Source organism: Jatropha curcas, unplaced genomic scaffold (genome assembly GCF_041381405.1).
Source record: "Jatropha curcas cultivar XTBG-Jc1 unplaced genomic scaffold, XTBG_Jcur_1.0 HiC_scaffold_137_pilon, whole genome shotgun sequence".
Lineage (NCBI taxonomy): Eukaryota > Viridiplantae > Streptophyta > Magnoliopsida > Malpighiales > Euphorbiaceae > Jatropha > Jatropha curcas.
The window spans coordinates 1-53,567 of NW_028322376.1; the positions used below are offsets into that span (position 1 = coordinate 1).

Below are 53,567 nucleotides of genomic sequence, written 5' to 3' on the forward strand. Positions count from 1 at the left end.
TGTAAATAATAATCAAAGTGTCTGCATGTTTGAATAAACTATGAGGAGTTCCATCACGCGGCTAGAAGTTCCGTCACGCAACTGTTCTTCATAGAACAGCTGCGTGACGCGACTATTCTAATCTACAAGGCTGTAATTAGAAGTTCCGTCACGCAACTGTTCTTCGTAGAACAGCTGCGTGGCGCAACTGTTATAAGCTCCAGAATAAGAGACAAGAGTTGCGTCACGCGACTGTTCTTTGTAGGATAGCTGCGTGATGCGACTGTTTCCCAGCTTCAATTTACTTTTGGTATTTTATTTAAATTCCATGTCAATTAAGTAGGTTTTAACCCTAATCCAGGAGGTAATCAATTATGGGCAAACTAAGTTTTAATCAAACAAAGTCAATCAATTATTGATGATTATGAGTTTTTGAGGGATTTATATTTTTTTGTTATTTACTATTAATTATATTTTTAGACTCGGTTTGTGGCCCGCCTTTAACCATAAGGCAAGAGCGGGTCTTTTATTTTATTTGATATGTAGTATGGATGGATGGTGGATGATATACTTTATTTGTGATGAATGCAATGGATGGATCTAATTGGGACAGTTAATTAATTTTCCACATAGGAACTCGGTTCGATTTATTCGGGTTGGGTTCAAATAATTGGCTTTTTCTAAAATAAAATCAAATTAGATATCATAGGTTAAAAGGCCGGTTTTTCCGGGCGTCGGCTTCCAACGGGCCGACGTACCCAATTCCCTTACCTAGAATCGTACTTGGTACGCCTGACCAGTTTTATCTCAAGTAAAAGGCCTTAAATAATATGGGTTAAAATGGAGTCACTTTTATAAAATAAAATTGGAAACGGTCCCATTGCTGAAATAATGGGTGGCGACTCAAAATATTTTATAAGACCGATTTATCGGCTTCGCATATCCAAAAAGATTTTTTATCACCTTTTTTTCCAAAACAATTTAAAAAAAATAAAATGATGTTTCTCGAGATCCTTCCGGGGTTTGGGATTTCGGCGAAAACAGGTGATCTAATATTGGCTCTCCTCTAAACTCTTAAATCTTTTTATTCTTTCTCATACTATGTTTTTGCTAAAACATTATATTTAAATCTTTTCCTTTGCTCATTTATAATATAAATTAAATTATTCTTTTTTAAAATAATCACTTTGACCTTTCAATATACATGTATAACAAAATTTAAGTTTTGTAGTTAGATAAACTTTTTGATTGTTTGGTTTTTCTCCTTCGGTATAAACAAATCTAGCCAAAACCAACAAATTGGTAATTTATTACACAATACTAATAGTAAAGATGTAAGGGTCCATAATCAGAATTGTTCTAAATGCAAAGAAAAGTCTCTTGTACAAGCCTTCCACACAAACCCTAATTCTATTAATTTATCGAATGAGAACAGGGAGAAATTAGAAAAACTGAAGATTGTCATAATTGAAGGTATGGTTCTACTTGGACTTGTGTGTTTTCAGCATGCACATATATTTAGTGAACGAAATCCTTATGAGGTAGGAGGAAGTGAAAGTGATGGAGAAGCAAGCATATTAGAGAATCTGTTAAAAATAGAAATTACAACTTTATGGTGTTATGCTGTTGTTTTGTGCTATCCCAAGCATGTTAGAGTATTCTTATGTCTCCACAGTTGGGTGATGGGATAATATTTGTAGTTTCTATAGGATGAAGGCTTTTGTCTTGTGTTTAATTATGTAATGTTGGGTATTGGGACTAATGGTTTTTGTATTGTGTTTATAATTTGCGTCAGTGTTAATATATATAACTAATTTTCAATTACGGTATTGATAGATAGATTCTGTCTTTATGTTTTGACTTTTCATTTATGGTCAATTTAAGTTCTAACTCTGCTTACTTTAATATGGTATTGATTGTTTTCAATTTGATGGACAAAATGTGTTAGATTGCTTAGCTGAAATTTAAATCGAATTCCATAAATATCTTTTGGAACTCATTTATACCAAATACAAACTAGAGCATATTTGGCAAAATAGTAAAATTATAAATTTCATTAAATAAATTTTTGCCTTTTTACTGTTTGTCATATATTTTATTCATTTTATATGGAAAGAAATAATAATAAATAAAATATATCATTAATTTACGCTCTGTTTAAGGAGTATTCTATGAGACAAATTCTCTAAGCATAACTTTGTTGCAACAATTAGGTTGTTCATTCGGATGATAGGTCATAACTTTCTTGCACCAATTAGATCGTTCATTGAATGATATGAGTTAATAAAACTATAAAGTTTTTCTTTTAAAATAATAATATTTTTTAATAATAAATATTCTTAGCCAGTAATAATCTCAAATTCAAATAATAATAAACTATCAAATTTAGGCTCTTTTAATTTAGAAAAGGAATAAAGCTCAATTTCGTCCCTAAAATTGTTTAACAGGATCAAAAAGGTTAGATTTGACTTTTTGGAGTAATTTAGACTTTGAACTTGTATAAAATGATTAAAGATCCGATTTCATTTTTTAGGCCAATTTAACCCTTGAACTTATTTTGATTTTTATAAATGAATAATTTATTTAATTTAACATGATTGACTTTTCATCTCTTTTTGTCCTATACTAAAAACACTCGGATCAAACTTTTTCAACACTTATGAATATAAATTTAATCCATAAAAACATCATTTCTTATAATGTGATAAATTTATAAACATGCATCATAACATTAATTTATTCAACATGAAAATAATTTCATAAGTAATAACCCAATAGTAGAGGTTGATTTTAAAATGTTGAAATTAATACATATTTATAAACTCAAAATCATCAATGAAGGGAAATAGAGATACAATATACTGCATATATCATTTTTCTATATTTATAATTAATTAATTTTTAATAAATTAGTCAGCTCGACCCTAACTACAATTTTAATAAATATCTATATAATAATTTTACATTGTAAGTACAATCAAGAATTAGAGGTTAAATTGACTCAAAATGTCAAATATGATTTTTTTTTAATCATTTTAAATAAGTTCACGTGTTGAATTGGCCTAAAAAGTGAAATTGGATCTTTTTAATCATTTTATACAAATTCAAATGCTAAATTGGCATGAATACTTTGTGAGTAAACCATTAAAAATACTCTCAACTTGTGTCTTGTTATAATTGCACCTCATTTTTAAGTTAACTCTTAGGCATCCCAATTTATAACTTTTGTAATAATTGTACTCCAGTTTAAAATTTGAGTCTAAAAAATGAATAAACAATAAAAACAATGGGACCTACTCCTAACACATGGTTAAATTAACCCAAGTCAGGTCAACTAAAAATGCACGGTTTATATAAAAAAATACAAACTCCCAAATTGCCGCCGGAAACAATTGCCACCATTTTATTTAACAAGAGTCTCTGCTAACTAAGAGTGAATTGTCTGGCTGTGAAAAGTGGTGGATCGGCGGTAGAAATTGCCACTGAAAACACGTCGAGGACAGAAGCCATTAATCCTCTACATCCTATATTTATGCCAAAGCCAAAGCAGATTTGCCTAGAAAAAACCAGCCACAAATTCTCTTTCTATCTGCTTAATTTTTCTTAGAAATTCAAAAACCAAAAAACAATAGCCAAAATTCAAAAATCAAAAGTTAAAGCCCAGAAAAACAGAAATTATAGAGTAAACCCATATCAAAAATGAGTTTACAAAAGAAAAAAGAAAAGAAAAACTCAGTACCTACCCACGACGATAGCAAGGGTTTTGACCTATGTGTTGATCATCTCCTCTTTAGTTAGTTCTGGGTTAGTTGGAAACTCCATGACAATAAGCCGGTGCTCATAGTCACAGCCATCCAAGAGTACTGTTTCCTTTGATGGTCGATTGCTCTAGTTGGATGACAGATCATTCAGTGGCAAGTAATCTGACCCAAAAGTTTTGAAATGGGTAGGGACTTTCACAAAGTCTGGGACGATTTGGTTCGATGGGTTTTTGTCGAGGAGGAAAAAACAAATCGAGAACGATAAGAAAATGAAGACGATGAAGTGAGAGTTCGCGTAAAAAACAATGTTAAATTGCGACGCGTGGCAGCAATATACGCCATTGTTTCTCTACCTCTAGTTTCCTCGAGCCGGTGAAATTGCTAAAGGTCGATTAAGAGAAGACGTCGCTAGAGTTTATTTTCAACAATTAGATAATAAAAATTTTCATATAAAATGGTGTGTTTTTAATTGGTTTGACTTGGTCAATTTTAACCATGCGTCGGCAGCAGGTCCTATTATTTTTATTGTTTATTTATTTTTGGGCTCAGATTTTAAATTGAGGTACAATTATTATAAAAGTTATAAATTGAAGTGTTTGGTGGATTATCTTAAGAATAGGATGCAATTATAGTAAGATACAAATTTGATAGTATTTTTAATGGTTTACTCGATATTTTGGAGAGAAAAATATTTTAGAATTTTGGCCCCCAGTGCCCATTTTCATGACTCTCCTTTCGCTCGCTTGTGACAAATTAGCCAAATAATAAAGATGAAAGGGCATAGTTGGGCGGAAAAGGCAGAGAAAGGTATCCTTCCTCATTGTCCACACGCAGACACTTGATGGTTCCTCCAACCGTTCAATCCATGAATCTCCTTTATACAGCACCTCATAACCCAATTCCAAAAGGTACCTTCTAATACAAAGCAAAGGATATTTTGCCATTGATTTTGATAAGAGCACTAATTTTCTATCTATCCCACACTTGGAGTCATTCTCGGTCCAAAATAGAGACCTTAAGCCATTTTGTATGTGGGCAAACTTTGCTAATAACACACTATATCTTTCTTCCTCTTCGTTGACAAAGATGATAATAGCTAGGTCTGTCAATGAAATAATAATCGACATTCTATCTAATTCCTTAGGCATTTCAACCAACTGTTTCACCAACTTGACCTTCCAAACACGTAAAAGTCTGACAACATCAAGAGCTCCAATTGCAAAGAGTAACAAATAATACCTAGTAATTATAAACATGGATATGGAATATAGAAAACGACACAGACATGGATATGGAATACAATAATTTTAAAAGGAAAATGAGCGCAACACACTCAAAATACGCAACTCTAAAAATAAAAATTATTTATATTATATATGCCAATAATTTAGTTTATTAATTAATGTGCAGAAAAATGCGTAAAATTAAGATATTAAATTCATTATCATATTCATTATTAAATATTATAAATAACCTTAAATAGGCTAAAATATCTTGATCCTCAAAATTGACTCATCTCTTTAAGAAAGTATTGAAGAAAGCTACAAAAGACAAACAAATAAAAGGTTGTCTTTATATAGGCAGGTTCCCACAAAACTAAAGTACACATCGGATAAAATTTGTCTACACTCGGCGTATGGAACAACTCATGTACCAAGCAGGTCATACTAATTTAAAAAATAAAAAAAAGTTACTGTTTTCTCTTTTTTTTCTTAATGAATAGAAATACCCTCGTTTTAACCAAATATTATTTGTAATTGGTTTACTGTATAGTTCCAGTAGGCATTTATGAAAATATATATGCATATTTGAAATATGATGTAAGACTTAGATGAACACTAGAGCACTCAATACAGAACAATATAACAAAATTAAGAGCACTGAACTCTGCATAACTTTCATTTTGAAAAATTTTCTAAGAATCCAGTAAAACTTTTCTAAAAGTTGATGTTGGCAACAATGAGACTTAGGCTATCGCTTTATTTGTTTTCAATATTTACAGTACAGCAACTGAAATGCAGATTCTAGAAAACTAAAGGAGGCATGTATGATGTTTCCTAAATTGAAATAGCCTTAGCTTTGCAATTTTGTCTTTTCTAAGGCTTACAAAGTTGTATTAGAGCTTTTCTGTGCTCTTGAGGGACTTTGAGAATGAGGCAAACCAGATAAAAAAAAAAAAAAGGCTCTTCTTCAGGTTCATCCAACACAGCTTGCTCAGGTACAGATCCAACATATCCTTTGTCTAATTATGTTACTTATTTCAAAATTTTCTTCAGCTCACAAATGTTTCCTTTCATCCATTACTCACCATCATGAGCATGTATCTTATCAACAAGCAGTGCAAGTTGATCAATGGAAGAAAGCCATGAAAAATGAGTTGGAAGCTCTTGAACAAAACCACACATGGACCTTGGAGCATCTTCCAGCTGATAAAAGGAATATCGGGTGTAAATGGGTCTACAAAATCAAGTACAATTCTCATGGACCCATTGAGCGTTATAAAGCTCGTCTTGTTGCAAAGGGCTACACCTAAGTTGAAGGTTTGGATTATCATGAGACTTCTGCTCCAGTTGCCAAACTCACAACTGTCCGAACTCTGTTGGCTCTTGCATCTTGATATGGATCAACCATCACTCAACCATGGAGCTCAAGGGAGCAAGGAGAACAACATGGGAGATCCATTAGTGTTTCCTAGTGGGCCAATTACAAGAAGTCAAGCAAAGAGATATGGGGCAGCCATATCCTTATATGTTCAAGCCCAAATTACACAAGAACTTCATGATGTGGCATTTAACAAGTGTTGTGTGGAACTTGAAGGCACACCTAGGCTTCTTACAATGTTGGAGACATGTGCTGTTGGTGTAGCACACCCTAGCCATGCTAATATGTAAGGGAAGTGGGCTTGGACGTGTCCTTATCCCTTGTTGCATGTTTTGGTCTAATTAATATGTAATATGGGCTCATAGTGTTTATTAAGTTGTTTTGGGTTGGTTTTATGATGCATGCAATCTGCCCAATATTAAGTTGTTTGTTTTGGGCTGGAAATGACTTTATTTTGTGTTTTAGAGTTAAGCCCATGTGTTTTGGCCCTAGGGCAGCCTAGTTAGATGCTCTTCTTTAGGGTTATGTTTGTTTAAGGCATATAAATAGCCTCCTTAAGATGTAAAACGGAGATTTTTGGCATAATTTGAATCAAAGGCAGAATTGCTCATGCTCTTGCATGTTCTTCTTAATTAGAGTGATTGTGAGAATTTGCTATCCTCTAATTGCATCAAGAATTAAGGTAAACTTATCAATTCATTTGTGGCGTTTATCTTGTTCTTTGCTCGATTATTGGTGTTACCGTTTCATTATAAACGTGGGGTGCCATAGAGCGTTTTAATCTCGATTATTGGTGTTTCCGTTTCATTATAAACGTGGGGTGCCATAGAGGCGAACTTACATCTCATTCCTTTGATTCCCGATCCCGGTTCCTTATCATTTGGTATCAGAGCCAAATCAAAGTTTTGGAGTAAGTTCTGTTATCTTAGTTTAGGAATTTGAGTTTTCTAGTTGCTGGAATTTCTTTGATGTTATCTTAATACTTGTTTTCATTCTAGATCTAGATTTTTCTCTTTAGATCTTCTTGGATCTGGACTTTTTCTTTTAGATGTTCTTGGATCTGAGTTTTCTCTTTAGATCTTCTTATTGTTTGCTTGTTTATTAAAAAGAAAAAAAAACAATTGATTACGTTATTAAAATTTATAAGTTATTAAATACCAAATCTGGAGATTTGTTTGTCTTCTTGAATCTTGTTGATAAAAAAAAAAAAAAAAAAAAAAAAAAGAGAGGTAAGTCAAATCTTGGTAAAGTCATTACCTACTTAAGTTGAATTAGGAGACACAAAAATTGTTGGACAACCTACAAACTAAGTCAATATCTACCTAGATTGAAATTGAAAGACACAATTGCTGGACAACCTAAAGGCATTTTGACTTGATTTGGGAATTTATTGATAGTCCATCTTACATTCAATTGAAGGATATCATATTTTGACTTGATTTGGGATCTTATCTTGAGAAAACACAAAAATCATTGTTGGGCAACCTAAATATTAATTCATTACCTACCTAAATTGAAATTGGGAGACACAAACCATCCACTTATACCTTGTTAAGCCCTTACCCTACCTAAATTGGGTCACATTTGTAGGTTAAGTGAGGATATAAGTCAAAAACGTGTGCTACAGTAACTTGCTACAGGAACTCAGAAGCAAACTTGCTACAGTACCTTAAAACGTCTGCTACAGTAACTTGCTACAGGAACTCAGAAGCAAACTTGCTACAGTACCTTTAAAAAAAAAAAATTTTTTTTTTGGGTTTTCTTTGTTTGCTTGCTTTGATTGGGTAGAATTAATTAGGTCCATATTTGGTTTGCTTTGTAGTGAACTAAATTCATGCATATATCCAGAAATTGTCTTTCAAATTCTAGTTTCTATTTCTTGTTTTGTGCTATCTTTGCTTCATTTATATTGTTAGGGTGTATTTGCTTGTTCCAACACTCTAATTAATAATCAAGTAGTACATTGTTTTGTTCTTGTGCTACCATTCATTTCGTTTGAGTTTTCATTCTAGAATTGTGCTTACGTTTCTTTTGTTAAGGTTTATTTTCCTTGTGTTCTAAACGTGCTTTGAGATTGATTGGTTGGCTTGAAATTCTGAAGTACAATTGGAGGATTTGCAAGGAGTGATTGAGGAGTGTAAACACGTGAGGGAGTGCCTTATCACTAACTCAAATTTTTTCGTGTTTTCTATTTTTGAATACTAACCATGAGTACAGGCAAATCTGGAGATGGTAATGATGGAATTCCAATTAAAGATCCTCAATTGAAACTTTTCATGGAAGCAATTCAAGGACAGTTTAGAACCTTCAATAATCTTGTCCAAGACATGAGGGAGGAATTGCAAGAGATAAAAGCTTCACATAGCTCTAATACAACTAGAACTCGTCCACAAACTAGATTTCAAGACCATGATGATGAAGAAAGTGAAGAGACCAATCCTAATAAACTTGATGGGGACTTGGGATCAATTAAGATGAGGATTCCAGAATTCAAAGGCAACAACAATGCTGAAGAGTATCTTGAATGGGAAAGGAAGGTAGAACAAATCTTTGAATGCCATAACTATTCCCAGGAGAAGAAATCCCATCTTGCAGCTGTGGAGTTCAAAGGATATGCTATGTTTTGGTGGGAACAATTGCTACTAAAAAGAAGAAGCAGGGGGATGCGACCAGTACCACCATGGGAGATCATGAAGGAATTAATGCACCAAAAGTTTGTCCCTGCTCATTACTTTAGGGATTTACACAACAAACTAGCAAGAATGGTGCAAGGAGGGAGGAGTGTGGAAGAGTACTACAAGGAGATGGAGATTTGCATGGCAAGAGCTAAGATTGAGGAAGATGTCCAAATCACCATGTCACGATTCCTTGGAGGTCTAAATAGCGATATTGCTGATGCTTTGGAGATGTATCGCTATGATACACTAGAAGAGATGGTAGATATGGCCATGAAGCTAGAAAGGCAGAAAAAGGGAAAGTCTACCAACAAGTATTCCAACAATACTTTGGGAACCAAATGGTCCAAAGGAGGTGAGAAGAAACTTCAAAGGTCCTAGTTTCCAAAGGACAGAATCAGTTTCGAAAGGTAAAGAGGTTGCCCAAACTACATTCAAAGGAAACAAAGGTACTTCTAACTCTATAAACCCTGCTAGAGAGATTAAATGCTTTAAGTGTTTAGGAAAAGGGCATATTGCATCTCAATGTCCTAATAAAAGGGTTATGATTGTTAGGGAAGATGGAAATGTTAGTTCTGAATCCGAATGTAGTGATTGTGATGATATGCCTCATTTGCATGATGTTGATAATGATAATTCAGATGAGGATGAGCATAACTTGTTGTTTGCTGAACGTGGAGAATCTTTGGTTGTTAGGCGAGTTTTGAATATGCATGTTAAGGAGGAGAGCCTTGAACAACGTGAGAACATATTTCACACTAGATGCTTGATACATGGAAAAGTGTGCTTGCTTATTATTGATGGGGGTAGTTGCACTAATGTTGCTAGTGTAAGTATGGTGAATAAGTTGAATTTGGCATGTCTTAAACATCCTAAACCTTATAGATTGCAATGGTTGAATGATGGTGGAGAGGTGAAGGTGACACGCCAAGTGCTTGTGCCATTCTCCATTGGATGGTACAAAGATGAGATTTTGTGTGATGTAGTACCGATGCAGGCAGGCCATCTATTGTTGGGAAGGCCATGGCAATATGATCGAAAGGCACTACATGATGGGTTCTTTAACCGATACTCTTTGGTTCATAAGGGGAAGAAGGTGACTCTTGTTCCATTATCACCTCAAGAAGTGTACACCGATCAGAAGAAAATACTTGAGAGAGAGAGAGAAACTTCAGCTTTGAGGAAAATGAGAGTGAGACATCCAGTTCGAGAGAACAAAAGAGTATTAAAAGAGAGGTTGAAAAGAAAGAGGCCACAAAAGATACCAAACAGATTATTGGCCCAAAAGTGAGTGAAACACAAAGAGGGGAGAGAAAGAAACACACTTTTTATGCGAGAGCTAGAGAGGTTAAGTGTGCCATAGCCTTGAGGCAACCCGTGTTGCTTCTTAGATTCAAGGAAATTTTGTTTTCTAACGCTGACACTAATCTTGATGGTTTACCTCCTGTGTTTGTTTCTATGTTACAGGAATTCACTGATGTTTTTCCAGAGGAGCTACCTAGTGGATTACCACCTTTGAGAGGGATAGAACATCAGATTGATTTCATTCCCGGCTCCACCATTCCAAATCGACCAGCCTATCGAAGCAATCCAACGGAGACAAAGGAGTTGCAGAGGCAAGTTGATGAGCTTATGGAGAAAGGATTGGTGCGAGAGAGCATGAGTCCTTGTGCCGTTCCAGTACTTTTAGTACCCAAAAAGGATGGTACATGGCGAATGTGTATTGACTGCAGGGCGGTCAACAAAATCACTGGTATAGAGGTGGATGACGAGAAAGTGAAAGCTATCAAGGAATGGCCGACGCCGAAATCAGCTTCGGATGTATGAAGTTTCCATGGGTTGGCAAGTTTCTACCGACGGTTTGTACAAGATTTCTCTTCGATTGCTGCACCACTCACGGAGGTAATTAAAAAGGAAGTTGGGTTCAAGTGGGGCGAGGAACAACAGAAAGCGTTTGACATGCTTAAAGGGAAGTTGACATCCGCTCCAATACTTTCTTTACCTAATTTTGAGAACACCTTTGAAATTGAGTGTGATGCTTCTGGTGTAGGTATTGGAGGAGTGCTGATGCAAGAGAAGAAGCCAATTGCCTACTTCAGTGAGAAGTTGAATGGAGCACAACTCAATTACTCGACCTATGATAAGGAGCTATATGCCTTGGTGAGGACTTTGAACGTATGGCAACACTACTTATTACCTAAGGAGTTTGTCATTCACACTGATCACGAAGCCCTAAAACACTTGAAGGGTCAAGGTAAGCTCAACAAGCGACATGGTAAGTGGGTTGAGTTCATTGAACAATTCCCTTACGTTATTAAATACAAGCATGGAAAGGATAACGTTGTTGCTGATGCATTGTCACGGAGACATGCTTTACTTACTACTCTTAGTTCTAAGTTGCTAGGATTTGAGTATGTTAAGGATTTGTATGTGTCTGATTCAGATTTTGGCAATGTGTATTTGGCATGTGAACATGGAGCATTTGATAAATTTTATCGACATGAAGGATATTTGTTTAAGGGCAGTAAACTTTGTGTTCCTAAATGCTCTATGCGTGATTTGCTTGTACTTGAGTCTCATTGTGGGGGATTGATGGGACATTTTGGGGTACATAAGACTTATGACATGTTGAATGAACATTTTTATTGGCCTCATATGCGTAAAGATGTCGAGAAAGTTTGTGATTCTTGCCTTACTTGTAAACAGGCCAAGTCTAAGTCTATGCCTCATGGCTTGTATATGCCTTTACCAGTTCCTAGTTCACCTTGGGTTGATATCTCTATGGATTTTGTACTTGGATTACCTAGGACTAGGCATGGTAGAGACAGTATATTTGTAGTGGTTGATAGGTTCAGCAAAATGGCTCATTTCATTCCTTGTCATAAAACTGATGATGCCATTCATATTGCTGAATTGTTCTTTAGAGAGGTGGTTCGATTACATGGAGTTCCACGGACTATCGTTTCTGATAGGGATGCTAAGTTCCTTTCACATTTTTGGAAGGTTTTGTGGGGTAAGCTAGGTACAAAATTACTTTATTCTACTACCTGTCATCCACAAACAGATGGACAAACTGAAGTTGTGAATAGGACTTTAGGAACTTTACTTCGTGCGATAGTGGGTAAAAATTTGAAAACTTGGGAGGATTGTTTGCCATTTATTGAATTTGCATATAATCGAAGCATACATTCTACTTCAGGTTTTACTCCATTTGAACTTGTTTATGGATTTAACCCACTAACTGTTTTGGATCTTGTTCCTTTACCTTTACATGAGCTCTCTAGTTTAGATGGTGATAAAAAGGCTGAATTGGTGAAGTCTTTACATGAGAAGGCTCGAGCAAATATTGAAAAGAGGAACAAACAATATGCTGACAGGGCAAACAAAGGAAGGAAGAAGCTGGTGTTTGCGCCTGGAGATTGGGTTTGGGTGCACCTTCGGAAGGAAAGGTTTCCCAACCAACGAAAGTCTAAGCTAGATGCACGTGGAGATGGTCCATTCCAAGTCTTGGAACGCATCAATGACAACGCCTACAAGATAGACTTGCCAGGTGAGTATGGTGTTTCCGCTACCTTTAATGTTAGTGATTTGTCTCCTTTTGACATGGATGCAGATTTGAGGACAAATCTTTTTGAGGAAGGGGGGAATGATATGGATCAACCATCACTCAACCATGGAGCTCAAGGGAGCAAGGAGAACAACATGGGAGATCCATTAGTGTTTCCTAGTGGGCCAATTACAAGAAGTCAAGCAAAGAGATATGGGGCAGCCATATCCTTATATGTTCAAGCCCAAATTACACAAGAACTTCATGATGTGGCATTTAACAAGTGTTGTGTGGAACTTGAAGGCACACCTAGGCTTCTTACAATGTTGGAGACATGTGCTGTTGGTGTAGCACACCCTAGCCATGCTAATATGTAAGGGATGTGGGCTTGGACGTGTCCTTATCCCTTGTTGCATGTTTTGGTCTAATTAATATGTAATATGGGCTCATAGTGTTATTTAAGTTGTTTTGGGTTGGTTTTATGATGCATGCAATCTGCCCAATATTAAGTTGTTTGTTTTGGGCTGGAAATGACTTTATTTTGTGTTTTAGAGTTAAGCCCATGTGTTTTGGCCCTAGGGCAGCCTAGTTAGATGCTCTTCTTTAGGGTTATGTTTGTTTAAGGCATATAAATAGCCTCCTTAAGATGTAAAACGGGATTTTTGGCATAATTTGAATCAAAGGCAGAATTGCTTATGCTCTTGCATGTTCTTCTTAATTAGAGTGATTGTGAGAATTTGCTATCCTCTAATTGCATCAAGAATTAAGGTAAACTTATCAATTCATTTGTGGCGTTTATCTTGTTCTTTGCTCGATTATTGGTGTTACCGTTTCATTATAAACGTGGGGTGCCATAGAGCGTTTTAATCTCGATTATTGGTGTTTCCGTTTCATTATAAACGTGGGGTGCCATAGAGGCGAACTTACATCTCATTCCTTTGATTCCCGATCCCGGTTCCTTATCACATCTATTCGAAATTGGGACCTTGCTCAATTAGATGTCCATAATGCTTTTATTCATGGTGATTTGCACGAAGAAGTTTACATGCAACAACCACCTGGATATTTATCTGCTGATGATAAAAGATTTTGTCATCTTCGTCGCTCACTGTATGGCTTAAACAAGCCTCCCAATAATGGTTTGCTAAGTTTTCTACTGGAATTTTACAATTTGGTTTTGAACAGTCCAAAGCTGACACTTCTTTATTTATCTATCAGCAAGGAACTTCATTTGCAGCTATTATTCTGTAAGTGGATGATATTATTATTGCCACTAATGATTCTTCCAAATTTGAGGCTTTAAAGACTTATCTTGCATCTTGGTTTTCCATTAAAGACTTGGGTTCTCTAAAGTATGTTCTTTTTTTTATTTATCAATTTTATTCGTGTCTCTAATTCTCACATAGAACAAAAAAAAAAATAAAAATAAAAATCTCAGTCAACTTAACCCCTTCTTCTGGGTTTTGATCTATTTTTCTCTTTATGGGTTATGCTTAACTGTTTGTGCGTTAAAATCTGTTAATTTCCTTATTGCTCTTTTAGTTTATTAATCTCTCCATTGAAGAAATCTATCGAGAACAAAACAGCACCCCCAATTTCTCTAGCTCAGAGACATCTATGGTAAACCTACCTGACCCAGAAATGGATGATGGACCTGAATCAATGACATTGTCCAATCAGTTGCAATTGCGGGCAATTGCTGCTGCTGCGACACCGTTTTTTAACATGGCTACAAGACCCATTTCTAGTTTTCTCTTTGCCATGCAACTTGGTGTCCAATTGGGTGTTGGTGTTGGTGTTACTGCTTTAAATTCAATTGGATCATGTGAGTCTTCTTCTCAAATGGGTTGAATGAGTTACAGTTTCAATGAGTTCTAGGTGGTAGTAATGATGTTTCAAATTCAATAGGAAATTTAGTTTTTTATTTGCTTTTGTACTGTGCGTACGAGGATATGAATATGAGCAAGAACATGTTTAATTTATTTTCTTTTTCTTTTCTTCTTCTTTTTTTTTTTTTTTTTTTTTTTGGTGATGGTGGGAGTGGTAATCAGAGTTAGCAGTTTTGTGATGTTGGCACTAAACACATCATTATTTGCCACATCAGCATTTTCATGCATGTCATTAATCTTTTCTATCATGGGACAACTATCCATATCCTATTTGTATGTTTGGCCCGTCACATAAACAGACAACACTTGATTGAAAATTATAATAGGTTTAGACATTTGATTGAAAACGTTTTCCTTTGGAACACTAAAATAAAAATTTTTGATAATTCATATACCAAAACCCTAATCATACCACTCAGCTTGATGAGCCTCAATCATCCTAAGCAATTAAAATTAAAAACAAGTACTCTCAAAATACAATTGAGTGCGTGTGTATATATATATATATATATATATAACCTGAAACAAAGAAAAGATTCAAAACTTCTCCCTTCATTCACTATTGCATTTCTCTTTTTTTATAAATTTTTGAAATTTTCTTTTTGTTTTTCTACAATTTGATTGGATGTATATTTTTAAAATTAATTTTTTAAATCGACATATAGATAATTAGATCTTTTAAAATGTTTTAAAATTTAATTTTTATTTAGATAAACACTGACAAAAACAATATTAATTTAAATGCAATACAAATGCTTCTCTAATCCAAATTATTTATGTCATTGGAATTATGCTGAACTCGTATACGGTTTGAACCTAATACCATTTCAATTTTAAGCCTGTCAGTTATGAATGTATTATTTTATTGTTGTGCAGATCCCTCCTGCTGTTAATCATGTTAATCAAGTAGATCCATCTGCTTTTTTCTCATTTTAAGTAACATTTTCTTTTTTTCATTTTAAGTAATATTTGCTTTTCTTGGTAAATTGCTTCTAGCCCATAACATATTTCTAGGTCCATGATCTATGTGTAGTCTCATACTTGGCTCTATCTGTCTTATAGACATGAGCAATCTCAGACACTAAAATGTAAGTGCAGGACTACATTTTTCCTTAATAATGTCAAGACATATGCTACCATTGTTGTTGATATTTGGATGATAAACTTTTGTCTTGAAAGAAACTTTGGGTAGCTTGAATGGTTAATTAGGAGGGAAGTGTATGGATATCAAGAATACACCTCCAGCATATGGGCTGTCTGTTGGGTGGCTTGAGTTTCTGATTGATTGTTAATTAGATTATTAAATTATTTAAATGCCATTATCATTGAAATGTCTAAATAAAAATAATTAGATAATTATGACTTTCTTCTTTTTTTTTAATTTACAAAACTATATCTATCTCCTTAAAAAAATCTATATCTAAGTATTTATCTTTAATTATATATATATATATATATATATATATATATATATATATATTTTTTTCTTTTTTTCTATATATTTTCATTCGTCCACTTTTAAGTATTGTTTTAAAAGTATGCGTGTATAATTGAATTTTAGTGATTCAGGCTTATTATAGACCTCAGGGGCCTTAAACTTATCTCAAGGGCTTAAACTTATCTGGGCTTAGTGCCGGTTTGGTCCATGGAAACGGATTGTGACAATAAGTCACAATTTTTAGGTTAGTAAATGATAGGTTACAAGTTTTTGCAGCAATTAGGTTATTCATTCGAATGATATGAGTAGATGAATAACTTTTAGCAAAAAATAATAACATTATAAATTTTTTTATATAAATTTTTGTATGGAATGAAATAATATTTTTTGTAAAATAATAACATTTTTCTATAATAAGTATTCCTAGCCTGTAATAATCACAAATTAAAATAAAAGGAAATAAATAAAATAAATTGTCAAACTTAGCCTCTTTTAATTTTGAAAATTATTTAAAATTATTCTAATTTACATCTCAGTAAAAGAAAAAGCAAAAAATAATATCAATACCATTTTTAACCCTACTCCAAAGGGAAAAAAAAACTCAGCACAAAAATTTAAAAGGCTTATTGATTGACATAGCTCTAAACTTCATATGATGCCATGAATTAAAATTGACTCAAATATAACTGTTCTTATTTGGCTTGCACATAATCCGTTTTAATGCGGCGCAATCCAATCAGCAGGTCATACATTTAATAGATTAGATTGAATAAAAAAATCATTGATGGGTTAGATATTTTAAATCAATAAGCTCAATCCATACACTGCCCTAGCGCTCACTTATAAATATGGGCATAAATTATGTATGAAAACCCTAATTTTTAAGTGTTGCTTCTCTTCTTCTCAGTTAGAATTGATCTCGCTGTTTCTCTCATGATTCCGCACAGGTATTCCTTTAAACTCTTAAAACCCTTTTGCTCCAATTATGTTGCCAAAACATCCAACCTAAATCCTACACTCGTTACTCTCTCAATTCCAGTTTCACTCAACAGACAAACCCGGAAACCCCAATTCCAATTTTTACAGATTTGAATGCCAGACTCCAACACAACAAAAAACCACAAATTTCAGTCACAGCTTTCTCAATTTCGCTGCAAAATCCAAAAATCATGACTTTATAGGTCAAGAGCAGAAAAGCCCAGATTGTTTTCATCATCCCTAATTTCTGATTTGAAGCTAAAGGAGATAACTTTAGCAAATACCCTTTTAAAGACTCAAAAACCCAGACATTTTTCAAGCTCAGATTCATCTTCTGATCCTGAAAAACCCCAAAATCCATGTGAAAATCCAAGCAAGATCCCCAATTTCATAGAGGAATCCACTGCAGAAAGAGAGAGAGACAGAGAAGTATCAGCTTTGGCCAATGAGACCATATTGGAATTAAGAAAGATAGTGAAGATGATACTTCGTGACTCCATGGTTGATGCTTACAGTTTATTTGTTCTAGTTGGGCTTGCAAATTGGATTGTTATAATCCGTTGTAGTGATTGCTATGCAAAATATGGGTCTAGAGAATACATTTCAAAATTTTGTTTTGGGTTTTAATATCGTGAGTTGTGCTTTGATTATTTATATTGCTGTTTGGTGAAGGCCTCTTGTGAAGAAATTTAAGAAGTTGGAGGAGGAAATCAAGATGATGGAGAAGATAGGACATGTAGAGGCGCTTACTTATGTCCGGCAAAGTGTTAAGGAACATTATGTCGACCTTGTAAGAATACGTAGATATTATGTCTCATGTGTAAGACCTCTTTATCCTGTTTTGTTAGTTTCAGCTGTAATTATTATTGTTTTCTTCGATTAGAAGAAAACTATACGGTAATTCTTATTTTGATTCTATGAAGATCTATTTATAATGCTGGAATCATTTCACTAAGAATTATAATCTTTCACACTTTTATTCAATGTAATTATAACCCTATTAAGTAAATATTGTGATGTTTATTATTATGTCTTCTTCATAGTAGATCAGAGCTAAATGAAGATCGCAAAACAAACAACCCAAGTGGTTCTACCAGAAAGCAATATCCGTTTGATGAATCTAAAGAAGAAATGAAATAGCCGGTTATTGCTTGCCTTCTTAGTACTAAATCTGTTACTTGTTTTTTTTTTTTCTACTTCATGAATAATTTTTTATTTGTGTGTACAACTTTTAGATCTGATTTGAAATCGGTGTTTTGTTTTTGATGGTTGGATTCTAATGGAGATTAGTAATTATTAGCTTCTTGGATGTTTTATTTTATGTCCACTACTCAATGAAATTGCTTAAAGCTCGCATATTAATGATATCACAATCAATTTACAAACAATAAGTTTTATTTTATCTGAACTAATTTCCATTCCAACTAGATGGACATGGGACCTATGTAAGCTGCCAATTAATGGGAACCTCACATCACTAATTAATGGTTAGGGTATTGGCTAGTTTTATTTTATTTTATTTTGTGATATGTTCTTTTAACATTCTATATATATATATATATATATATATATATATATATATATATATATATATATATATATATATATATATAAAGGAGAATCATGAATATTTTGATATGTGCTTATATGGCATCTCTACTAAAATGAAAGAGTTTATAGAATTTGAGTATTTGATTTTTAATTGGCTAGAAAAAATTTAGCTCTTAAAATTAAATTGTATGAGTTGTAAATTAGAAAAAGTAACTCTCTTGTTTGGCTAAACCATCTTAAATTTCTTGAATTTTGAAAGTTATATCTATTGCACCCTAAAATGACCTTAACCCCTCAGACATCCCAATTTCATCTTTTTGTTAAAATTATACCAAAAGGCTATGTTTGGTATGATGTAAGCAACCATGTAATAGAATGGAGATTGTATTACATGATTGATTACATTGTTGGTTAGACTTTTCTGGACAATATAATGTAATTGAGATTATATGTGTAATCTTCATTATTTAATTTGATGTAATGTTCATTACATCAAAAAACACATGTATTGTCCATTACATCAAGCACATGTAATAGCAATTATATCAAGTTACCCAATAAAACTTTACCATTCAAGGCTATTCACCACCACCACATCACCACCGCTCCACTACCACCACCACAATAGCGCCACCACTACTACCACCGCTTAACCACTACTCCATCTCCACCACTACCATCTCCACCACCACCATCTCCGCCACAACCACCACCACCACCTTCATCACCACCACAACTACTGCTTGACCACTATCGCTCCACCACTCCCACCACCACCACCATTATCGCTCCACCACCCTCATCCCCACCTCAACCACCACCACTACCACCTAAACCACTATCGCTTCTCCACCTCCACCACCACCACTCTCACCATCGTCGCCGCTCCACCACATCACCACCATCTCACTATCGCTCCACCACCATTACCATTGCTCCACCGCCTCCATCTCAACTATCACCACCACCTCAACCACCAATCACACTACCATCACTGCTCCATCACCTCAACCACCATCGCTCCTCCACCTCAACCACCACTATTGCTCCACCACACCACCACCACCACCACCACCTCAACTACCACCATCATCGCTCCACTACCTCTACCTCAACCAACATCACCACCATCACCAGTGCTCTACCACCATCATCACCACCACAACTACCACCACCACCTTAACCACCATCATCACCACTAGCGCTCTGCCACCATCATCACCACCACAACCATCACTTTGTGTTGCTGTCACCACCACAACTACCACTCTACCACCACCACCACAACTATCACTCTACCACCACCACCACCACATGATAAAAATTATATTTTGGTATTTAATATGCAACATAGAATAAAATTATATTTTATTAATTTCTTTTATTACAGGAATGGGAAGAATATAATGAAAAACTAAAAAGATCAAAATACCCATAATTTTATATTGTAATTTATTTTACTCAATGAAAATATATTAAAAAGAAGTTAATTTCTAATAACTTAATTAACTTTTATTGTGTTGTATGACATTAGAAGTAAGCATTCGGTTCGGTCAATTCGGTTAATTTGGCCAATTTGGCTCGATGAATAAATGTTCGATTAAAGTTGGATTAAAGAAAATTAAATTTTTTGGTGATCTGTTAAAATTTAATTTAATCGAATTAATCAAATTAATCGACTCTCAAATTAACCAAAATTAAATTTTTGGTTAAGTAGATAATAAAATTAAAATATTTCAGTTTTTAATTTGATTAAGTAGTAATTAATAACATCGTTTAATTTTTATTTCAGTTAAAGGCGGTTAATCATGATTTTCAATTAAATTCGGTCAGTTAATTAAGTTTTTATTTCTTTAACTTTGGTTCAGTTAAGAATAAAAATTAATTCAACCAAAATGGTTTGGTTAAATTCGATTAAAAAATTAATTCGGTTAAGTAAAAAAAATTAGTTAAATTATTTCATTTAAAAATTTTACTCAAATTGACTAAAATGTCTGAATGATCATCCCTAAATTACATTTTTCTTGGTTTACCTTCTCTTAATTTTTTACTTCAAATAAATGTATAAATCTAAATGATCTTTAATAGCTTAATATAATGAATAGTTTTTAGTTCATATAATTCTTATGTATTAATAATGACGTGGTGGTGGCGGTGGAGTGGTGGCGGTGGAGTGGTGGCGGTGGTAATGGTGGAGTGGTGATGGTGGTGGTAGAGTGACGGTGATGGTAGAGTGGTGATGGTGCAGGTGGTGGTGGTGGTGGTGTGATTGGTGGTGGTGAAGGAGTGGTGGTGGAGATGGCGGTGGTAGTGGTGGAGTGGTGATTTGGAGGTGGTGGTGGTGGTGGTGGAGTGGTGATGATGGTGTGATTGACACATCATTATTTGCCGCATCAGCATTTTCATGCATGTCATCAATCTTTTCTATTGTTAGACAACTATATGGATCCTCTTTGTATTTTCGACCTGTCACATAAACATGCAACACTTGATTGAAAAATTATAATGGATTTAGACATTCGATTGAAAATATTTTCCTTTAAGACACTGAAATAAAAACTCTATAAGAGTTCATTGTTAGATTATTTAATAATCTGTATGTGGCCCATGTGATTAAAGGGCTGGTTCTAATTAAGGTAGCCCAAGATAATGGTTATTGCGCTTAATGGATAAGAGCCAGTTAGCATTTTAATACCCTTCCTCTGCCTTTTAAAAGTAAAAGGAATCGACAGCTTAGGGTGAACACAGAAAAGAAAACAAAATAGAGAGTGTGACGGCTGCCTCAAACACATGCGGTGATAGCTTGTTTGAGAGAGCTCATAAAAGAAACTCCCGTAGCTGTTGATTATTCTCTGACTATTGAGAGAAAACTTACGGGCAAAAGGCCAGAGGAAGCGATAAGTGTTATTTTATAGTATTTTTATTGTAATTTTGATTAAAATTCTATTAGTTTTAATTTATTTAAATTAGTTTTTATGTAATATTGATATGTTTTTATTTAAAAGCTTCCTTGAAACACAACTCACTTGATTTTGAGGAAAAATGCACGGTTTTGCAAGAAAATGATAAAAATGAGGTAAAAATTCATTAAGCACGCCTGTGCTACAGTGCCCGTGCTAATCAGCACGCCTGTGCTACAGTTGGGAATCCTAAACTAAGTCAAGATTGCCAACTTATTCCCACCATTTTTATGAGATCACTTTGGATACTTTCTTCACAAGCAAATCAATCCTTAAGCTATGCACATGGGAAAGTCATGATTGAGAGAAAATTAAGGCTTGATTGAGGATTTTAATTCCTAACAAAGTTGGACTTTATTCCCTAAATAAGGTGGAATTTATTCCCTAAACAATGTAGAATTTCTCTCCCAAGAAGTCTATATAAAGAGAGGAAGGATCCCAATTCATCCTATCATCTCATCTTCCATCTCATATATCTCTCATTCTCTTAGTCTTGTACATAGTTTTATTTTCTTTTGAAGTTAAGTATTCAAGAGTTGTGCAAAGATTCAAGGAAGCCATCCAAGCAATTTATCACTAGTTTTTATTTCTAAACTCTTAATCTTGTTTATTTCTTTCATTATTCTTATTGATTATGGAATATTTATCAAGTATTGTTGAGTTTTATTTAAGTACTATATGTAACTAAATTCTTATACTAGGGGTTTGATGTAGCTTAATCTCTTTTCCAATTTATGCAATTAGATTTATTTTTCCTTATTCAAGTTATGATTTATTAATGAACTTAATGCTTCTAGGTAGAATTTTCCCCTAGATTGATTTATTTCAATTATCACTATTGGAAGAAGGATCTTTGATATGAAAAGGTTAATAAAACACATGAGAATAATAACTTGATGCGGAAGCTATATGGTTTGACTCATGGGGGGTTTTTATAATTTATCATCCTTAAATTGTAAATTCATAAACAACTACATAACTTAATGATTTAATTCATAGTTAATTGTGCTATTGGAAGATAGGTAATTAAATGGAATTAAAATAGCTAGCAATACATCGGAAGAGCTTGTTAGTGAATTCAGAGTTATTTCCCCTACTTAAATAATTAAATTGATTAATGAACTAATGAAATAAATTGGATAGAATTAAGTGAAATCAAAACCCCTAGTAGTTTTACTTCCTTGATTTCTTTCAATCAATTTTTATTTACTTGACTCTTGTTTATTTTACACTTATACAACAATTCTCTCAATCATTGTTTAAATAATAACAAGATAACATAATTTTGGTACTTGGATTACAATCCTCGTGGGAACGATATCTTACTCATCATATATTACTTGTAGCGATTCGTACACTTGCGAAATAAGCTGTCAGGAAGAAATATAGATCTGCTGTTATGATGAGAATCGAATTGCTGCAACGAGGTAACCCATAACATAGATCTGCTGTTATGGATCAAGGTACGCTTCCGCTTATTATCTATTTCTAGCAAACAAATTCTGTGAACAATAGATCTGAGCTATATTAAAGATTATTTAACATTCATATACCAAATTTATAATTAACCCTAATCATCCTAATCAATTAAAAACAACTAATCTCAAAACACAATTGAGCAAGTATAGAAAGCAATTCCCGCTTATGGTCAATTTTTCAACTTTTTTCAATTTCGAAGAATTGTTCTTACCCGTACCAATTTATCAGTATTAAACATGCATAAAATACAATATAGTTTTGGGAAGAAATGTCCAAAAAATATAGATTATTAAGCTGCAAATAGAAAAAAATATAGTTTTGTTTGCATATGATACTTAACAATGGGAATGAATCCAAGAAAATTTATACCACCAAAATCTATAATCTAAGCAAATAAATTGCTTTTAGCCCATACCATATTTCTGGGTCCATGATCTAGATGTAGTCTCATACTTGGAGCTATCTGTCTTATAGACATGAGCAGTCTCAGGCACTAAACTGTAAGTGCAGGACTTCATTTTTCCTTAAGAATGTCAAGACATATGCTACCATTGTTATTGATATTTGGATGATAAACTTTTGTCTTGAAAGAAACTTTGGGTAGCTTCCACTACAAAAAAAACGCATAATTGCGACCGATTTTTGTGACCGACATAATTCGGTCGCAAAATTGCGACCGATTTGCGACTTATAAGCCATCAGTCGCAAAATTTGGCGCTGAAAATTCCCGCGAGAATGGCTAATGATTTGCGACCTATGTACTACGGATTTGCGACCGATTTTGCGACCGATGTGCGACTAAGTATTCTTCTGTCGCAAAATTTCGCGCGTCAAAAATGGGCCAAAGTTTGCGACCGATTGGAGACTATATTGCGACAGATTTTTTGCGACCGATATATTTAGTCTCAAATCGGTCGCAAATTTTGAGCCTAGTCAAACGACGTCGGCTCATTAAAAATTGCGACCGATAGTTATAACATTTGCGACCGATATGTCGGTCGCAAAATTTAGGGCTTTAAGCGTCGGGCCCTTTCTTTTTTCTTTCTTCTTCTTTCTCTCTTCTCCTTCTCCTCTCCTCTCGGCCATCCGCAGCGCCACTCCCGCCCATCCTGAGACCGTTCCAGCCTGCCTGACGCCGCCAGCCCCGCTCGCTTTGCACTCCGGTCAGCCTGTTGCGAAAATTTGAGGTTAGTTTATTTTTGCGATTAATTTTTCCAATTTTTTTTTTCGATTTTATTTGTTTTTATTGTATTAAATTATGGTTGATTTTGTATATAGGGTTGCGATTAGAATTTTTTTAGGGTATTATTATTATTATTATTATTATTATTATTATTATTTGTATTATTGTTGTTGTTATTATACTAATATTATTATTATTATTATTATTATTGTGATTGTTATTATTATTATTATTATTATTATTATTATTATTATTATTATTATTACTACTGTTCTTCTTATTATTATTATTATTATTATTATTATTATTAGTATTATTGTTGTTATTAATATTATTATTAATGTTATTATTATTATTATTATTATTATTATTATTATTATTATTATTATTATTATTGTGATTGTTATTATTATTATTATTATTAGTATTATTGTTATTGTTATTGTTGTTGTTATTATTATTATTAGTATTATTATTATTATTGTTGTTGTTGTTGTTATTAATATTATTATTAATGTTATTATTATTATTATTGTGATTGTTATTATTATTATTATTATTAGTATTATTGTTATTGTTATTGTTGTTGTTATTATTATTATTGGTATTATTATTATTAGTATTATTGTTGCTGTTATTAATATTAATATTATTAATGTTATTATTATTATTATTGTGATTGTTATTATTATTATTATCATTAATGTTATTATTATTATTATTGTGATTGTTATTATTATTATTATTATTAGTATTATTGTTATTGTTATTGTTGTTGTTATTATTATTATTAGTATTATTGTTACTGTTGTTGTTGTTATTATTATTATTATTGTGAATGTACTTGTTATTATTATTATTAGTATTATGTTAATGTTGTTGTTGTTATTTTTTTAATTTTAATTTAACATATATATATGCAACTTAAATAAATTAAAAATTGAGAGTTTCAGTCAACAAAAAGCCGTAATTATATATTGTTACATAATTTATTTAAAAAATGAAAAAAAATAAAAAAATTGTTGCTATATATAAAATTAATAACCCTTAATATCCAAGTAAATAGATAAATATCATTTTATCATACAAATTTGACTAAATTGAATCGAATAAAATAGAACGCGCCATTAATATTTAGGAAGAACGACATTTGGAGATACATTCGAGTGATATCGAGTGATAAAAATTTTAATTTTCAAATTACATTAATTTCTGCAATTTTACCGATGGATGATAATGAAATTTAGCAACAAAATTGAATGTGATTAGTGAGAACGCCAAATTTTTTTGCTTATTCAATCTCTATTTTTATTTATCTTTTCTAAAAAACATTTTATTCATTAAAAATTGCATTTTCTTTTTGCTTTAAAGTTCTATTTTATTAATATAAAATCTAGTAATCAATACATATAAAACTATTGTAAATATATAGTAGAATGATTTTTACAGTTGTTATTAGGAGAGAATAACAATATTTTAAAGGTTCTAAATATATTGTGGTTGATTTATTATATATATTTTTTGTTAGGACTTTTAATGAAAAATGTGAAATTAACATTTAGTGGTTTTTCTTATTTCAACATTTATTTACTAAAAAAATTGTTGAATGTATAAAAAAATAAACTCATTTTATCCATCAAAATTTCTCAAATCTAATAAGTGATCTAATTTTTAATAACTTATAAAATACCTTTCACAAATTCATCAAAGTTTAAAATTGAACCGAAATAATTAAATTATTAAAAAAATTTAATCAAACTTTGATAGCTACTTTAGTAGACCATTTCAAAGTATGCAACCAATTCGAAAAAGTTTCAAAATTTCAAAGCAAGTGTCATTTCAAATATACGGAATATAAATATTATGGGATTGAAAATGAAAGCACTTTTCTTTTTATTATATAATATTTTACATTTTATTCAAGTTAATCGAAAAAGTAATATAAAAGAAATATGCAAATGCGATGTGTACTTAAGAGTTTTCAGTTTTCAATATATGCTCCAAACTACAAAAACTAATTGTAAATATCTTAAGATCAGCGTATACGTAGTTGATGCATAAAAACCAACTCTGTGAAAGTACTGAACAAAAAAAATAACAAGTACAAAAACTAATTGCTCCAATTTTTTTTTTTTTTTTTAAGAATAATTGGAATGTATATAAATAATTCTTTGTGAGAAATAGGTTATTACATGTTCTTAATTATTGGCAACTTTTTCTTGAGAAGTTTTGGCTGTGTTTTTCTTTATTTTATATTATTGTCGTTATTTTTCTTAAATATGTTTTGACTGTCATGAATGATGAGTTTGGATTGGAGGCCTAGTAGTGGCCATATTGCCTTTGGAGAATGTTGGTATGATATAGAAGTGTTTATTGATTTGTTTTTGTATTTGAGATTTGATTGTGTTGTGCCGAAATGCTGCCGAATTTTTTTCCCAAAAATTCAATATGTAGAATAGTACACTTACTTTATTACAGTAGTCTTTGTATTCAATAAATGAACTTAGTGATTTTACATTATATATAGTTACCCGTATTATAGAAATAACTTTAGTTACTTATAAGTGTTGTAAATTGAACATTACATTAGGTGCATGTTTTAAGGATGGTTTAGACTAATGCAATTACATGACACGGCCCTTTATAAACACATTGTTAATTAGGTAAAAAAAATGCAAAATAATCGAGCTTGGATGTACTGGAGGTTTGAGGTCAATGGGATATTAAGACAAGAGTTCCTGCAAGGATTGAAGACGTTTATACAATTTGCAGTTGGTAATCCCAGTTTTATGGATGGTAATAAGTTGAGGTGTCCATGTAATCACAAGAAGTGTCGAAATCGAGCCTTCTTAGACATCGATACAGTGAAACTTCATTTGTGCAAACATGGGTTTGTGGAAAATTATTACGAATGGATACATCATGGTGAAGCTCGAGTTGCCAGTGGGTCAGGTTACTCCATTCCGGTAAGTTTAGAAGTTCAGCCTTATCAATTTCTGTATGGTAATCAATGCAATGATATGGTAATCGATGCGAGTAGAGTACAATGTGAATGGGATAATATGGAGGAATCGCCAAACGTAGCAGCATAACAATTGTTTGACATGCTAAGTGCAGCTAACAGTGAACTGTGGCCTGGATGCAAGAATCATTCAGTTCTGTCTGTTGTTGCACGATTACTACACATGAAAGCAGAGCACCATTTTTCAGAAAGGTGTTACGATGATTTTGTGCAGTTAGCAAAAGAAATGTTGCCTGAAGGCCATTCAATGGTTGATAATTTTTATCGGACAAAAAAATTAGTTCGGGGGTTGGGACTACCGGTAGAAAAGATTGATTGCTGTCGTAATAATTGTATGATATTCTGGGGTGTTGACTCGGAATTCAGAGAATGCAAGTTTTGTAATCTTCCAAGATATCAACGGCGTGGTCAAGGGACTGGTAGAGAACAAAAAGAGAAGGCTTTCAAGAAGATGTATTATTTCCCTCTTATTCCTCGCCTTCAAAGGTTATATGCATCTAAGGCGACAGCTGAACACATGACGTGGCATGCTTTGCATGAATATGAGGATGGTATAATGACTCATCCGTCAGACTCTGAAGCGTGGAAACATTTTGATAACATTCATCCTGTGTTTGCTGCTGATATGAGAAACGTGAGATTGGGGCTTTGTACTGATGGGTTTCAGTCGTTTGGCCAATCAGGACAGCAATATTCATCATGGCCTGTCATTGTAACACCGTATAATCTACCACCGTCAATGTGTATGAAAGATGAATATATGTTTTGTGTGTTATTGTTCCTGGGCCTACTAATCCAAAACAGAAAATTGATGTGTTTCTACAGCCTTTGATTGCTGAACTTAATTATTTATGGGAATATGGGGTTGAAACATTTGATGTTTCGACCAATCAGAATTTCATAATGCGAGCTGCTTTGCTTTGGACCATCAGTGATTTTCCAGCTTTTGGAATGTTATCTGGGTGGAGTACGGCTGGCAAATTGGCTTGTCCTCACTGCATGGAAAACACTAATGCATTTACACTAAAGAATGGAGGTAAACAATGTTGGTTTGATTGTCATCGCAAATTCTTACCAGAATCTCAACCTTGGAGGAGAAATCGACAATGCTTTAGAAAGAACACGACTATTGTTGAACCCCCTCCACCTGTGAAGTCTGGAGCACAAATATTACAAGAAATTAAAGATCTGGGGCTTATGAAAGTTACAGAGTTAGGTTGCAGATGAGGTAAATACAAGAATTGGCAGGAATAGCGGGTGGAAAAAGCGAAGCATCTTCTGGGATTTGCCATACTGGAGTTCACTTCTTATTCGTCATAACCTTGATGTCATGCACATAGAAAAAAATGTGTTTGAAAATCTGTTCAACACTGTCATGAACATTGAAGGGAAAACCAAGGATAATGCAAAAGCAAGAGCAGACATGAAGGAAATTTGTCGTCGACCAGAACTCGAGCAATCTGTATTACTGGTAAGTTTCCGAAGGCATGTTATTGTTTATATAAACCCCAAAGGCAATTATTGTGCGAATGGTTACGATCATTAAGGTTTCCAGATGGCTACTGTTCAAATATGGGTAGATGTGTGGACATGAGGAAGTACAGATTGTTGGCATGAAAAGCCATGACTGCCATGTTTTCATGCAAAGATTGATCCCTGTGGCATTCCGGGAATTATTACCAGGAAAAATTTGGGAAGCAATGACAGAATTGAGTCTCTTTTTCAAGGAATTGACGATGACTGTTATCCGATGCGATGATATGGACCAATTAGCGCGAGAAATCCCAGTAGTGATGTGCAAGTTGGAGCGAATTTTTCCACCCGGCTTCTTTGATTCTATGGAACATCTGCCGGTTCATTTGCCCTATGAATGTCGTTTAGCAGGACCGGTACAATATCGATGGATGTATCCATTTGAGAGGTGATTCACTAACATCTCATTCTAATGATTACATCATTTTTTTTACTTATACTTACATATTGGCATTGTACAATCACAGAACCTACAGAAAATTAAAAAGAATGTGCGCAATAAGGCAAAGGTCGAGGGATCCATTTGCAATGCATATTTGGTGGAAGAAGCTTCAACATTCTGTTCACACTACTTTGACCAAATGTTTTCACCAAGCATCGGAGAGTGCCACGTAACGATGACGGAGGAGATCGCGTTCAATCTGAGTTTGAAGGAAATCTAAAAATTTTCACCTACCCTGGGCGTACGATTGGTAAATCAAAAAAAAGACGATTGACTGATGCAGAGATACAAGCGGCTCAAACCTATATTTTATTGAATTGCGAAGAGATCACACCATATGTACAGTAAGTATAAATAATGTAAACATTCAAAACTTGACGTGGGCCGTTGTTAAATCGTACTTATGCTAATATGGTTCGTTGATAAATAGGAATATATCAATCTTCTGCGGCTTCAAAATCTCAATTTGACTGATACTGCAGTTGATGCAAAGCTGGACACGGAATTTGCAGAATGGTTCAAATATTATGTAAGTTACTTTCAATGTACACAACACGGAATGTACATTTATTAAATCTGACTCATGTCATTACTATTTCCCATAGGCTCGAAGCTCGGAAAGCGATATTCGTAACAGATTTATTACGGATCTGGCAAAGGGGCCATTACCGGTTGCTAATGCCTACTCTGGCTACTTTGTAAACGGTTACAAGTTTCACACTGAGGGTTATGGGAGAAGCAGAAAGACAATGAACAGCGGTGTGTGCATAAAGGGATCAAACTACAGTGACGTGTCAAACGATTTTTATGGGAAATTGGTTGAGGTTTTGGAGTTAGAATATCCAGGCCTACCAATGAAGTGCACAATCTTATTCAAATGTGAATGGTTTGATCCTACGCCAAACATTGGCACGAAGGTTCATCCTAAGTATAATCTGGTTGATATTAATCAAAGAAGAAGATATACAAAGTATGAACCTTTTATTTTGGCAATGCAAGCTGCACAGGTGTACTATGTCCCATATCCATCGTTTAAACGAGATAGATGCGATTGGATGGCAGTGTGTAAAATCAAGGCTAGATCAGTTGTTCATGCACTTGAAACGAAACAATCTTCTTCACTCGCAGTATCGGAGGCATTTCAAGAAGTTAGGGTTGAAACGCAACCGATGCAAGTTGTTGAAGATTTAACAGACACTACAAAAAAAACTTCAAATTGCGACCGATTTTTGCGACCGACAAAAGTCGGTCGCAATATGGATACCAATTTGCGACTGATTGGTAAACAGTCGCAGATTTTAGCGCGGAAAACTCGCGGGATTGCCTTTCAGTTTGCGACTGAATTACTGCGGATTTGCGACCGATTTTGCGACCGCTTTGCGACCAACTTTGTTTCTGTCGCAAAAATGGGCGCGTCAAAAAAAGGGACACAATCTGAGACCGAAATGAGATAAAATTGCGACCGATTTTTTGCGACCGCATATTTCAGTCGCAGATCGGTCGCAATTTTGGTGCATATTAAAACGACGTCGGACAATTAAAATTTGCGACCGATTTAAATGACATTTGCGACCGATTGTCGGTCGCAAATATTAGGGCTTTAAACGCGCCCTCTTCTTTTCCTTTTTTCTTCTTTCTCTCTTCTCCTTCTCCTCTCCTCTCTTCTCCTCCGTCCGCAGCGCCTCCAGCCCTCCTGAAACGCTCCAGCCACTGTGACGCCGCCACCGACACTCCAGTCACTCCTCTACGGCGTTCGCCACCGTTTGGACAGCATTTGAGGTAAGCCGGTGACCATTTTATTTTTTTCCAATTTTTTTTTTTTTGCGATTTTTGTTTTTTTTCAATTTATTATTATTGTTACTGTTATTACTGTTAATATTATTAATATTGTTAATATTGTTAATGTTGTTACTGTTATTATTTTTTTCGAAATTTTTTTTTTCGATTTTTGTGTTTTTTTTCAATTTATTATTATTGTTACTGTTATTATTGTTAATATTATTAATATTGTTAATATTGTTAATGTTGTTACTGTTATTATTTTTCAATTTATTATTATTGTTAATATTATTATTTCGATTTATTATTATTGTTACTGTGACTGTTTATTATAATTAATAACATTAATCAAATAATGGATTTATAATAATAAGATTAACTAATAAAATAAAATTAATTTCATTTCATTAAGATTAATTGCATTATCATTAAATCTTTATATATGTCCTGTAATTATAAAAAAATTAATAAGGATTTGAATTGAATATATGAGAATTTCAAAATGAAAAAAAAAAATAATTATGTCAGTTGAATTAAAATAATTTAATTACAATAATAAATATTTCAATTTATTTGGCAGAAAAATGATCATATTTAAGTAATGATCATATAATATCATCTTTTGTTATTTAATGAAAACATATAAGTAAATTATTTAAATTAAAAAATACAAATTTAAATCGGCATTCATTTAAATTTATTAAAAATATATATAATTATATCAATAATTATACATGAATAATTTATCTATGAAATTAGAATAAACCATCAATAATAGAGGGATGGAGTTGGTAAAAAATCATACGTACAAAGATTCCAAATAACATTAAAAAAGAATTCTTTAAAATATTTAAATAAAATTAATTAATTATAGAAATATAAAATTATAGTAATAAACAAACAACAAAAGATTCCCAAACGTAATTGGTTACCTGGATGAGGAAAGTATTGATTTTTGGGGGATTCTATTAGCATATTTACATCAATATGATAAATATTTTTTATTATTAATTTTTAATAATTGTTAAATTATGAAATAATGTGGCACCAACTCTTATTTAATAATTATGTCACTTTCAGAAATTATTTCGCAAGTCTAACCATCTTACGTCAAATATAAGATAAAAATACGTTGAACACAACAAATATATATAATTTATTTGTCATTCTCAATAATAAACTTACTTGTCATTGTTGTTACAGTTGCATTGACAAAAGTGGTGTTTTGTTAATTTATTTTTTAATAATTTCCACCGTTTCTAATGGATAACGACAACTTGTTTGAAAATGCTTTCATTATATTTCAATTAAAATATTTTATAAAATAATTTTAACATTATAAGTTAAATAAAAAAAGAAAAAGTTAAACGGCTAGTTAACAAGAAAAGATAGAGGTGGGCTCATTGGGGCCCAATTTAATAAGGCGATGGTTTAAAGGGCCCAAAGAATTATGGGCTTTTATAAATACGCGTTGTTTAGTTATAGTAATTATCAACATGTACTTGCTCCACTACTGCCTAAGTTAAAATTAAAAAGAAACCCTCACTAGAATTGAATTTTGCGTTTTAGGTTAATTGAAATTGAATTTGAATCAGGGTTGTGATAATTGTAATGAGTGCTGTAGTTTTTTATCCTAACGTGCAACTTTGTTGTGATAATTGTTGTTTGAGCAAGTCCTGTTAATGATGAGTTTGGATTGGAGGCCTAGTAGTGGCCATTTTGCCTTTGGAGAATGTTGATATGTTATAGAAGTGTTTATTGAAGTGTCTTTCTATTTGAGATTTGATAGTGTTGTGCCGAAATGCTGCCGAATTTTTTTCAATAAATTCAATATGTAGAATAGTACACTTACCTTTATATATTATATATATATATATATATATAATAACCTTTGTATTGAATAAATGAACTTAGTTATTTTACATTTATCTATAGTTCCCCCTTATTATAGAAATAACCTTAGTTAGTTATAAGTGTAACTTGAACATTACATTAGTGGCATGTTTTAAGGCTAGATAGACTAATGCAATTACATATAATTTACCCTTGATAAACACATTGTTAATTAGGTAACAAAAATGCAAAATAATCGAGATTGGATGTACTGGAGGTTCGAGGTCAATGGGATATTAAGACAAGAGTTCCTGCACGGATTGGAGGCGTTTATACAGTTTGCAGTTGGTAATCCCAGTTTTATGGATGGGAATAAGTTGAGGTGTCCATGTAATCACAAGAAGTGTCGAAATCGAGCCTTCTTAGACATCGATACAGTGAAACTTCATTTGTGCAAAAATGGGTTCGTGGAAAATTATTACGAATGGATACATCATGGTGAAGCTCGAGTTGCCAGTGGGTCAGGCCACTCCATTCCGGTAAGTTTAGAAGTTCAGCCTTATCAATTTCTGTATGGTAATCAATGCAATGATATGGTAATCGATGCGAGTAGAGTACAATTGATTGGGATAATATGGAGGAATCGCCAAATGTAGCAGCACAACAATTGTTTGACATGCTAAGTGCAGCTAACATTGAACTGTGGCCTGGATGCAAGAATCATTCAGTTCTGTCTGTTGTTGCACGATTACTACACATGAAAGCAGAGCACCATTTTTCAGAAAGGTGTTACGATGATTTTGTTCAGTTAGCAAAAGAAATGTTGCCTGAAGGCCATTCAATGGTTGATAATTTTTATCAGACAAAAAAATTAGTTCGGGGATTGGGACTACCGGTAGAAAAGATTGATTGCTGCCGTAATAATTGTATGATATTCTGGGGTGTTGACTCGGAATTCAGAGAATGCAAGTTTTGTAATCTTCCAAGATATCAACGGCGCGGTCAAGGGACTGGTAGAGTACAAAGGGAGAAGGCTTTCAAGAAGATGTATTATTTCCCTCTTGTTCCTCGCCTTCAAAGGTTATATGCATCAAAGGCGACAGCTGAACACATGACATGGCATGCTTTGCATGAATATGAGGATGGTATAATGACTCATCCGTCAGACTCTGAAGCGTGGAAACATTTTGATAACATTCATCCTCTGTTTGCTGCTGAAATAAGAAACGTGAGATTGGGGCTTTGTACTGATGGGTTTCAGCCGTTTGGCCAATCAGGACAACAATATTCATCATGGCCTATCATTGTCACACCATATAATCTACCACCGACAATGTGTATGAAAGATGAATATATGTTTTTGTGTGTTATTGTTCCTGGGCCTACTAATCCAAAACATAAAATTGATGTGTTTCTGCAGCCTTTGATGGCCGAACTTAATTATTTATGGGAATATGGGGTTCAAACATTCGATATTTCGACCAATCAGAATTTCATAATGCGAGCTGCTTTGCTTTGGACCATCAGTGATTTTCCAGCATTTGGAATGTTATCTGGGTGGAGTACGCTGGCAAATTGGCTTGTCCTCATTGCATGGAAAACACTAATGCATTTACACTAAAGAATGGAGGTAAACAATGTTGGTTTGATTGTCATCGCAAATTCTTACCAGAATCTCACCCTTGGAGGAGAAATCGACAATGCTTTAGAAAGAACACGACTATTGTTGAACCCCCTCCACCTGTGAAGTCTGGAGCAGAAATATTACAAGAAATTGAAGATTGGGGCTTATGAAAGTTAGAGTTGGGTGCAGATGAGGTAAATAAATAATTGGCAGGAATAGCGGGTGGAAAAAGCGAAGCATCTTCTGGGATTTGCCATACTGGAGTTCACTTCTTATTCGTCATAACCTTGATGTCATGCACATAGAAAAAAATGTGTTTGAAAATCTGTTCAACACTGTCATGAACATTGAAGGGAAAACCAAGGATAATGCAAAAGCAAGAGCGGACATGAAGGAAATTTGTCGTCGACCAGAACTCGAGCAACTGTACTTACTGGTAAGTTTCCGAAGGCATGTTATTGTTTAGATAAACCCCAAAGGCAATTATTGTGCGAATGGTTACGATCATTAAGGTTTCCAGATGGCTACTGTTCAAATATGGGTAGATGTGTGGACATGAGGAAGTACAGATTGTTTGGCATGAAAAGCCATGACTGCCATGTTTTCATGCAAAGATTGATTCCTGTGGCATTCCGGAATTATTACCAGGAAAAATTTGGGAAGCAATGACATTGAGTCTTTTTCAAGGAATTGACGATGACTGTTATCCGATGCGATGATATGGACCAATTAGCGCGAGAAATCCCAATTGTGATGTGCAAGTTGGAGCGAATTTTTCCACCCGGCTTCTTTGATTCTATGGAACATCTGCCGGTTCATTTGCCCTATGAATGTCGTTTAGCAGGACCGGTACAATATCGATGGATGTATCCATTTGAGAGGTGATTCACTAACATCTCATTCTAATGATTACATCATTTATTTGAACTTATACTTACATATTGGCATTGTACAATCACAGACACCTGCAGAAAATTAAAAAGAATGTGCGCAATAAGGCAAAGGTCGAGGGATCCATTTGCAATGCATATTTGGTTGAAGAAGCTTCCACATTCTGTTCGCACTACTTTGACCAACATGTTTTCACCAAGCATCGGAGAGTGCCACGTAACGATGACGGAGGAGATCGCGTTCAATCTGAGTTTGAAGGAAATCTAAAAATTTTCACCTACCCTGGGCGTACGATTGGTAAATCAAAAAAAGACGATTGACTGATGCAGAGATACAAGCGGCTCAAACCTATATTTTATTGAATTGCGAAGAGATCACACCATATGTACAGTAAGTATAAATAATGTAAACATTCTAACTTGATGTTGGCCGTTGTTAAAGTATACTTATGCTAATATGGTTCGTTCATAAATAGGGAATATATCAATCTTCTGCGGCTTCAAAATCTCAATTTGACTGATACTGCAGTTGATGCAAAGCTGGACACGGAATTTGCAGAATGGTTCAAATATTATGTAAGTTACTTTCAATGTACACAACACGGAATGTACATTTATTAAATTGACTCATGTCATTACTATTTCCCATAGGCTCGAAGCTCGGGAAGCGATATTCGTAACAGATTTATTACGGATCTGGCAAAGGGGCCATTACCGGTTGCTAATGCCTACTCTGGCTACTTTGTAAACGGTTACAAGTTTCACACTGAGGGTTATGGGAGAAGCAGAAAGACAATGAACAGCGGTGTGTGCATAAAGGGATCAAACTACAGTGACGTGTCAAACGATTTTTATGGGAAATTGGTTGAGGTTTTGGAGTTAGAATATCCAGGCCTACCAATGAAGTGCACAATCTTATTCAAATGTGAATGGTTTGATCCTACGCCAAACATTGGCACGAAGGTTCATCCTAAGTATAATCTGGTTGATATTAATCAAAGAAGAAGATATACAAAGTATGAACCGTTTGTTTTGGCAATGCAAGCTGCACAAGTGTACTATGTCCCATATCCATCGTTTAAACGAGATAGATGCGATTGGATGGCAGTGTGTAAAATCAAGGCTAGATCAGTTGTTCATGCACTTGAAACGAAACATCTTCTTCACTCGCAGTATCGGAGGCATTTCAAGAAGTTAGGGTTGAAACGCAACCGATGCAAGTTGTTGAAGATTTAACAGATAGGTTGGATGATGAAAGCCGATCTTATGTTGAAATAGGAGCATCAGATGATGAAGAGGAAGAAGATCAAATCATCATGGGTACCTCAGAAGACGAATATGAAGAAGAGGAAGCTGATGAAGAGGAGGAGGAAGCAGATGATATTGAAGACACTTAAAACTTAGAGCAATTTTACTGTTAGAAATTGATAAATGTATATGCAATTAATATTATTAATGAAGAATTTCAATGGTATTCACTTTGTTTACTCGTATTTACCACATGTTCTACAATTCATATAATTGTATAAATTCATTTTATCTAGGTTCTGATATCTGCAGTACAGATGGCTAGAGGCAGAGCGTTTGATTCTGACGCGTCCGGCAGTGGTTCGCGTGGAGGTCGTGTACCTGGACGCAGTGCCCGTGGACGAGTAGGGTCGATCCCTCGTCCTTCGTCAGGTACGTCTGGGGCTTCGTCATCTGCTCAGCGACCGGTACTGCCGCCATCACATCCTTCTTCAGGTACGTCTGGGGCTTCATCCTCTGCTCAGCGTCCAGTACTGCCGCCATCACAGCCTTCTGCTCCTTCCTCTTCTGCTCCTTCCTCTTCTACCCCCGTTTCTGGACCATTACAGACTCCAGCAGCTGCACAGTCACCCACTGTGCAAGGTAATCATAAATGTCATAACTGTCATTTTAATTATATATTAATTATCTAGAAATATAACATTTGTCATTTTTGCAGCTTCATCAGATCCACGTATCACCCTCAGTTTGGTAGCGGGACAGTAAGTACTTATTCAGATTTTCTGTAGGCATATTTTGTAATTATATTTTGTACTTGTTCATCTGTGATGCTTTCGTGTAATTATATTTCACTTCTGTTTTTTTTTTTCAGCATATATCCATCTTCTCGAGCAGCGAGGCAAATTTTGAAGATAATCAAGCTACAGCTGCATAAAGAAGGATACACATGGGATGCCGTACCACAAGAGGCGAGAGACTTTTATTGGGAGGAGTTCCAGGTACTCTTTGGTTTAAGTTATATCATCATTCAATGTTTACAATTCAAGATAAATCCTTAGTGTTTAAACGCTATATTTCATTTTTTTGCAGAAACATTTCATATGGGACGAGGCCATTACAGCTATGTTGAAAGTAGCCTGGGAGAAGATATGCGCCGATCGATACGCTGACTTCACGTATAGGATGAGAAAAAGCGGTAAGAAGCAGCAGTGCGTGTCTCAGGAGATATGGGAGAGCTGGCAAAAGGCTTGGGAGGATCCTGCATTCAAGAGAAAGCGGGAGATATTTGCACAAAACAGGCGCAGTGAGACTGGCGGTGATGGAGCAGGACCTTCGCGACACACAGGCGGATCTATATCTGCTATAGAGACAGCTCGATTATTAGTAAGTGACCTAGTCCATTTACAATACACTGATGTTTAATGAAAGTACATTATATATATTAATATATCATGAATAAAAATTTATTACAGGCTAAAGAATTAGGTCGTGAGCCCACACCGATGGAGGTGTTTACATACACTCACACGAAGGACCACGATCGTAATACCTTTGTCGACAGACGTGCGCTGAGCGTCAATGTAAGTAACAATGAATAATATTTACATTTACCCTCTAATCATTGCGAAGATGTACAAAGTTCAATATAATAAAGCTTGCAATTGCATTGATTAATTAATTTTTTATTTTCAGGAGAACTATACTACAGCTCGGGAGCGTATTGTTACTTCTCAGACCGATGAATCCGAAGCTGAGTCAAGAATTGACGAGGTAGCGCTTTATCTCGAGGCTGTAGGGGGCGAGAAGAAGAGGAAGGTATACGGCATCGGGTCTCAGGCATCACAGTTTTACACTGGCTCAGCAGCTCACGCTTCTACAGCCAGCGCAGCACCGCAGCCGGAGCACACTGGCTCACACTATGATGATGATATACGGGCTCAGCTTGCTGATCAGCAGAGACAGATTGCAGAGCTTAGAGCGCATGCTGCGGCTGTCCGGGAGGACCGTGCTGGTACTTCTTCCTCTGATCCTGCGCCTGCTACAGACCGACATGTTTCGACGTCTCAGCAGCACCACTATCGGCTCCTGATCCCGATGCTGCAGGCGATACCTTGCTCACCCCTCCTGGCGCTACATCACATCCAGCAGGTACTCCTCCCGGCGGTCCGACATCGGATCCTGCAGATGAGCAGCAGCATATATAGATTTGATTTCCGACCTTTTTTTTTTCATTTGTATTTTCATTTTTAATTTGTTCAGAACAATAAAAATTACATTTTTATACTATTCTTGAATTGCGTGTGTATATATGCATTTATGTCAACTTTCACAGGTGTAGAAAAATTTTGGTTTCAAATAATATTTAATTTTTTTATTCCCTTTTTCATTTTTGCGACCGATTTGCGACCGATTTGATACCAAAAAAAAATTTTTTGAATTTATAATTGCGACCGATATTCTGCGACCAAAGTTGCGACTGAATTTCCAATTAAACCACGACCAAAATTTGCGACCGCTTTTTCAATTTTGCGACCGACTTATCGGTCTCTAATTTGCGACCGATTTTCTCATCGGTCGCAATTAACATTTGCGACCAGTGATTTTGCGACCGACGTTTGTCGGTCGCAAATCGGTCGCAAAGTATAAATAGCGACCGATTTTTGCCATTTTGCGACCGATTTGTCGGTCGCAAAATGGCGTTTTTTTTGTAGTGAGATAGATTGGATGATGAAAGCTGATCTTATGTTGAAATAGAACCATCAGATGATGAAGAGGAAGAAGATCAAATCATCATGGGTTCCTCAGAAGACGAATATGAAGAAGAGGAAGCTGATGAAGAGGAGGAGGAAGCAGATGATATTCAAGACACTTAAAACTTAGAGTAATTTTACTGTTACAAATTGATAAATGTATATGTAATTAATATTATTAATGAAGAATTTCAATGGTATTAACTTTCTTTACTCATATTTACCACATGTTCTACAATTCATATAATTGTATAATTCATTTTATCTAGGTTCTGATATCTGCAGTACAGATGGCTAGAGGCAGACCATTTGATTCTGACGCGTCCGGCAGTGGTTCGCGTGGAGGTCATGGCCCTGGACGCAATGCCCATGGACGAGGAGGGTCGATCCCTCGTCCTTCGTCAGGTACGTCTAGGGCTTCGTCATCTGCTCAGCGACCAGTACTGCCGCCATCACATCCTTCTTCAGGTACGTCTGGGGCTTCATCCTCTGCTCAGCGTCCAGTACTGCCACCATCACAGCCTTTTGCTCCTTCCTCTTCTGCTCCTTCCTCTTCTGGACCAGTACAGACTCCACCAGCTGCACAGTCACCTACTGTGCAAGGTAATCATAAATGTCATAACTGTCATTTTAATTATATATTAATTATCTAAAAATTTATAACATTTGTCATTTCTTTTGAAGCTTCATCAGATCCACGTATCACCCTCAGTTTGGTAGCGGGACAGTAAGTACTTATTCAAATTTTCTGCAGGCATATTTTGTAATTATATTTTGTACTTATTCATAACTGTGATGCTTTCGTGTAATTATATTTCACTTCTGTTTTTTTTTCAGCATATATCCATCTTCTCGAGCAGCGAGGCAAATTTTGAAGATAATCAAGCTACAGCTGCATAAAGAAGGATACACATGGGATGCCGTACCACAAGAGGCGAGAGACTTTTATTGGGAGGAGTTCCAGGTACTCTTTGGTTTAAGTTATATCATCATTCAATGTTTACAATTCAAGATATATCCTTAGTGTTTAAACGCTATAAGTGATCTAATTTTTTGCAGAAACATTTCATATGGGACGAGGCCATTACAGCTATGCTGAAAGTAGCCTGGGAGAAGATATGCGCCGATCGATACGCTGACTTCACCTATAGGATGAGAAGAAGCGGTAAGAAGCAGCAGTGCGTGTCTCAGGAGATATGGGAGAGCTGGCAAAAGGTTTGGGAGGATCCTGCATTCAAGAGAAAGTGGGAGATATTTGCACAAAACAGGCGCAGTGAGACTGGGGTGATGGAGCAGGACCTTCGCGACACACAGGCGAATCTATATCTGCTATAGAGACAGCTCGATTATTAGTAAGTGAACTAGTCCCTTTACAAGAAACTGATGTTTAATGAAAGGACACTAATATATTAATATATCATGCATAAAAATTCATTACTGGCTAAAGAATTAGGTCGTGAGCCCACACCGATGGAGGTGTTTACATACACTCACACGAAGGACCACGATCGTAATACCTTTGTCGACAGACGTGCGCTGAGCGTCAATGTAAGTAACAATGAATAATATTTACATTTACCCTCTAATCATTGCGAAGATGTATAAAGTTGAATATAGTAAAGCTTGCAATTGCATTGATTAATTAATTTTTTGTTTTCAGGAGAACTATACTACAGCTCGGGAGCATATTGTTACTTCTCAGATCGATGAATCCGAAGCTGAGTCAAGAATTGACGAGGTAGCGTTTTATCTCGAGGCTGTAGGGGGCGAGAAGAAGAGGAAGGTATACGGCATCGGGTCTCAGGCATCACAGTTTTACACTGGCTCAGCAGCTCATGCTTCTACAGCCAGCGCAGCACGACAGCCGGAGCACAGTGACTCGCACTGTGATGATGATATACGGGCTCAGCTTGCTGATCAACAGAGACAGATTGCAGAGCTTAGAGCGCATGTGATGCGGCTGTCCGGTGAGCACCGTGCTGGTACTTCTCCCTCTGATCTTGCGCCTGCTACAGACCGACATGTTTCGACGTCTCAGCAGCAGCCACTATCGGCTCCTGATCCCGATGCTGCAAATGATACCTTGGTCACACCTCCTGGCGCTACATCACATCCAGCAGGTACTCCTCCCGGCGATCCGACATCGGGAGATCTGACATCGGATCCTGCAGATGAGCAGCAGCATATATAGATTTGATTTTGGACATTTTTATTTTTTCATTTGTATTTTCATATTTTAATTTGTTCAGAACAATAAAAGTTACATTTTTATACTGTTCTTGAATAGGTTGTGTGATATATATGCATTTATGTCAACTTTCACAGGTGCAGAAAAATTTTGGTTTCAAAATAATATTTTATTTTTTAAATTTTTTTTTCCATTTTTGCGACCGATTTGCGATCGATTTGATACCAAAGTAAAAATTATGAATTTATAATTTGCGACCGATTTGCGACCGATTGAAAAAAATTGCGACCGATATTCTGCGACCAAATTTGCGACTGAATTTCCAATTAAACCACGACCAAAAATTGCGACCGATTATTCAATTTTGCGACCGATTTTATCGGTATCTAATTTGCGACCGATTGTCTCATCGGTCGCAAAATTATTTTGCGACCAGTATTTTTGCGATCGACGATCGTCGGTCGCAAATCGGTCGCTAAATCAAATTAGCGACCGATATTTGCCATTTTGCGATCGATTGGTCGGTCGCAAAATGGCGTTTTTTTTGTAGTGATATTTTCAAGACCACACCATTTAGGTAACTTTTTTTCACACATTTTGTAAATTGCTCTCTCTTTTCTGTATATCTTAATTTTCATTGTAAACTAATAGAAAGAATTATTAAAATTAGAGTAATCTGATAATATAAAACTAATTTGATTAAATTTTTTTATGATTTAAATGGTTTAGTTATTTCTTTAATTATTATGCAAAAATCTTAAACAACATGTGAAGACACATAAAGGAAGAGCATCTCCTATGCTAACGTGAATTACTCTTATTAATTGCCACATTAGAAAAATGAAAAGATTTTTAAAAAAATGGAAAGATTTTTTAAAAAATACTTTTCAACGTTAATGTCTATTTAATATGGCAAACTGAGTATCAAAAAATAAAAAAATATTGTCTACCATACCTTCTATATTTTTAGAGAGTCTCTAGGCAATGTGAAAATTTGTGGGCTTGGAAAAGAACAGTAAAAAGAAGATGGAAGAGAATTCAAAACTAATACATTAGAGAGAGATTTTAAAAATTCAATTTCTATAATAAACATTCAAATACATCACCATTCACACCTTCTATTTTATTTGACAAATCACTCACAATTCACATTAGCATTGGAGATGCTCTAAGTAATAAGTAGGATACATATACCATTTTTGCTTTAAACTTCAATTTGTGATTTGTAGATTTTGAGAATTACAATCCCTTCAAAGAAAAAAGTCCACTAAAAACTTCCACAAAACCTTTTGTAGCATACACAACCTTAATTAACTAGTCAATGGAATAGACAATTTTTTTGAAGGTTTCCAAGTTGTCCCGGAAAAGAGGTACAAATGTATCTATGCTTCCACCACCAATGAAGGAAGGTTGAAGAAAAAACATTCCCTCAAGTGGATAATAAGAAGGCATAAATAGATAAGGGCTTCCTCCTCCAAAATCAAGCTCATAAAATGGGAACCTCACCCAACTATCAACTTCCAAATCAGGGTATAAAGTAGATTTATCTATATCCGCAGTTGAAACTAGCTCTTCCTCTTTGATCATCTCCTTGCAGCTAGCGAAGTCTATGAATGACTTAAAATAGTTATCGTTTATATTTGCAATGGCGTCATGAATGAGCTTGGCTGCATAAGCTAATGGCTCATCTAGTAGGTCTTTAACCCTAGAACTTGGAAATGCCCATAGCACCAGATTGCCATAGTACTCATCAGGCACTCTTGGATTCATTCGTCTGCGACCATTGATTGAAATTTTCACACGGGTTGTTTTAAACCCATTGACTCCTCGAGACTTTGTTATCACTCTCCATAGATGAGCAACCAAGCTCTCAAAAGTAGTATAGGGCTTGAGATTATTATTGTTTTCTGAAACTTTGGCTTTGAGCTTGGAAAGAAAATCCATTGTGAAATGAACTTTATGGATAACAATGTCATCTACAAGGTCATTATTATCGTTGTGAAAAGCCTTAACCAGCTTCTTACTTTCAAATTCAAATCCTCTGTGTTCGAACTCGATAATCGGAGGATTTCTAGGAACGAAAAAGGTTCCATCAAGAATAGGAAGAGGATCTATATCAAGTCCTCTAGTAGCCTTTCCCCAGGCAAAAAAATTGCAACCAGATTGTGCATCAGTTATCTTGTGATGGGATGTGTAGCCAATAATTAATGAACCACAATTGAACCTTGTGAGTTGAATTTGCAATAGCTCCTCTACACCTTTCGTGGTAGGGTGAAGACCAAGTAATTCTGGAGATGAATGTAATGGCATGAACTGATCGAGATTGCCATCGACAGATGCCTCAACTAGCTTCACTCCTTTGTCATTAAGAAAAATAACAGGGTCACCATTTTCGTCTTCTCCAAATCTTCCTGCCAACACTCTATATTTTGATAAAACGATTTGGAGGCCATGCTCAAAGGTTGCATTTGATGGTGTAGGTGGACGATAAGCAAAAATGACAGCCATGTGGGTGTTGTATGTGAATTTATCAAACACACTCAGAGGAATGTACTGTGAGGTTGAAGGAGGGATATCATTGCCTTCAAAAATTGGCTTAACAGGTTTTGTACTCATTATTTTCACATCCATGGTGATTAATGCTTAGTTAAGCTAGCTGTATGTAAGAGAGAAGAAGATTTGTTTGGAGAAGGATTAGGCGAGGCCCTATATATAGGAAATGAAACTGAAGGCATTCCCCATATTGCCCATTACCTATATACTTGTTATTTTTAGGTCATGGGTCAAAAAAATAATAATAAAAGCTAAATGCTAAACATTGTGGTGTTTAAAAAATTATAAAGCTATGTTACCGATATGCTTAAAACCGAGATTTTTTTTTTTAAAGGGTAAAACCTAGATTCTTATAGCAAAAGAAGGTTTCTTTTTTAGATAAAAATTATTTGAACTCATTAATTTGGATATTTGGGTTATATAATGCAAGATTAAGCAATGTCAATTTTGTCATTTGCAATCCAATTTGAGTCAATCCAAAGTAGGTGGTTTTATACAACGAATGAATTTAAAACGTACATGCCATATATGGCAATAGTAATCATAAAAAAAAAAAACTATATCTTGACATACCATATTTAAATTTTTTTCTTTTTTGAAAGATATCTTGACATACTTATTGGTTCATTACGTTGTAACTATAAACTTCCATTTGTGGTTTGGTGAAGAGATAAGAATTTTCCTTTTAATATGTAAAACTAGATTTCTTAATAAATGGTATATATCTAAGGGAAACCCAATATATATGCATTTAGTTAACGAACTTGCTTTGCACTTGTAGTTCATATACATGATTTCTATTTGAATTCAAATATTAATCCTTAGTAACGTTCCTCTTTTTTTATTAAATTTTGATATTTGCAATATATTTTTCATTTTTAATATTAGATACAAATATTAGTCATGATCAAAAATTGGCTCAAAATTTTTGTATGTAACTTTATCGAACATAGATAGAAGAATGTAGCGTGAGGTTGGAGGAGGGATATCATTGCCTTCAAAAATTGGTTTATGGTGTTTGTACTCAGTATTTTCACATCCATCGTTTGTTGTATTTGGTTATTCTTATGTTTAGTTAAGCTAGCTATATCTATAATCGATAACATATATAAATACGGGAATATGGAATAATGAAATTTTTTTAATATTTTTAGTAAAATTTTATATATTCTATAATATTCTTAGTCATCGCCAATTAAAATATTTTAATTTAAATATATAATATTTGAAATTTGATTTATCTAAAAAAATTAAATTAAAATGATTAGATATTTTAATTAATTAATATGGATTATCTAAAAATTTTTAATTAATATGATTATTCATTTCAATTAATTAATTTAATCAACATGATTTATCTAAAATAATCAAAATAATATAATTATCCACTTTAATTAATTGATTTAATTAATATGATATATTAAAAAATTAATAACTTTGACTAATAAAATAATAAATATCTTAGAAATTTCTAAAATTTAATTAATTAATATTAATTAATATTTATGAATAAATCTAATCAATATACACATGATTTTATATATATATATATATAATATATATATATAATATATATATATATTATATATATATATCAAAATATTAGATATATTTAAATCTATATTAGATTTAAATATATTAGTTGAAAAGATATATTAGATATATTACATTTAAATTTAGATATATTAGATTTAAATCAAAATAATTTTGAGATATTAGATATATCTAATATATATATATATATACATATATTTTGTCACGACCATTTCCATAGACCGGACCGGCACTAGGACCTGGGTGGGTTTAAAGCCCCCGAAACCCGTAGTAAGCCTGTATTATCTAAAAACTCGCATTCTATTCACAATTGTGGATTCAGGCCCAATAATTTATTTCACAAATATATCCAAAGTACAATTCATATAATAAATGTCTATACTCAATTTATTCATTTACAACCAAGTTAGAATACAATTGCGAAACTCTACTCCATAATTCACTAACCTTTGCATTTACGTATTCAATACAATGATTATTACTCCTATCGACCCGTATCTCGTTCGTTCGATTGGACTCCAGGATTCTTCTTTCCATCTACTACCAGGGGAGATTGGAGGGGGGGTGAGTACTAAACTCAGTGAGTAGGATTAGATAACCCTCTCACCCCACACAATCACACAAATGCTAACATATATATATATTGTTTCTATGTGTTCACCCGTTTAGTTATTTGATCATGCAGTTTCACACAAATGGCAATACAACAGCAATCACAATTATTATCACCTTCATATAATCATATCACGTGGAAATTAGTCAATGGAGTCACCTAAACCCGATGAGCCGTCCTCACACATGGCCCATCACTCACATGTGCACCAGGGAGCCAATCTCCCATTCTGGCTGGCCGGTATAATCCTCACACGACAGGTCCTCTCATTATTTTGCCAATCTCTCTCTTTTCTTTTTCTCTTTATATATATATATATATATATATATATATATACCAACAGGAGGCAACTTGGTCGTCTCCATCAAATAGAGATCCTCAGGCACTCAAAACAGGAGGCCACCCTGCGAGCTGCGATCAGATCTAAATTATCAGGTGCGCCTAAATAAAGAAGCCAACCTGGTAATGGTAACGGTAACGGTAACGGTAGGTGCACATGGGGGCGCCGATCTCCCATTTACCCGGCTAATCATAATTAGGATCCATATAACGGTAACGGTCTCACAAACCCATGGTGACCCACTTCATCCCAATTCCACACAAACAAGGCGCAACAATATCACATTCACAGATAATCAAGCAATATTTAATATCAACAAATAGTGCATCACAATATGGCAATAATGCATGATAACATTTAGCCGTGAATGCATGAATGCAGTCGGATGAGGCGAATTATCTAACACTACTCACAGTTCTTGTTGTCCTTAAAAGGACTGCCTTTCTTATTGTGCGCTTCCAGTCTTTGTCTTCCCATTCCGACACTTTATAAGTATCTATATAATAAGAAAATTCTAAATAAGAATTCTAATTTGGGAAGCAGTTTACATTCATTATTTGTTTTCGTTACCCGTCGGTTCATTAACTTATCAAACTAAAATGTATATCTATAGTGTTTCTTTATTTGATTTATTATTATTATTAATGATAAATATTGATCATATTATTCATAACTAAAATATATAATTTATTAAACTATATATAAATTCACTATTCTTGTTTATTTATTTATTTGTTTATATCAAAATTAATGTAATTAATCATACTTAACGATATTACGAAAATCTTTGTTATCCATTAACTACCTTGAAGTCCGATTCTATAATCGATGTTCATATACTTCACTTATCTATATCTAAATTCATAATCTCCAATTTTTACTAATTCAATTAACCTTATATTCAATTAATTAATTAATTCAAGTTTTGAAATTTATACCAAAAATAAGCAACTAGGCCTTACAATGTACCGATCAAAAATCGGATTTGATTTTCGTGATCCGCCCGAAAAGGAGATCATTCTGCCTCTCGGAGTCCTCGCCGGACCGCCACCGTTGATGCCGTGCAAGGTGGCCGGAAACATCAAACCGCCCAGAAATTCACAACAATCACACCACTCGACTCAAAATTCACCAAGGATTCCATTTCTAGTGTTAATTTAGTGAGATCGGTCCTCTAATAGGCTGGATCGGGCCCGACAGTTGCTTGGTGTCGGGCGTTAATGGTGGTTTTGCCACTCAAGCTTTGTAGTCAGAATTAGCGGAGGAAAAACACTCACAAGGTGAAGGTGACTCGATCGACGCCTATCCCTTGCACTGACGTCGCCGAAATTGCCCGATCTCGCCCGAGGAGCTGCTGCGTCGCTAAGAAGGAGAGGAGACCATGTTCACGCTATTGGAGGTCCGATCGAAGTGAGAGAAGGCTGGAAAATGGGTCAGCGACTCCAGGGAAGTCGATCGCCCCTCCTGCTCGCTGAATGGTGGCCGGAAACGAGAAGGAGACGGATGAGGGAGGGGGTGCACGACTGGAGAAGAAGAAGGAGAGAAGAAAAGAAAAGAAAGAAAGTATGTCGGTTTCTAGATCATTCCGGTTCAATTTGAACCGGTTTGGTCTGATTCAATGATTTGGCTCGATTCTTGCTCGGTTTGTAGGTTTTTCACTTGGTTTTCGGGTTATTCTTGTGATTTTCAAAAATCAATTTAATTCCCCGGTCCAGATTGATTTATTTTGATTGTTTTAGTAATGATATTTGATCTTAAGATAATTAATAAATTAATCACTGGTGTTTCATATTATTTCTTGAAAATTTTAATTGTTCTCAAATCGAAAATTTCCAAATAATCTATTTTGGGCTTGGGCTCAATTCGATAATTTGGGCTCGAATTGAGACCATATTACATTTGCAGCCCACGCAGCCAAAATTTACGATTTTTAATTTAATAAAAATTCAAAAGTTTTAAAAATAAAAATTCGGGGTATAATATATATATATATATATATATATATATATATATATATATATAATATATATATATATATAGATATATATATCTTTATATATATATTAGATATAGATATCAGATATCTAATATATCTAATATAGATATCCATATTATATATATATATCTTATTAGATAGCAGAGGTACCTAAGGATCCAAACACACAACTCATTCTCTATCTCAGATTCATACATGGTGTCAAGGACAGACCACAGGCTCATTCATAGACAAAGCTATATGGAGTTTCAAACAAGTTCCAAAAATTAAGGTTTTCTTATGGAAACTTTTCCACAGAAGTCTAGTTGTGCCTGACAATTTACGGAAGATAGGGTTCCACCTACCCACCCAATGCCCTTTTTGCAAGAAAGACGAAGCTACCAATAACCATATGTTTTATCATGTACAAAAGTTATAGCAATATGGTTCTTCTTTGCTGATATTTTGGACTTGCAGATAATACCAGCTAATAACTATCACCAGCTATGCATGCTATGGTGGCTACAAGCAGGGGAGAAAGACATTGTCAAAATCATAAGGGGTGTGCTACCAGGAATTATTACTTGGCTCATATGGAAAACATATAACAACATCACTCATGGTGAGGAACAATTCAATCAGAACAGGCTGATACAGGAAATTACATGGATGACTTACCATTGGGCAATGACTCTTGAGCATTCCCGACTAGCCCAAAATCACGACAGACTAATTCTTGCAAAGCTTACTCCCCAATATCACCTACACATTTCGGATAGAATTATTAGAGTCAGTTGGGTACCACCAGACAAAAATAAACTTAAAATCAATACAGATGGAGTGATGGGAAGAAATGGAGGGGTTGGCGCTGCGATCGTTAGGGATTACCAAGGAAGATTCATAGCTGGTCTATCTTTCAAAATTGACGCTTCACACTCGCTAGATTTGGAGACGGAAGCTACATTCAAGGAGCTCTCTGGGCAATTAACCTAGGTGAAAATCAATGCTTGGAGACTGACTCTATGGATTTGAAGAAACGGACTGAAATGGCGAATGATAACTGGGTCTTCAAAAAATTGCTGGTGGAGCATCACATTCACATTCAACATATTTTTAGAGAAGGGAACCAAGCTGCACACCATTTAGCTTCATTGTCTCTTAAACATAATTTGTACACAATTTTTATTACATTCTCAAGTTTGCCCAAACTAGTTAGGGGCTATTCTTACCGATGTATCTTCTCCTATTTTTCGATATCAATAAAATATATATTTCATATATATATATATATATCTATATATTATATATATATAATATATATATAATATATATATATATATATTATAATATATATTAGATCTATTATATTTAAATATATTAGATTTAAATCAAAATATTAGTTGAAAAATATTAGATTTCTATATATATAAATCTAATCATATATATATATATATATATATATATATATATATATATCTATAATCTAATATATTTAAATCTAATAGATCTAATATATATTAGATATATATCTAATAAAGATATATATATATATATATATATATAGATCGGAAAAAAATATCATTAAGGATTCCAATTTGATTAGTTGAAAATTATAAAGTAATTTAATTTTAATTAGTCGTACTAATTTTCTATTTACGTCAAATATATCGAATGAAATAAGAAATTATACTATATACTATATAAGGTATACATTAAGTATGCTTAGAATATAATATTTTGAAAAAAAAAATTAATTTTATTAGTTGAAAAAATAAAGATAATTTAATTTTGATTGGTAAATTGATTTCTATTTTAAATCTAAATTTATTGGATAAACTAAAAATTGTATTATATACTAAATAAGGTATATTAAATATGGTAAGATATAATATCTTTTATGATTTTAATTTTATTTTTTAAAAAATAAAGATAATTTAATTTTGTTTGGTTATATTATATTATAAGATATGTATTAAACATAAGATTCAAATATGTTTACTAATTGATAGAATAAATAATAAATCAGGGTAATGTGTAAATCTATTAAATGTATTTAATATAGACAACTATACTTAACATCACAAAATCAACGAAGAATTTGTAACGTTCGGTCAAAGGATGCATTGCAAAGGTCAAAGGAAGCATTTAAGATACCTAGAGAGTACTTGATAGCTTTTTCTCCGAGGACAATGGCTACTTTATCTGCTTTTATACTATAAAGAGAGAAAAAAAAAAAAATTATCAATACATTCTACTTCTAATCCATGGTCTAATTTATTTTCTCATTTATTTTTACTTCTATCAATTATTATTTTTAATGAATCTTGATCGATCATAATTACTTTATATAAGTAACTTATTTCTATAAAGAATAAATATAATTTGTTATTATATATTGAGGAATATGTTATAAGATTTATTGTTTGATATAAAATAAAAATAAATAATTATATTATATATAATATAAATTATAGTATACACATTAAAAGAATTTTTTCTAAAAAAAAAGCAACCGTAAAGCTAATTATATCCTCATATACATTATAAAAAAAGTAAAAAAAAAAATACAAAATTATAAACGATGCTCTATGAATTATTTTAATAGCTAATATTAATTTCTCATATTTTAGTGGTATAAATAGTTTATGGTATTATATTATATACGAAAAAATTAAGTTAATTACATTAAATTGATTGACAAAATAAGTTTATTTTCATGAAAATTTTTAGTTGTTAATTATGATAATGCTTTATTATAATATGTTCTTTCCTTTACAAAATATTAATTATTGAATTTTTTATTTTATTGTTTTATAAAATTTTCTTTTTCTATTTTGAAAATACTCTTAGTATATGTGAGACAGTAGAAGAATTTTTTTGTGTATATAGGAAATGAAAGGCATTCCCTTTATTGTCCATTGCCCAAACATTGCTATTTTTAGGCTACAACTAAAGGCACATCTAAAGCCTACGTTCTTAATCAAAAAAAGCAAAAGACGGTTTCTTTTTTAGATACAATATTTAAACCCATAATTTGGATATTTGGGTTATATAATGCAAGAAAACGATCTCAATTTTGTCATTTGCAATGCGATTTGAGGCAATCCAAACTATGAGGTTTTATATAAAGAATGAAAGCCGAATGCATAAATTTCGCTCTAAAATTTACGCGAGTCTCATCGTGGCACCCTCAAATTTGCAGGGGATTTTTATAATCTTATATTTCTATATTTCAATAATAATTATGGTCATGCCTAAAATGAAATAACTTTGCAAAAATTTAATCATAACTCTAAAATTTTACATTTTATTTTGGCTTGAGGATGCCACAAGACAAATCACGTAAACTTCAAAAGTAAATTACGTAAACGTCAATAGCAAATCTATACATTTGGGTAAACACATCCATGCCTAATATGTGAATAGTAATCCTACAACAAAAACTATATCTTTTATCCTTTTTTAAAGACAACAAAACTATATCTGGATATACCATATTTCGTTCTTTTGAAAGATCTTCACATACTCATTCGTTCAATATGTGGTAACTATAAACTTCCATTTGTTGTTTGGTGAAGAGATAAAAATTTTCCTTTTTAAAATCTAAAGCTAGATTTCTTAATAAATGATCTATTCCAGGTGAAATCTAATAAATACGCATTAGTTTTAAGAACCTGCTTGACTTATTATTCATACTCATAATTTAATATTTCTTAATAATAATTTAAATTTACATATGAGGATTTCTAATTGAATTCAAATATTAATCTTTAGTATTTTTTTATTAAAGTTTGATATTTCAATGTATTTTTTTATTTTTAATATTAAAATAAATATTAGTCGTTGTCATAATTGAGCTCAATATTAATTATTTAGTGTTATAATTTAATTGTAATATTAGAATTAATTAAGTTCAAAATATTATTTTTTTAATGTCAATTATAAAGTATTAATCATTAAGATTTCAATTGAGTTGCTACCTTCAAATATTAGTTCTTTAATACCGTCATTTATTAATGAAATAATTCTTTCTTAACTCAAAAAATCTTTGAATGGAAAAAAGTGGTTCCAAATCTTTTGTTCAAACTATATATGCACGCACTCAAATACAAAGATTAAATTAATAATATATGATCATTGAATTTCATAAAATCTAGCGTTTAGATATTATGTCCAATTTTACTACTAAAAATAAGATTTTTCATGTCTAAATGATTAATGACACTATTTCGTTTTTTTTTTTTTTTTGTACGCAATTGTGATTATAATATAACCTAACGAATATGTCTAACTGGCAAGGCAAAAATCTTTTATGTCAATGTCCATCATCATTTTCATGACATGTCATTTTCATGTATTTCAGCATATTTAGAGTCCAATTATACATTAGTATAATTTAATATGCATTTTGAATGATTTACGACCATTTAGGGGAATTATGGTGTCTTAGGGACATTTTGATAATTTACCATTTCATTAGCTATGTTTGGTAACGCAATGTATTTAATGCTAAATAGTTATATATTACGTCATGCATATGTAGTATCAAATTATAGCTTTTAGATTTGAAGAAGAAAAAAATCAAACCCATTCTATAATAAGAACAAAATAAGCTGAAAGACAAACAAAGTCATATGTCACTATAAGATAAAACTGCAGTCTCACATTATCCTTTTGTAATCTCATAATACTAAAAATGTATCACCCTTTAAATCTTACCTTATCCTATGTACAAATATCTAAAGCAAATGTTGCAATCCATTAGTTTATGAAACGCACCGTTTAACTGACCCATCCATTAGAATCTCTCTCAAATCAAATCTCATTTTCCCTCTCTTCTATGCCTCTCCATCTCTATTATTGAAATCCAAAAAACAATAACTGTTAAATTCAAGCTCCCTCTCTCCTTTTGATCTTTGAAATTGTTCTTCATAACTAACCTTTTCAAGAAATCCCAAACATAAACTCAATAACCAACCGCCACCACGACTATCACCGAATCACAGCTCAACTCAATCATCCTAGAAAATCGACCACCTTACTTTCCATAGATCGTCATATCAAAGTCAATAGCTGACAGGCGAGTCCGAATGCCCGCTCTTTGTGTTTCCCGGATCTTCCAGCTGACCCGAGAACTTGGCCACCGTTCTGACGCTGAAACATACAGTGACTTCTTCAACAA

General features: G+C 33.7%; 1 protein-coding gene and 4 long non-coding RNA genes across 6 annotated transcripts; 3 read left to right on the forward strand and 2 right to left on the reverse strand.

Annotated features, from left to right (window-relative positions):
* Positions 1–16,561: 16,561 nt before the first annotated feature.
* Positions 16,562–17,803, forward strand: LOC149492052 (uncharacterized). Its single transcript, XR_016319157.1, has 2 exons — positions 16,562–16,837; positions 17,541–17,803. It is a non-coding gene; the product is annotated as an uncharacterized LOC149492052 (long non-coding RNA).
* Positions 17,804–36,889: 19,086 nt separating this feature from the next.
* On the forward strand, positions 36,890–37,404 carry LOC149492053 (uncharacterized). The gene is made up of 3 exons (XR_016319159.1): positions 36,890–37,054; positions 37,131–37,173; positions 37,284–37,404. It is a non-coding gene; the product is annotated as an uncharacterized LOC149492053 (long non-coding RNA).
* Positions 37,405–39,684: 2,280 nt separating this feature from the next.
* On the forward strand, positions 39,685–40,120 carry LOC149492054 (uncharacterized). Its single transcript, XR_016319158.1, has 3 exons — positions 39,685–39,765; positions 39,847–39,889; positions 40,000–40,120. It is a non-coding gene; the product is annotated as an uncharacterized LOC149492054 (long non-coding RNA).
* Positions 40,121–42,413: 2,293 nt separating this feature from the next.
* On the reverse strand, positions 42,414–44,016 carry LOC149492055 (agmatine coumaroyltransferase-2-like). The gene has a single exon (XM_089716903.1). It carries the CDS (start codon positions 43,979–43,981, stop codon positions 42,665–42,667), a length of 1,317 nt encoding a protein of 438 aa, XP_089573029.1. The 5' UTR covers positions 43,982–44,016; the 3' UTR covers positions 42,414–42,664.
* Positions 44,017–45,803: 1,787 nt separating this feature from the next.
* Positions 45,804–47,618, reverse strand: LOC149492056 (uncharacterized). 2 transcript variants are annotated; one of them, XR_016319161.1, is made up of 3 exons: positions 47,373–47,618; positions 46,824–46,906; positions 45,804–45,994 (listed from the first exon to the last, which is right to left on the reverse strand). It is a non-coding gene; the product is annotated as an uncharacterized LOC149492056 (long non-coding RNA). The 2 variants fall into 2 exon arrangements; XR_016319160.1 differs by having other exon boundaries at positions 45,804–45,997.
* Between the last annotated feature and the right edge of the window lie 5,949 nt (positions 47,619–53,567).

Excerpts from the sequence above, each read along its gene's own strand:
- LOC149492055 (XM_089716903.1), bottom strand. The coding sequence starts at position 43,981 with ATGGATGTGAAAATAATGAGTACAAAACCTGTTAAGCCAATTTTTGAA.